This window comes from Miscanthus floridulus, chromosome 17, assembly GCF_019320115.1.
Source record: "Miscanthus floridulus cultivar M001 chromosome 17, ASM1932011v1, whole genome shotgun sequence".
Classification (NCBI taxonomy): Eukaryota; Viridiplantae; Streptophyta; class Magnoliopsida; order Poales; family Poaceae; genus Miscanthus; species Miscanthus floridulus.
In genome coordinates this window covers 32,034,230-32,106,318 of record NC_089596.1, presented here as the reverse complement: position 1 = coordinate 32,106,318, position 72,089 = coordinate 32,034,230, and the positions used below count along the sequence as shown (strand labels likewise).

General features: G+C 43.2%; 1 protein-coding gene, 1 long non-coding RNA gene and 2 pseudogenes across 3 annotated transcripts; all 4 read left to right on the top strand.

Annotated features, from left to right (window-relative positions):
• LOC136517328 (uncharacterized) overlaps positions 1-3,946 on the top strand; it is a 7,875-nt pseudogene extending 3,929 nt beyond the window's left edge.
• A 24,648-nt stretch (positions 3,947-28,594) lies between these two features.
• On the top strand, positions 28,595-31,495 carry LOC136517329 (uncharacterized). Of its 2 annotated transcripts, XR_010774259.1 has the most exons (5): positions 28,595-29,031; positions 29,107-29,334; positions 29,612-29,723; positions 30,188-30,247; positions 31,093-31,495. It is a non-coding gene; the product is annotated as an uncharacterized lncRNA (long non-coding RNA). The 2 variants fall into 2 exon arrangements; XR_010774258.1 differs by lacking the exon at positions 29,612-29,723.
• A 6,603-nt stretch (positions 31,496-38,098) lies between these two features.
• Positions 38,099-62,683, top strand: LOC136515504 (protein NSP-INTERACTING KINASE 3-like; annotated as a pseudogene).
• A 7,451-nt stretch (positions 62,684-70,134) lies between these two features.
• On the top strand, positions 70,135-70,874 carry LOC136515503 (auxin-responsive protein SAUR41-like). The gene is made up of 2 exons (XM_066509073.1): positions 70,135-70,484; positions 70,871-70,874. The coding sequence occupies exons 1-2, from the start codon at positions 70,135-70,137 to the stop codon at positions 70,872-70,874; spliced, it is 354 nt and encodes a 117-aa protein (XP_066365170.1).
• Positions 70,875-72,089: the final 1,215 nt, after the last annotated feature.

Below are 72,089 nucleotides of genomic sequence, written 5' to 3'. Positions count from 1 at the left end.
ATAAAGCCATTTGCCTGAAACAATATTAACATGTGGTGGTGGCGGTACAAGGTCCCAAGTTTGATTTGCAAGAAGAGCACCATATTTTTCCTCCATGGCATGCTTCGAATTTGGATCTGAGAGCGCACCTCGATATGTTTTTGGGGGTGGGCTGATATCTATAGAAGCTGTAGATGAAACCGCAGACAAGTTGAAAAATTGTCGCAGTTGACTGACGCCGGACTTGCCCCTGGTTTGCATGGCATGCTGATTAGTAATGGGAGGAATAGGAACAATGGGTGCTTGAGAGGAGCGTAGAGCAGCCGGTATGACAGTTGAGGTGGAGCCAGATGGCGCTGCCACTGCTGTGGGCGCTGCAGCTGCTGCTGCTGTGGGCGGTGGAGCTGCTGCTGCTGTAGATCCGGAGGGCACCGTTGGTGCAGCAAGCGGTTGTTGACGTCGCGTGTACACTTGTGTAACCGGTGGCCGATAGGGAGCACCGGTCACAGAGGGCGGCACCTGAGTGCTGCCAGGGTGCCCAAGCCATAGTCGTGCGCCTGGTCTAGGGTGGCGTCCCATACAAGCTACAGGAGCATGCACCTCGCCTTGGTGTGGATTAGCTCCAGTGGACGCCCCTCCCAGCCCCGGCTGTTGCTGAGGTTGAGTGCCAGGGGTGGGCGCCGCTGTCGGTGCCGAAGGATGAGAAGCCATGCCACCAGGAGATGTAGCAGCATTGGCATCCAACATGGTCGCTGAAGGGCCAGTGGAACCCGATGCCACCATGGGAAAAATACTTGGCGCATCCTAGTCAATATCTGTGTCATCCAAAAAGTCATAGACACTCAAAGGTGCCGGTGAGTGACGAGCAAAAGGGAAGTGGTCTTCGTCAAAGAGCACGTGAAGAGAGATGATGACACGATTTGTAGAGAGGTCAAGGCAACGATAGCCTTTGTGGTTCTCCGGGAACCCAAGAAGGACACATTCGGCAGATCACGGGGCAAGTTTATGAGGCATTGTGGCTGATAAGTTAGGATAACAACGGCATCCGAACACGCAGAGGTGATCATAAGTTGGAGGTGTGCCAAATAGAATTTGATGAGGAGTTCGATTTTGAAGAGTTTTAGTGGGGTGTAGATTGAAAAGATGGGTGGCGGTGCGAAGGGATTCGACCCAATAGGCAGGAGGCATAGATGCTTGAAAAAGCAAGGTGCGCATGATGTTGTTGGTGGACCGAATGACGCATTCGGCCTTGCCATTTTGCTGGGATGTATGGGGGCAAGAAAGGCGAAGATGAATGCCTTGTTCAAGGAAGAAGGAGCAAGCTGCATTGTTGTCGAATTCGTGACCATTGTTGCTTTGAACAAATTGTATACGGCAATTGAAATGAGTGAGCACATAGCTATGAAAATTGCGTAGAGTTGTGAAAGTTTCAGATTTCAATTTGAGAGGAAAGGTCCATAAATAATGAGTGAAATCATCCAAGCACACAAGATAGTATTTAAAACCGGATATGCTCATGATAGGAGACGTCCACAAGTCACAGTGAATCAACTCAAAAGATTTTGAAGCCCTTGACAATGAGATGGAGAAGGGCAAATGACTATGACGACCCAGCTGACATGCATGGTACAAAGAGGTGTCATTATTACTAGGAGTAACAGAAACAAACTTATTGGAGCGCAAGCGTGAGAGGACTTGGACGCCGGGATGCCCCAACCGCCGGTGCCAGGTAGTCTCCATGGCTGCAAGCAAGACGCTAGGATGGGTTGTGGACGTCGGAACGAGCGGGTAAAGGTCTCCGGAACCATCACATCGGTGGAGCACCATCTTGGTTTGGAGATCCTTCACAGATAAACCAAATGGGTCAAATTCAATTGAACAAGAATGATCTTTAGTAAATTTACGCACAGAAACAAGATTTGCGATGAGGTGGGGAGAAACAAGGACATTGGAGATATGTAGAGGGCGGTTGCAGCTAAGAAACGAAGTGTGACTGGAACAGGTGATAGGTAAACGAGTACCATTACCGACAATGATGCTGGAATTGGAAGGAAGTAAGGGGTTGATGGAAGAGAGAATAGCAGATGATGATGAAAGGTGTGAGGACGCGCCGGAGTCCATGAACCAAGTAGCGTCGGGCTGCTGCAGTGTCATGGTGTTGAAGGTGTTAGCCAAGGCGGCCTGGTTCTAGGACACCGTCGGATCAGCAGGGGCAGCACCCGAAGGAATGCCGTAGGCGCTGTAAGGGTAGGCGCCGTAGGGGTAGCCGGGCTGGGGAGGAGCAGCAATATGCACCTGGGTTGGCGGTGGACGCAATTGTTGCTGGAACGTCCCAGAGCCCACCCTAGCGCCCAAAATTCCTTGGTCAGGCATAGGCCACATTTGGAATTGGCCACTCCACGGGTTGGACCATGGACGGGGAGCATGCCAGTTGTTGTAGCCCCTTCCTTTGCCCTTGCCACACCTCCAAGGACGCGACGGAGGACGCGGCGCCAGTGGCGCTGGGGTTGCAGCGAACGTCGCAGGCACTGGCACAGTGGCACGAGGAGGCGCAGGGGCGCTCCTGGGAGCAGTGAAGGCAGCAACCGAAGAGGACGCCGGGAGCTCGGACTCTTCCAGGGAAAGAAGCGACTGGGCCTCGAGGAACGAGGGCAGCGGAGTCTTTGTGTTCAGTATGGAAGCCATGCCACGAAGGGGCTCGTTGACGCCGCGGAGGAGGGCGAGCAGCAGTGTAGAATTGCTGATAGGCTGTTCCAAATCTACGAGCCCATCAGCAGGGTCCTTGAGCCGCTGAGCATACTCAAGAACTGGCAAGTCGCCCTGTGACATAGAGAGGAACTTGGCCTCAAGTGTCATGGCACGAGATGCCTTGTTGTCAAGGAAGAGGTTGGCCGCCTTGGTCCAGATGATGTGGGCAGAGGCACCGCTCTCCATGATGAGGCGCATCACACGGGGTGACGATGACGAATAGATGAGAGAGCGGATTGAGCAATCAATCGCCAACCATGAGGCATCGAGATCTTCGGGTGCTGGTGTGCCATTGATATGGGATAGCACACCAAATTTACCAGAAGGGTGAGGAATAGTTCACGCCAGGTGGAGTAATTTGGTGGATCGAGTTCAAGGGCGAAGGGGATATGAGTTTTGACATTGATCGTGGCAAGCGCCGAAGCCAAGCTTGGGCTGGGGTTGGGAGGAGGTAGGGCAGCGACGATAGCTGCAGCCAAGGCGGCAGCAGCCTGGGCGTCGTCGTCTGCCATGGAGGAGGAAGGAGGGACGACCCAGCAAGGAGGAGCAGCAAGCGTTGGGTAGGGGAGGAGACAGGGAAGGGGAGGAGTTAGGATCGTTAATAGGCTGATACCATGGTAGAATTGATAGAAACTGGCTTAGCACTTTCCATTCATTGATCAGCAGTTTATATAAGGGATTACATGACTCTTCATATGGATTACATTACTCTTCATACGACGGGACTCTTTGTTCTAGACTTATGACATTCTAGGCTATTCGCATTCTAATAGTAACAGATGGAAATGGAAGGACGGAAAATATCTGGTTAGTGTTTATTGTAATGATACTCTAATTTGATTATCATAAAGGATGTGCTCATATGATTGACATCATTGTTGTGTTGGGGGAGTTGGAGTGGTGGGAGAACAACCCGTCGTTTTCCCGAAGACTGGTTTTGAGTACTCTTCTGCGAGGCCATTGAGCACTCTAAATGGGAGAATGGTAGCTCTACAGAAGTTTCTGCAAAAAAGTTTCAACAACAGTTTGCTGTTATGTTTAGCATTATCTTTTTCTGCACCTAGAAAATAGGAATAAGTAATTTGAACCCATTTTGGATTGTAGGAATGTGACTTTTGAGATGAAGCACATCGACAAGGCTGGATCATCAACATTCAATGTCGCAATCGCGCCATTCTCTCTGTCAATTCTTGGGGACGACAATGATGTTCTACTCTAAACCACACTAAGACTTAAACTAGACACGCAAACACAAATAGTTACTGTTAGCGATGTAGTTGAATGTGCAAGATTCAGCTGAAACTAGTAGGGTTGACCGATGGCTGGAGCCAAGTGCCCTGGTGCAAGGTCAGGCACAGTTTGCTGGAATGTTGAATCTGGACCATGCGAGTGTCAATTATGAGGCACAATAGGACATCCTATCAATTGTACAGCGTGGAACTATAGAGCTTGCTATCAATATCATGTACTTGCTTCGTTCCAAATTATAAGGCGTTTTGGTTTTTCTATATACATTACTTTTTGCTATGCACTTAGATATACACTATATCCAGATATATAGTAAAACACAATGTATTTAGAAAAACCAAACGTCTTATAATTTGGAATGGTGGGTGTAATATACAGTACTTTTTATTTTTTCCATCACCTTAGTGATCATGTCCTTTTATTACACTGTATATCAGCTCAGCAATGTATGGTGTTGATATGGTCGTTGATGCTTCAACTGGACACTGTCACGGCGCATTGCTTTTTTTAGAGGATGGTGCAATTGACTAGGGGCTCCTGATAGGTTTCAACTCTTGCCTACCCCAACTTGCGTTCAGACGAAGTCCATAGGCTCACTTCCTTCAGAAACCCGATGTGGCCATGGATCGTGCTTCAGCTTAAGCGCGTGACACCGGCCTGGCCCAGCCACAGTGTCGGACAAGATAGGGCAAAGGAACACTACGCTGGATTTGCACATCACTACCGGCATCATCACTGCCGGATTTGTGAGAACCGGCAGTGATGTACCTTCACTGCCGGTTATGAGCTTGAAAATGAAAAAATGATTGGGGTTGGGCTAAAACCGGCAGTGAAGGACCACATCATTGCCGGTTTGTGGCTTGAACCGGCAGTGTTTTGGCGGGCACTCTCATCACTGCCGGTTTAAGCCAAGAACCGACGGTGATAAGCCTACAATACAAAAAGGCTGCAGCCGTCCTCTCCTTCCTCCTCTCTTCCATCCCGAGAACAGAGGCGCGCGTTTGGACCCTTCCCTCCATTGCTGCGGCTGCTCTTCACCATGAAGCTAGTGCTTGGATTTTAAAGAATGGTTTGATCTTTTTGCTTTAAGGTTAGTAATAAACATCCACTCCTTTGATTTTGTTGCTTAATTAGCTTCGTTTTGATGGCTACATTGCTTGATTCTCATTCTAGTTCTTTCTCCATTCTAGAGAGCACTTCTCCAATTAGACATTTGTGCAAGGCTCAAATTGTGGTGAATCCATGATCCAAAAGGTTGGTGTCTATGAACACATTTAAATTCCTAGCTAATTATTCCATGGTGGTCAAGATCATTATTTTTAGTATGTGATGCTATAATTAGTTCTTAGAAGTAGAGTAGAATAGTTGTTCGTCAATATTGTGCAATAATTGTTTTTTACTATGATTTTTAATTTACAGAGCCGGGGCTACCAATTTCAATTTTTCAATAATTAGTGTACAATAATGTTTTCCAAAAATGGTACTTTCGAGCTACAATTGTTGTTCATGAAGCTCGATTTCTTATTAATTCGTTGTATTTACTGTCTCAGTTTTTTTTTTGTGCAGAGATGGATCGAGAGTGGATGCATGTATCCCGAACAGACAAGTGGTACGTGCATGGCGTCAGCCAGTTTATCACCGATGCCAAAGCCCATGCTGGGAATGGGAACCCTGTCTTCTACCCATGCAAAGATGTCAAGAATCATAGGAACTTTCATCAAATTGAGTCTATACGATCGCACTTGATTACTAGGGGGTTCATGCCAAACTATACGATATGGACTATGCATGGCGAGGTTGGTGTGAATGTTCTGCAGGAAAACGATGATGATGTGGACAAGCCTGACGTAGCCATCCATGATGCTGACGAGGAACCTGGTGTCAACACGAACCTATGGCCATAGTTAATAATGTGTTTACGAACACGCTAGCTGATGACACCGAGGATAACGATGGCATTTATCAGCTGCTACGTAATGTAGAGACCGGATGTCTTAGTGAAAGATAGTTGAGAAAGCTAGAGAAAATGAGACAAGATGGCAAAACACCATTGTATAGGAATTGTCCAATGAGCAAACTGGAAGCGGACATCATGCTGTTAGAGTTCAAATCGACAAACGGATTGAGCGATAAAGGCTTCGATCAGTTGTTAGGTATAATAAGGAAAATGCTCCTAGAAAAAATGAGTGGCCAGAAAAGACATACTTGGCCAAGCAAATTATCTGCCCCATCGGCCTCGAGGTTGAAAAAATCCACGCGTGTTCCAATGATTGCATATTGTACCGTGGAGAAAAATACAAAGACTTGGACAAGTGCCCCAAGTGTGAAGCTCCACGGTACAAGGAAGGGCCGTCAGATGAGGGTACCAAGACCAGAGGAGGTCCCATAAAGGTTGTTTGGTATTTCCCTATAGCTCCCCGGGTGCATAGGCTATTTGCATGTGCAAAGTCAGCCAAGCTGTTGCGCTGGCATGGCGAAGAGCGTAAGAAAGATACAATGATGAAGCACCCCGCCGATGGGCATGACTGGAGGACTGTCAATACTATGTTCTATAAGGACATCAGTGGAGAGGTAAGGCACCTTTGGTTTGCTTTGAGCACAGATGGGATGAATTCTTTCGACCAGGTTAGAAGCAATCATAGCACCTGGCCAGTGACACTCTATATATACAACCTTCCACCTTGGATCTGTATGAAGCAGTCGTACATCTAGATGCCACTACTGATACAAGGGCTAAGACAACCTGGAATGACATCGATGTGTTTCTAGAACCAGTGATCGATGAACTAGTGGAGATGTTTGAAAAGGGTGTGCCGGATGTTTGGGACGAGTACAAAAAGGAACATGTCACAATCAAGGGAGTACTTATCGCTACAATCACCGACCTGCCAGGTCAAGGTTCGTTGTCCGGAGAGAAGACAAATGGCTATACTGGATGTGTCGAGTGCTTGGACGACACCGATGCGGTAAATCTGCCAAATAACTCAAAGATAGTTTATATGGGACACCGTAGGTTCCTACCTAAGGATCACCCTTACCGCAGGAACAGAAAAGATTTCAATGGTACTATTGAGAAACGCTTAGCTCCAAAATATCGAGACGGGCCTACGATACTTCAAGAACTCAACAAACTGGAGGTTGTCCTTGGGAAGGGGGACAATGCAGTAGCAGCGCCTGATGGGAGTGTTTGGAAGAAAAAATCAGTTTTCTGGAAACTACCTTACTGGCCATTTCTGAGTGTACGCCACTGTCTTGATCCCATGCACATCACTAAAAACGTGTGCGCTAACACTCTTAACACCTTGATGGACATCGGGGGACATCAAAGGATTCACTAGCCACACGCCTGGACATGCAACACTTGGGAATCAGGAAGGAGCTGCATCCCATAGAGCTAGAGAATGGCCAGTTCGAACTTCTGGTTGCGTCATGGACATTGAAGAAGGAAGAAAAGCGTGCGCTTATTTCTTTCTTCAATGAACTTAAAGTCCTGACGGGCTACTGTGCGAACCCGAAGAGGCTAGTGAACATGAGAGAACTCAAGTTCAACTATGGCCCTATGAAGGCCCATGACTGTCATGTCATTATGACTCAGCTACTTCCTGTTGCCCTACGTGGTATCCTCCCCCCAAAGGTACGCGCCCCAATCATAAAGCTTTGCTCGTTCTTCAACACGATCTCAAAAAAAGTCATTGATGTGTCCACGCTAGAGCAGTTGCAGCGGGACATAGCCGAAACTCTCGTTAGGCTTGAGATGTATTTCTCACCGACTTACTTTGATATCTCATTGCATCTGCTCATTCATCTTGTTGACCAAATTAGAGCCCTTGGCCCAATGTACCTGCATCAGATGTTCCCTTTTGAAAGATTGATGAAAGTTTTTAGGAGGTATGTTAGGAACAGATTTAGGCCAGAAGGGGGCATGGTTGAAGGATGGTCAACGGAGGAGGCCATTGAGTTCTACACATATTATCTGGACATCAAAAGGGTCGGAGTTCCAGAATCTCGTCACGAGGGAAGACTACGTGGCAAAGGAACGATCGGGGAGAAATCTGTTATAGTAGATGACCCTGTTTCTTTCAGACAGGCATAGTTCATTGTTCTCCAGCAAGCCGAGGGTGTGATGCCTTACATTGATGAGCATAGGCAATCGCTGCAAACTCTGTATCCGAGCAGGTCACAGGCTTGGCTGGATAAAAAACATAAGGAGGAATTTGTCAGCTGGTTGCGACATCGCTTGCTTGGAATAAAGTTGGGTAATCAACTGGATGCCTTAGCCAAGGGACCTTCGAGTACATATCTTAAGTACCAAGGGTATGAGATCAATGGATTCACATTTTACACAAAAAAGCAAGATGGAAAGAGCACATACAAAAATTGTAGTGTTCGTTTTGATGCTCACGACAAAAATGGCAACGTGCAGGCGACATACTATGGTTTCATAGAGGAGATATGGGAGCTAGCCTATGGTTCATTGAAGGCAGCTCTTTTTCGCTGCCAGTGGGTCCGGCTCAAGGAAATCAATACTGATAGCGAAGGGTTCACTATCGTTGATCTCACTAAGACCGCATATAGAGAAGACCCCTTCATCCTTGCAAGAGATGTTATGCAAGTCTTCTATGCAAGGGACAACAAGACAAAAGGAAGGCTAAAAGTAGTCCTAGAAGGGAAAAGGAAGATTGTTGGTGTCGATGGAGTGACGGACGAAGAAGAGTACATGGGCTATCAGGAAATGCCTCCATTTAGGGCGAACGTACCCCTACCTGTCCTTCAAGAGGGTGACGAACCTGCTTACGTACGAATTGATCACAATGAGGCCCTCATTGTTGATGCACCTAAAGATAGTTAGATTATTATTAACTATGTAATCATTATGCAGACGTTGTATCAGTAATTCGCACTGAATATTTAATTTATATTTTGTGCGCATCTCTATAATTTAATTATTGACTATGTAATCAAATATTAAGATGATGTTCACAAACACTATTATTTGATAATTATAGACCATTAATTAATTATCATAGAATTAAATAATCAAGACACAAATTTTTGTGTTATTTTAGAATATAAACTAACTGCATTATTTCTATTAATAAATAAATAAAGAAAAGCAAACCAAGCGAACTCCCTATCCTAGCTCAGCGGTTAAGGTCGCCCACTCTGTACTCTGAGACCCACGCTCGAATCCCAGGTGGGCCAAACTTTTTTCATTTTGCATTTATTATTTAGTAGTGCATTATAATGGGATAAAAGAAAAAAATAAAACAATTCTAACTGAACTCCCTATCCTAACTCAGCGGTTAAGGCCGCGCACTCTCGACCCCGCGACCTGCGCTCGAATCTCAGGCGGGCGAAACTTTTTTATATTTTTTACAAAAAGGCTGCGATGGCAGGCTCCAAACCAACAGTGTTTTTTTATATTTTTTACTAAAAGATGGTGGCAGGGCCCTTCACTGCCGGTTTTGGTTTTAAAACCGACAGTGATAGCTTCTATCATAGTCGGTTGCTCAAACCGACACAGAAGGCCCAATTCACTGTCGGTTTTTAAACTAAAATCGACAGTGATGTGTAGATGCTCCTCACATGCAAACAGTGCTCCCATGACCACAACAGTTGGAACACTGCTCCCACCTACCCTGACAACTTTTGTTCAGAAATAAAAATATACCACGACTGCTAGCCCCAATAAAATGGCCCTCGGCCAGGAGCTAGCCTCTCCATGCATGTTGGTTTCAGCCAGGCCTTATCAGCCATGATACAATGTTTTCCTCTAACAACAAACCACATATATCGTTATGCATCGTAGTCCACCAAAATGGTGCACACATGAGGTACTAGAAGAATGCTACTGAAGATAGAGCAACGCCGAAGATTGGAGATGCCACGAGGTTCACAGAGCCATCCGCTGTGGTGCCGAGCTGAATCTGATGTGCTCTGGACTGTACCGAGAAAAAGGCCATGTACAGCAGAGGCATGGATTCATCGATGCCACCTTATCATCTCCAACCGATATAGCTCGTAGACCACCTCGGTGCTGTTGTTTGAACCCTAGTTGGTGCAAGAAGAATGCTACTGAGGTGGTTAAATTATAATATGTTAATACACATTAATGATAACATTGACCTGTACACAAATATGTTTTTGTTATCGTATATGGATTTTTAGTGTAAGGTCTTTGTTATCGTATATGTAACTTATTTCTAATTTTTTGTAATTTTTTTATGTATTTCATTACTATCCAAATAAATATATCATTGTTGTTAAAACTTTCCCACTATAGTATCTAAATAAATATATCATTTACATGTATGCACCTTCACTGTTGGTTCTATTTAGAAACCGGCAGTGATAGCCACCTTCATTGTTGGTTCTTTTTAAAAACCGACAGTGATAGTAACTTTCACTGTCGGTTCTATTTAAAAACCGGTAGTGATGTCCATGCCCCCTATATAAAACAAACTGCCGGCCACATACATTGATCCCACCCACCCGTGAACTCTCTCAGTCTCATTTCTTACGTTTCACTCTCACTTCTCAAGACATCCACTCTCTCTCTACGTGATTTGGTCATGGCTCCTGTATTTTTCAATGGTATTGATATGTTTTCTTCTCCAATATTCTATCTATATTCATTTGATCTATATTTATATTCATGTTTCTTTGCATTCTACATTTATATATATTCTTATTCCTTGCATTCGATCTATATTTAATTATGTTGCCATATTTTACTTGGAATAATTTTTTGTGCATATATTTTATGTTCATATTTTTTTGCATTTTATCGATCAGGTGGTATGAACAACGGATCTCCCCCACCACAAGAACCAGGTTTCCACCCTGGCGATGAGCCATTTGCTCATAATGTGGCCATTCCACGGTTCCCTGTTCTAGCTATTGTATGAAATATTTTCCAACATTTTTTGTTTTTTGATGCTAACAAATAAGTGTAATTAGTTTATATCATTGTTGCATGCATATATGTCGCAGACTATATCCCCAATAGATTGGCTACGAACAGCACTTAGCAGGTTCTTTATCTCGGACATCGTCGAGAACACGGCATCTAATGCAAGTGGTCGGCTATGGACGTGTGAACTCAGTTTTTTCATCCATGTGAGGGGTTCAAATCATCGGAACCATATCCACGGGACAGGAATACAGAGCCCGGACATGATAAGCGCCCAATTAAGTGTCGTGCACATCTGTTTAGAGGCACTTCGACGTATTTCCTATGATGTGCCTGATTTCTCGCACTTCAAGGCACTTGCTTTGAATGCTGGTGATATCCCCGTCCCGTAAGCAAGTGAATGGTTTGCGAGCTACAACCATGCGGATGTGGTAAAATGGTCACTTATACCTGAGTCGTGGTTATTTGTTGTTTATTATTGTAATAACATTCTCTAATTTTTTTTCTTTTTCTCCGCATGCAGATTGTGCTATAGGACCTTACCTATGCTGCATGTGGCTTGTAGGCCATTCTAGACCAAGCTACGGAGCAACTCAGGTACGATTAGGACTTCTGCAATAGAAACCTCGGCCAGCTCACTATAAAAGGACGCCAGTACTGCATAAGGATTACTAACAGGGGCAGTGGTCATTCAGTAGGTTACATCTATGGCCGACCATTCTTTTGGTATTTGTGAGGCATGAGAGAGTGCACTCATACGGGCATTGAACTTCATCGATACAAGCGGATACATAATCCGTGACATCAATTACCATATATGACTACAGAGGCATGTTAGTGTGCGTGGCCCAATCGATCCCGGCAGTGATTCCGATAGTATTTAATGTTTATTTAGCTAGGTTTTCAAGGCCGTAGTTTAATTGGGTTCTAATTTTAATATGTACGGCTTTGTGTGTTTAATTATTATCATGCATGTAATTCGTGTAACATTTGTTAGGCAACTAGAAATATACATTCCGGTGTTGTATTGGTCTCAAAATTATTCTCAGGCTTGCATGTGCCACGTGTGAAGGAAACACTAAGTTTGGGATTTTTCGGAGATGGTTTGCTACTTTCTGAGGTTTAATTGAATTTTCGCACGACGACACCTATTAATTATAGGTTGAACTGAGTCTACCCACGAAAAGATCCGGAATGATGCCAAACTTTTACATAGGCTCTAATGTGCCCTAGGGATAAGAATTTTGTGGAGGTGGATGAAAAAATCTATTGGGTCCAAGATGAAATTCACCCTCTTTTGTTTGATTTGGCATTGAGAAAAATATAATAAATAAAAAATGATCAGAAAAACCTAAGATCCTATGTGGGGTCTTAATTTTGGTGTACATGCTTGCCAAAAAAATTTCAAGCCATTTCGATATAGGCGGAGTATACATGGTTCACAGAGGTACATTTGCCTTTTCATCGAACCATGACTATACACATAGGTTATCAAGGTTTCTGTGGTTCATAGGCATTCTGGTGTCATATTGGTCTCAAACTTTTTCTTAGGCTTGCACGTGCCATGTGTGAAGGAAACACCTAGTTTGGGATTTTTCGGAGATGGTTTGCTACTTTCTGAGGTTTAATTGAATTTCCGTGCGACGACACCGATTAATTATAGGTTGAACTGAGTCTACCCACGAAAAGATCCAGAATGATGCCAAACATTTACATAGGGTCTAATGTGCCCTAGGGATAAGAATTTTGTGGAGGTGGATGAAAACAATCTACTGGGTCCAAGATGAAATTCACCCTCTTTTGTCTCATTCGGCACAAAAAAAATATAATAAATAAAAAAATGATTAGAAAAACCTAAGATCCTATGTGGGATCTTAATTTGGGTGTACAAGCTTCCCAAAAAAAATTCAAGCCATTTCAACATAGGAATACATATGCTTCTATTTATTCAGTATATAAAAGAATTTTTTAATATATATAAACATCACTGTTGGTTTCAAAAAACCAGCAGTGATGAGAAGAAACCAACAGTGATGCTGGTTATCACTATCGGTTTATTTTGAAAACCGGTAGTGATATATAAAAAATTAAAAAAAATTGTGTCAGCCCTTGGGTTTGAGCTCAGGTCTCGGGCTGCAGAGTTTAGAGACTTAACCGCTGCGCTAGTATAGGATGTGTGCCAAGGTTTATTTATTTTTTCTTTTTGACCTTTAGACCGCTTAATAAATTATAAAATTAAACAAAAAAAATTGGGTCGCTCGGGATTCAAACACAGGTATCGGGGGCTAAGTTGTGGGGTCTTAACCGTTGAGCCAGTAGGATGTATTCGATAGAAGTGGAAAAGATAACTTACTTATGCCGTAACCGCTACACGGCAATCACTGCCGGTTTAGACTTACAACCGGCAGTGATGTACCCCATCACTGTCTGTTTATAATTAGAACCGGCGGTGATGAGCTACTGGTATAAAAGTCAGGGCGGTTGAAATTATCCAAATTCATTTCAACCCCGCACCAACCGTTCGTAGCCCCGCGCTCCTCTTCTTCGACGTCGACGCCCGTGCACCGCCCCACGCCAAAGCACCCATCCATCACCCCCCGCGCCGCCATTCCTAGCCCCGCGCTCCTCTTCTTCAATGCCGACGCCCGTGCACCGCCCCATGCCGGAGCACTCCCCACGCCGTCCAGCGCCCCACGGCGGAGCACCGCACCGTCTATGCCCTCGTTCCTCGTCCACAATGCCGGCCGTGCCCCTCCTCCTCCATGCCTGCACTCCCACCGCCGAGGCCTTCAGGAGCATGCGGACAGCTGCTTTTCCACCCCCACGGTGTGTGCGTGGCTCACTACCCGCTAAGTGTTTGATGAAATGCCCCAAGGTTGTTGTCTTTCCAATAGCAGTCGATTCCTATTCGATTGAGTTACATGCCGTTACTCCTTGGTATAGCTATCCTTATATGTACATGCTGTTACATAAACCAGTTAGTTTTTCTCTAAAGAGATTATGCTACCTACTGATTTGTTGAGGACCTAGTAATCATGGCCCTAAACTGTTTAAGAACCATTGGTGTTATTTGCATGTTGTCGCAACAAGTTATTCCCTCGAGTCACAGATAAGTGACCTTTTACGCTATGTGCAGTCTAAGTATTTAAACATTGATCATCAACACCTCTTCACATAGTTAGATTGAATATGTGACAATAATATGAGCATATCTGTCTTGAATAGTAGTTGCATAATGTTATGATATCTCTGTACTTTGTAATTATTGCAAGCAATGAAAACTAGCAGTCAAAGGTACACGTTAATGACTGTGGACGTCTTATTTTTTATGGTAGGGAGTGTTCTGTTTGTGTAAGAGTTAGATAAGAATTTCTGCTCTTGCTTAAGCAATGATGGATTCTTGTCAAATGTGTACAAGTATAATCGCTATAGGTAGAGTGTCAATTGATTTTGATGGAATGTATAGCATGCTTTAAAAAGGCATCTATAGATGTTTGTTCCAGAAAAAAAGTTAAAAACAACTTTTAGAATTGGCTCGGCAGCAGCAGCAAGTATGATTACTAAACCACATTGATCTCCGAATAAAAAACAGTCCCATTATTGAGGTAATTTTTTATCATGTCAAGGATAAAGAACATTAAATAGATTTAGTTTGGCCATATAACTTGAATAATAACTCTTGTTCAGTGAGTTACCATTACCACTTACCACATGCCTAATTTACTTAAATGTATAGGCAACCATGGTATGGTATGTAGTCATGTTGGTCACATGCCTAGGATTTATCGAACCTAGGAAAATTGCTATGCCCAAGTCAATCGCTACCCTGGTAATTTGCATAAAAAATACAACACAGAAGCTGAAGCTTTGAGGGCCTACTATAGTCATCCGGCCTACCTTGCAAACCATGGGCAACCGGCCTACTATGGTCCAATAAATGCAAACCATGGCCATCCACTGGCACTGGAGATCGAAGAGAAGCCACCCGCCAGAGATGTGAAGATTAGGAGAATTGCTCCTTGATCTTGGAAAGATGTCATGCTTTTATTTATGGCTATGGTCATCGCTTTTCTTATTTAGAAGTTGATGTAGGCTTAGTTTCATAGAACAGTAGGTGGACTTTGTTGTATGTGGTCAATCAAACAATGAATTTGTTCTAGGTGAACATATGTTATTATTTGACTTTGTTGTATATGGACTTATTATTAGACTTTGCATTAAACATATTATATATATGAACATATGCTATTAGTAGTTGTCCGCGGCCAAAACTAACCACGATCGTGTCATAGCCATGACTCATCGTTGCCTGTTACCCCATCGTCGAAGAACAGATCGGCAACAAGAAGCGGCTGATATCGCTAGGACAGGAGAACCACATGATCCGACAAATGGTGACGGTGTCAATTAGGTCGGTGAGAACGAGCATCCATGGACCCCGTCCGGCCTGCTCGATCTGGGTCAAAATGACCAAGATGGCCAGGTAACTTTGGTATCATGTGACTATGTAGCCACACACGCTAATCAATTGAGAGGGTCATAGCTTACTTGGTGTCTCTAGCAGGAGCCTCCGCCGGCCGAGGAGCCAGAGGGTTCGGGTAGCAGGAAGGCCAGATCCAAGCAAGACGTGTCAAAGATTCCTGTTGGTAGGAATGCACACTGGCACATTACTGAGTTCGATGAATTCGGGGATCCACTCTCACCGCCTATAGCTTTGACCAAATATAAGACTATCCTCGGGTTACTTGTTAGAGACTTCATCCCAATTAAGTATAGGAAGTGGATTGGGAAAGATGATGACCAGTGGAGGGTTCCCGAAAGCGAGAAGGATTACATATGGGATGTCAAGATCCTAGAGTATTTCACTTTCCCAACCGAGTATGATAGGGAGTTAGTCAAGAAAAAAGCAAAAGAAATCATCGGGACATGCTTCAAGAATTTCAAAGGGACATTGTACAAGAATTTTGTCCTCTAAAATAAAGAGCTAGATTTCGATGGTGGATAGTTTAGCAAGCAGAAGGACTTCTGGCAGGATTTCAAGGAATAAAGGTTATCCGAGGAGTACTTAGAACTGATCAGGAAGAATAAGAAGAATTCATAGAAAGCGACGAATCCTCATCATCTCGGCTCTTGTGGCTACGCCAAAAAGATGCCAGAATTTGAAGCAGAACTTTAAAATATGGATCGCCTTGCTGAGGAAGGCGTTTAGGTTGAGAACGCCGATTGGGAGCCCAGATCAGTAATATACTGTATGGGGAGGAATATACGGCACGCCGAGGACAGGAGCTTTAGCTCCTCAAATCAACCCATGAGCTAACTCATCCATAGGATCTCCTAGGTAACTGAGGAGGTGAGGCAAGGGACTCGCACTTCTAATAGGGAGAAAGACGTGCTCACCCAAGCACTCGGAACCAAGGAGCACCCTGGTCGCACTAGAGGAACCGGTGTTGTTCCTTGGAAACTAGCATTCCCCCAAGAATCTAACACTTACCAGAGCCGCTCGAGGGGTAGAGCGGAACAGGAGGCAGAGTATTTGAGGAGACTAAAAGAGATGGAAGATAGAATGGAAGCACGGATTGAGGCGACCGTTGAAGCGCGAGTCGAGCAAATTTTGCTGTCCAAGGGGTCAGTAGTACCACAAAACCCTACTCCTACTGCCTTTAGCCCATAGTTTAGGGGTCGCAGCAGCTGTGGATCGACCTCGCTCGATGAAGAAGAGGCGAATGTGCCTCATCCGGTGGACGACATCACTGAACCCATCAATATCAAGTTGTACATCTATCAGGAATGGACAAAGGACAAGGTGGCACTCGGCCAGGCCTGGCCTGTAGGAGACGGGACAATTAATGGCCGCCCAATTCCACTAGGGTACGCTCACGTCACCATTGATAGAATACTTGATAAGAAGTATAACAAGATATCCATTGAGTACCCCGTAGCGGAAGACATGCTGAAACTTGGTCATAACAAGGGCTCTCAAGTGGCCTGGCGCAAGCGCTTCATTAAGCTTGACCACCAATTGTCCTCTGATGATGAGGACGACTGCGAGTCTTCGCCCACCCACGATGATCACTCACCATCTCCCAACAGAGATCACTCCCCTCCTCATCCGGAGCCATCACCCCCGAGAAGATACAGGTCGCCTTCTATTCCTCCTCGTCCGACTCTATCTTCATCAGCCCCGAGAAAAGAGACTCCTCCTCCTCCTCCATCTTCATCAGCGTCGGGAAAACAGAATTCTCGTTGTCATCCTCCTCCTCCTCCACCTCAGCCAAAAACAAGATCAAGGACATCCTCGTAGTCGTAGAAAAGGTCCTTGGATTCAGTCGCTAATGCTCCCAAAGTGGACCAACAAAAAAGAAAAAGGTCATTTAGTGGCAGCATTACCACCTTGATGAAAGAAAAATTTACAGCACACATCTCGAAGGAAGATTATGTTAGTTTCTTCAATCTCTGTGCCTCACTGCCACTGTTTTTGTTGAAGTCCGAATTCGAAAGACAAACATAGAATAAATACGCTACAATAAGAGACGAAGAAATACACAATAAAGATTTAAGGAACATACAGAAGTTAGTCGAAGACAACCCTAATTTAACCATGGAAGAGCCTGCGAACATCTATTATGATGTAGAAGGGACGAGAACACCGGCAATGAAGTATGAAAGGGGCAATCTTTTGGTTCCCGATCATGAGTATAAAAATCTGACAACATATATGCCCCAGTTACATGAATATTACATGGCTCAAGCAACAGAGACAGACGAGTTTGGTTTTGAGGTTATTATCCGTTCGCCACATGTTTTCCAATATCCTAAAGAAGAGAAATTCGATGTCGAGTGGGAGTGCTTGTTCCAGCTGTACCAGAAACACTCTCTCGATGTTCAAATGTTGACGCTGTGGACTATGTAAGTACCCTACACGCACGATATTACAATTAACTACTCTCTCGAGACACAAATTATTAACTTTTGAGCACTTCCCATGATTTTATGTAGGTGTATAGCAAAATTTTGCATTATAAAAAGCAAATGGGATTACATAGGCTTCTTAGACCACATGCGAGTCAATAAGAGGACATGTCTAGGCCTCTATGGATGTGACGTGGAAGACCTTATACAGAGATTGATTGTTGTTTTCGATGAATTCACGATGAAGAAGAAAACCCACATATTTCTAGCCTACAACTGCGAGTATGTGTTCTCGGCTTTTAATTTTATGCTTCTTTTTTGTTAAGATTATTCGATAATTAGGATTTTGTGATTACAACAACCATTTCGTCTTCATTTGTATTAATCTTGCTAAAAATCTGCTCGAGGTGTGGGACTCGAAGAAAAAACTCTTTCATCATCTAGATGCACTGGTGACAGTGCTGGATTAGTAAGCGATCCTAATAACATATTATTTTCTAATCACACATACCGCTTTCTAATGTTTCTCCTTTTAATGTTGCTCGGTGTCCGAAGAAGACATATCAGTGGGATGCCGGTGCTATTCAAGGTTGTCGAAATGGAGGGGAAGTACCTATCACAGCCGGCGGGAAACAATGAATGCGGGTTTTATGTAATGTGGGCAATGCTTCGCTACATCGGTGGGAAATCGGAAGAAGCCGGTAAGTTGGTGTGTATAATCCCCATTTCATTTATGTCTGTTAATAATTCAACAAATGATTTACTGTTCCTCTTTGATATCATCTTTTTTGAACGACAACACAAGAAATATAAGCATGAAAGGCTGCTAGACATGGAGATCGTCGCACTACAATCGGAGCTGGCAAAATTCATCTTAGCCGAGGTATTGGAAAAAGATAGAGTATTTTCTATTGCACAATCCGTGAAGTACAAGGACCAGTATGGCCCAGAGCGACTCGCCAGATTATTGTAAGAAGTCCGAGAAGCATTACATAATCCGTGAAGTCCGAGAACATTTCTTTTTTATTTTGAGGGATCAAGATCTGCATAAGAACATTTGAATTGTAACCGTAACATTTGTAATGTTTAATATTGATGGACCTGTTGTCTACGTAGTGTATATAAAGCGAAACCCGATTTCACGAAAAAATATAAATTAAAATCAATTATAAAACAATAAAATACGAACGTGACATCACTGCCGGTTAGCAGAAAACCGACAGTGTTGTCGTAAACATCACTATCGGCTAGCAACAAAACCGACAGTGATGTTACTGCCGGCTCGAACCACAAACCGGCAGTGTTGGCTTAGCCATCACTGTCGGTTCTTGTTACAAACCGGCAGTGATTCTTACAACAACACTGTCGGTTGAAACACAAACCGACAGTGTTAGTGGAACTGAACTCTACCGGGTGGTCTTATAAACTGACAGTGTTGGTGGAAATGAACACTGCCGGTTGTGTTGTGTAAAGAACCGGCAGTGAAGTTGAAGAACACTGCCGGTTTGTAGGAATCGACAGTGATAGCTTACCTACATCACTGCCAATATGGTTGTGCCGGTTCAAAATCTGGTAGTGATGGGGTATTTTAAACCGGAGTATTCTGACGTAGTGGAGTACGCAATCTCTATTAAGCGACCAGTCGCGCTACGTGCTCTGCGCGCGACCCTGCTCCGCGACGGGCCGGGCCAACAGTGGCCTTCGCCTCCCCCGAAGTCCCTCTCCCAACGCACCCAAATTCTCATTGCTTTCCGCTCCCTCCATTTCAGTAGCGCAATCGGGCAACGAATCCGTCGCTGTTCCGGCGAACGGTGGTGGCGGCAGGCTGGAATGGGGATTGGGAGAAGCGAACGCGCAGCCAAACCCTAGCCCCACGCGCACAACCGCGGGGAGCTCCACTTCGCCGCGCCGGTCAACGTCCCTACTAGCGGCTCCGTCCCAGCTTCACGACATGGTGATACCCTCTTCCTACTCCTTGCAGCCGGAGCTCGTCGGTGAGCACGCCGTTCCGGGGGCCGAACCACAAAGAGACCTTCTACCGTGTCCTCGCCCAGCAGCCGGAGCTCATTGGCGAGCAGACGCCGCTGCGCGACATCATGGCCCGCCGCCTCGAGAAGGAGCCCGAGAAGCGCATCGGCGCGCGCGGCGTCAAGGTCCACCCCTTCTTCCTCGGCGCCGACTAGGACCGCATCCTGCAGGTGGCGCCGCTGCAGGACGAGTACCGCATCCTGCAGGTGGCTAAAGGTGTTGCTCTTCTTGCTGTGGTGATTCTCATCCTTTCAAATGTGGCCTCTAATGTTTCTACAGGTAATTTTTCTTACGCATATGACCATGTATAACCATATAATATACATATATGCTCTTCTGTTTGCAAAATTCAAGACACACGGTATTTTGGTATTTTGAGAGGTTGTGTGCTCAACTCAGTGCGGCCATCTAACCTCTGTTCTTTATTCATGACAAGCATGATTAAGGAATTGGAAACATTACTCTTATCTTGTGTACATAGGATGAAAATTGGATAGTTCAAGAGAAGATGTTAAATTTCCTAGACATAATTAAACTAAATTCCCACAATGGTTCTTGTTTGGAGCCTCAAGACAGCTGGTTTGCCACTGACTTTAAAAACTGAAATATATCTTGAACTCCACAGCAGAATAATTTCTGTATAGTAAAGTATGCAATCCTGAGAATATTTCTGCAGAAAATAATCTTGAAACACTATGCTCTTCTCACAGAAATTATTGGTTCAGTCCATCCTATGTCTGAATTTTTTCTCTTTTGTTTTTCAGTCCTACTGCTCGGTACAAGAGTGGCTGCACCAGCTGCTGCGATTTCTCATGGTTCAGAGAGGGAAGCCTGGCTCATCCTTGCATCCGTCAACACCGTGGCTGGGAAACCTCACCCTCCTAGGTTCTGTCGCCAATCTGATTGTCTGCGAGCAAGCCAGGCGAGCCCAGTTCTTCGGCTACAACCTCGCCCAGTTCTTCGGCTACAACCTCACCTTCTAGAGCCACCTCCGGTTCGGGGTCACATCGACCATCATCTTCACGGCAATTGGGCTGCTCATCGTCATCAGTTACTGAAGCAGCTGATGGCAAAAGAGCGTAGTGTACGAGCGTCAGTACATTATTTCCCTGTCTGTGCTCTTGCTCGTGAGCAGACAGCACATGGCTGACCGTGTAGCTTGCATTTCCATTGCAAAATAGGGTTAACGAAGAGCACATGCATGGCTGACCGTGTAGCTTGCATTTCCATTGCAAAATAGGGTTAATGAAGAATGCTTTGGTAATATGATTGCAAGCCTTGAATCCTGATTATTGTTCTCTGAATGAACCGTCACTTGCCATATTCTCAAGTCTCTTAAGCCTTGATATCCTCAGTTGTTGGTCACCCCTGATCTGGTCCTAGTGGTGTTAACTTATGGGATTTCAGTTTAGGATGTTATTTCTGCGGATGTTGTGTGATTCCGGTTTAATTTTGTAGTTGTCAATTTCAGTATCTATTTGACAATTTCATTTTTATTTTCTAGTTATCAATTTCAGTTTCAGTTTGTGGTGGCTATATTGTCAATTTCAGTTTAATTTTGTAGTTGTCAATTTCAGTTTGTTTCTTTTTTTAGCTATGTTGTCAATTTCATTTTTAGTTTCTGTTTGCTATTTCAGTTTTTAGAGTCTAGTAGCTATGTTGTCAATTTTAGCTATTAGTTTCTTTTTGAGTTTCATTAATATGTTTCATTTTTTTATTTTTCATTGTGGCTACTTTAGTTTTCAGTAGCTATTTGACAATTTCAGTTTACTTTTCTACACTACCAAAAACCGGCTCTTTGCCAAGTGTTTTTATGTTTGCCGAGTGCATTTCCTTGAGCACTCGGCAAATAAGCTATTTGTCGAGTGCTGCGAAAAAAACACTCGGCAAAATAATTGTACTCGGCAAACAAACTCTTTGCCGAGTGCTGAAAAAAAACACCCGGCAAAGAAAAAAGTTTGCCGAGTGTTTTTTTTTTTTTGCACTCGACAAAAAAGTAAGTTTGCCGAGTGTTTTTTTAGCACTCGGCAAAGAAATAAGTTTTTTCCCTCTTCTAACCTTGAAACTTTTTCTACACTCCACATAGAACATGTGGTACTCCATGTTAAAATTTGGTATATTTCTGGATCTGTTTGCTATATTTAATTAATTTATTGCATTTTAAGCAATTTTTTGAATCAAATCACATTTGAACTGCAAGTGATTCAAATAATAGAATAAAATGAGTAGAAAAATGATATTCATGTTATTGAGTCCAGTGTGAGGCCTTACCCGGGAAATAAAAAGAAATTTTGAACATCTTATTCAGGAAACATGACCACGAACGTGTGGCCGAATGGTTTTTAAATTCTAAAAAACGCAAACGAAGTCTGAAAATCATGAGATTTGTCATGATGTGATGACATCATACATGGAGGCTGTGGTAAAAAATTGAGAAGGTTTCACACAATTTGTCACGTACGATGTTTACAAACCGAAGCATCTCGGAAGAAGAATCGTAGCGTTGAGAAGAATTCAGTAAGATTTGGAGTCAAAATGACGGTCGAATTGCAGTTTGACTTCAAAACTTTTTCTATAGGCAACAGAGAACATAGATTGTTTCATGTGAAATTTTGATAATTTTTTGGATCCGTTTGATAATTTTAATTTATTAAGTGCAATTATAAAATTTTAATTGATATAAATTGAATTTGAGTTATAACTGCTTGAAATAATGGAATAATATTCGTAGAAAAATCATATATATATTGTTGAGTCAATTTGACAAGGTATTTTCAAAGTACATCGGAACAAATTTAGAAAAACAAGTTAAGGAAAAGAAGGAAGAGGAGGAAAAAAAAGGTTTGTCGAGTGCCCCTAATCTGGCACTCGGCAAACACTGCTTTGCCGAGTGTTAGATCCAGGACACTTGGCAAAGCTCCTATACTAACTCATGCACCCCGCCGCCGCCCCCACGCACAAACGCACCCCGCCATCGCCCTCCCCTCCCTCCCTCTCCCGGCTCCCTCCCTCCCTCTCCCTACCCCCGACGCCAGCCCCCCTGCCCCGGAGGAGGGAACGGCACCTCCAAGCCCCATCGGCGGCGCACGGGCAAGGAGCGAGCTGCAGCCCCCTGGCCGAGAGTGGCGGCGCATGGTCCAGGGGTGAGCTCTCCCCGCAGGAGTGGTGGCGAGGGGCCGCAAGGAGCTTCCCCATCGATGGCGGCGGCGAGCCGGCCCCTATGGTGAGCTCCCCCGCCCTCTCTCCCTCTTCTTACCCCTTTTGAGCAGGCACCACCGGCGCCCGGCCCCCGCCGCTGGCTCCCGACGCTGGCCCCCTCCCTCCCTCTCCTGGCTCCCCCTACCTCGACGGAGGAGACATCACCCCCAAGCCCCGTTGGCGGCGTGCGGGCCAAGGGCAAGGTGTAGCCCCCTGGCCGAGAGCGGTGGCGTGTGGTTCAGGGGTGAGCTCCCCCGCGGGAGTGGCGGCGCGATGCCGCGATGAGCTTCCCCATTGAGGGCGCCGCGTGGGCCCCTACGGTGAGCTCCCCCGCACTCGTTCCCTCTTCTTACACCTTTTGCGTAGGGACGTGGTGGCGTGGTGGCGGGGGACGTGGTGGCGGCGGCGGCGGCGTGGTGGCAGCGGGCATGGTGGCGGCCGCAGCGGCGTGGTGGTGGCGGCGGGCGTGGTGGCGGGGGATGTGGTGGTGGCGGTGGCGTGGTGGCGGGGGACGTGGTGGCTGCGGCTGGCATGGTGGCGGTCGCAGCGACGTGGTGGTGGCGGCGGGCGGCGGCCTAGTGGCACGGTTTTTTTTTATATTTTTCGAAAATTCTTTGCCAAGTGTCGGTTTAGCACTCGGCAAAGTGTTTGACGAGTGCTCGAGTAAAAACACTCGGCAAAGACAGTTTTGCCGAGTCTTTATTTACCGAGTGCCGTTTGCAGAGCGTAACACTCGGCAAAGCCTTTGCCGAGTGTTCTTTGGGCTTCGCCGTATGCCCTGGACACACGGCAAAGCTACTGATTCTGATAGTGCTAGTTGTCATTTAGTTTCTGCTGGTAGCTATGTTGTCAAATTTGTTTTTAGTTTCTGTTTGCTATTTCAGTTTTTAGAGTCTGGTGGCTGTGCTGTCAATTGTAGCTATTAATTAATTTCTGTTTGAGTTTCATTAATATGCAGTTTTTTGTTTTTCATTGTTAATTTTTTAGTTATTAATTGCAGTTACATTTTTTGGTAGTTATTTTCAGTTTTTAGTTTCATTAAATGATTTGTCCAGTCGGTGGCTTATGTAATGCTTGTTTAAATAATTTGACTCCTAGGTGGCAGGTTGTCTTGTTTTTGTTGTTGATATAATTGTTTTTTATGAAATTGCCCTTCAGTTGATAGTTATTCGTGTTTTTGTGCTCCTTATAATGGTGTTTATGTTATTTTACCCCTCAGCTAGTCATGTTTTCTGACCGCTATAATGGGTTGTATAATAACTTGTGGCCTTGGTTGGCAACTTATTCAATAGTTGTTCTAATAATTTGCCATAGTTGTTCTAATAATTTGCCCCTTAGGTTGCAAACCTGTCTTGTTTTCGTGCAACTACTCTTGTTTCCCTGCTCCCGCATTGTATAATAACTTGCTCCACCAGTTGGTAGCTTATGTAGTGCATGTTCTAATTTCAATTTGTAATTTCATTTAGTAATTTCAGTTTTAGTTTCTATTTTGCAATTTCAGTTTTGAATTTTAGTCTGCAATTTCATTTAGTAATTTCAGTTTTGCAATTTCAGTTAATAATTTTAGTTTGTAATTTCAGTTCTTTTAGTTAAGTTTTTCAGTTTTCGCATTCATATGATTTAGTGCGGAGAGGAGGCGGGGAGGAGCAAATCGGCGGAGAGGAAGAGCAGATTTGGATCGATGGAGTGGTGGTGGTGGTTGCCGGTAGATCCGAGCGGATAGGAGGAGCATATTTGAACTAGTTGTATAATAACTTGCCCCCGGTTGGTAGCTTATGCAATGCTTACTATAATAATTTGCCTCCACAGTTGTACAACTATAGTATTACGTTGTAGTAATTCCTTTGATATTTTTTGCCCCCCCCCTCACCCCAGCTTGTCCATACTATGTAACAACTTTAGTATATTTTTGAAGTAGCAACTTTAGTATTAGATGGTAGTAACTCTCATTTTCTTTTTTTTTTCAATTTCAGTTTTTTTTGTGGTTGTCAATTTCAGTTCTATTTTATAGTAATTTAGGTTGTAGAGTTGTCAATTTTGGTCAGTTTCTGGTTATTTTGGTTTCAGTTTTATGTTTCATTTATGCATTCATGTGTTTTAGTGTGGAGAGGAGCGGCCAATCTGTGGGAAGGAGGAGCAAATCGGCAGAGAGGAGGAGCAGATTTGGATCGATGGAGTGGTGGTGGTTGTCGGCAGTTTCGAGCGGAAAGGAGGAGCAAAATGTGACATAGTTGTATAATAACTTGCCCCAAGTCGACTACTTATGCAATGCTTACTTTCATAATTTGCCCCACAGTTATATAACTATAATATTACGTGGTAGTAATTCCTTTGATATCCCCCCCCCCCCCAGCTTGTCCATACTATGTAACAACTGTAGTATATTTTTAGAGTAGCAACTTTAGTATTTCATGGTAGTAACTCTCATTTTCTTTTTTACAATTTCAGTTTTTTTTGTGGTTGTCAATTGTAGTTTTATTTTATGGTAATTTAAGTTTTAGAGTTTCAGTTTTTGGTTATTTTGGTTTCAGTTTTATGTTTTATTTCTGCATTCATGTGTTTTAGTCCGGAGAGGAGCTGCTAATCTGCGGGAAGGAGTAAATCGGTGGAGAGGAGGAGCAGATTTGGATCGATGGAGTGGGGGTGGCTGCCGGTAGATTCGAGCGGAAATGAGGAGCAGATTTGAGCAAGTTGTATAATAACTTGCCTCCCAGTTGGCAGCTTATGCAATGCTTACCTTAATAATTTGCCTCCAAAGTTGTACAAGTATAGTATTATGTGGTAGTAACTCCTTTGATATTTTTTGCCTCCCAACTTATGCATACTATATTACGAGTTTAGTATATTTTTTGGAGTAACAACTTTAGTATTACATGGTAGTAACTTCTTTTGATATTTTGCCCCGTGCTTGTGTATACTATGTGACACCTTGTATATTTTTTGAGTAGCAATTGTAATATTACATGTTAGTAACTTTTTTGATAAATCTCCTAGCACGTATTACACATAAATTACTATTGAAATAAAATTCTTGGAAACATATGCAAGTGAAGTCTAGTTTTGTTTGTCTCGTCACTTAAAATACACCGGTGTAGACGGAATTAAAAATGGATAAATCATTTAAAAGTTATAGCAATTAAAAAAAATGTTTTGCTTTTTTTTTGCTGATGTCAGCATGCACGCATTAATGTAGGGCACATGGAGCGGCGGGTGGACGGGAGTGGGATCAAATCGTTGTTATAGCTTGGACGGGAGCGGGTGGACGCCAGTTATAGCCAGCAGATAAATCTCTTACCTCAGCTTGCTTGCGTCAGTTGGTCCGAATCTGATCGAGCAATGTCGAGGCGCATATATGGCGGGGTCGCGCTATAACGCAGTCCAAAGGAGAATGGAAACACTACTCCATACAAGTCCTTTTGTAGGCTATCCACTCGGACTCTATACATTAATCTTGTCGTAAGAAGCACAATGGTACAAACGAATTTGATAGAATTTGTATGCTAGAGAAATAATACTTTTAAAGAAAGACACCCATTTGTAATGTTTAGATCATCTTATGTTGTAGGAAACAAATATAGGAATTTTCAAACACACACACACACAAACACCGGAGGAAAACAACGAGTTGGTGCATGCTACTGTTGGAAATCAACGACCCTGTTGGTGGTTGTGCGCTCACCCCACTTCCTTTTATTTGGGTATTTCCACGAGTACCCAACAAATTTGTCAAACCAACACGTATATATCCGATATATATGTTAGTTGCATTGCATTTTCACCATTTTCTTGCTATTCACATATCAAAAAGTATAGCTTATCGGATTAATCTCAACACACTACACCAAGACTTCCTTATTAAGCCCATATAAATTGTCATTCGTCAATCGATCAACTAGGATCTTCCTTCATCCTTCAATCACACATGGGTGCATGCATAGGCATCGTATGTATCTGTGGCCTCTAATCACCTACAGCTATCCTCAACTATCATTCAAATCTTAATTCTCACTTGAACCTAAGGCTGGCTTGTATACGGACACAGACATAATGGCACGGCGTGACGTGCAGCCGGTGGTATAGACAGGCTTTAATTCAGGAATTCCCAACTTTAAAATTTTGAATCCGCCGCTGCTATTCAGAAGAGCCCTACCAAAGGGCTCCGAACATTGGCTGCCCATTGAAGAATTTCCTTTTGTTGCTAGGTATATTTTTTTATTTTGCTGCCTGATGTAATAGTTACTCATCAATCTAAGGTATGTGTGAAGATCACTCTACACTGAGAGCATGATTAATAATACAACCCAAGGTAGGATGCACATATATTTATGGTCATCTATTAGTCTATCCATATAGTAGTTGGCTAATAGGACATACTTCACCATTAATACATGGGTCACTTTCTTCTCTCACAAAGTTTCTTAAGGCTCATGCATCAATTGGATGTAAAGCCCACTTTTTTCCTCCTTAAGCTCACTTCCAACCTTTTATTATATTATATTATACTTGCCGCTTTTATTATATACTATACTATATTATATTGTATATCATATTGTATTATATCTTATTATATTATACACTACACCATGACACACATTTGCCTACAGTTATCTGTTGGCAAAAGATTGGTTTCAACTACACACTATGTGTCGGTAATTGTATAACCCTTTTAAAGTCACGTAATCTGTCGGCAATGATGGCGTATGACTACAAATTAACTGTCGGCGTTTCTCTTGGGACAATCAAACTGTCGGCAAATGTTTTTCGACGAAATAAGTGTCGGCGTAGCCTAAACGAGGCGACTATCTAAGTGTCGACGAAAGTGTATACGGTCCTGCCTAAATTATACTCCGGCTCTAGATCTTTTCATGAAACTAGCAAGTATGCACGTGCGGCCAGTGTTTTCCTAAACGCTAAACGGTAAACAGTCGGTCACCTACCGTTTAGCCATTATTCGGGCAAAACGTCCCATTAAACGGGCTAAACGGCCAATTAAACGGGGTAAACGGGTGATTAAACGGAAACGGCGGACCACCGTGTAGCGTTTACATGGTGTTTAAATGAGCTAAACGACCGTTTAGGCGAACAGTGCATGCGGCACACACGTGTTTATAAAAAAACATTTTTACACAATAAATATTACGCTAGACAGACTAAATCATTAGCTTCAAACTCCATGAATATGTATTCCTTACTTAATGCATATATCAGTAAAGATGACAATGAGATCAGTAGTGTTCATGAGCTTAATTAGGATAAAAATATGTGTCTATACATGTGAGCAACGTGCGTTGCACCGGGTAAACGATCATATATAAAGTATAAAATCAGTTAAATCCGAGAATTCCGACCCTTACTGTCATGAAACACGGTCCCTTGCACCTTGCTTTAATCGTGGCCCATTAAGCTTAGATAAAGAAGGTGCCAAAATTCTGTTTGCGCGAATACGATGGTTGAGGACGAGATCTGTAGCCCGCGCAAAAATGACGCCGAGTAAACCTGTAGTCCGCGCAAAGTGAAATCGAACCCAACCCTAGTACTCTCCCCCCCCCGCCCCCTCTCTTGCACATCCAGCCCAGCAGCACTGGAAAAAAGGCGCCGCCACCACCAGCGCACGCGACCTGCGCCCCGTGCCCCGCGCCCCGCGCGAGCGCCCGCTGCCGCCTCCCACGCCAGGGCTCGCCGCCACCACCTCCCACGCCAACGCCCGCGACCACCGACTCCAACACCAGCGCCTACCGCCACCACCCTGCACAATGCTGCCACCCGCCGGAACCCTAACCACGCCAACCCATGCTTCCCTCGCGCCGCTTCCTCTGCTCCCTACGCCGCTCCTTCCGGTTCATCGCATTGCCCGCACTAGAGGAGACGGTTCCCGAGTCCGCGGTTCCCTCCCACCTTCGCCCCCTCCCGCCCCCAGCTCTTATCCACCGCCATCCCCAAGATCTTCCCGAAGGAGCCGGTAAAAGAAGCTCACGCTGGCGCTGAATGTCCGGCAAGCCGGGTGACAGGTAGTTTTGCTTCCTCCTTTTTTTTATTCATATCCCAGATCTGAGATCTAATTTGATTTCTTCCCTCTCCTGCAGTTCCCATAGATCACAGCCTGCTCCTATCCGATCTAGGTTTGGTTTATTGAGGGGAAATCACCTGGAGCCCTAGAGCTGCTCGAGAAAGTGAAGGTCACTGGAGTCTGCACATGGAAGATCGATGTGGGCTGTATCTAATGGGGAGGTATATTCGGTCTTTAAGCCACTTCCATGTCTCTGAAGTGAGCGACCGTATGAAAGCAAAATCCTCTCTCAATATACACTCAGGTATTGTGATGATATATAACTAATATTTGTTTTTGGTAGATCCGGTAGTACAAGTGTTGATTTAGTGCAAAGTAGTGAGTAAACATGATTGAAAGTAGCAAAGGAAAGATCAAGCGCACTCATGAGAAGTAGTATGACTAATGTTCCTCATTCTGTGTGCATCGGTGTTGAATGTCACTTTTGTGCCGCCTGTTGGTTACTACTGAAATATTCATGGGATTTAACCATTGAACCAGAAATGTATCTATTAAGTAGATCTTATCCAAATGTTTTTCAGGAACAAGCTAGACTGCACAGTACAAGAACTGTTATCCCCTGTGACTAAAACTCTGTTCAATTAGCAGAATCAACCTTTTTCTCCAAGCAGTTTATACCCATATTGAATTTATGTAAGATCCCAATTTAACTGTCCATATTGGACTCTATCATGAAGTATTAATTTTGTCAGCCATTACCAACTTTCAGATAGTGATGTTCATTATGCATTGACATATGTCGAAGTATGCAAAAGCTTGGACACTTTTAGCTTTACCTGTTCGTGTTTCATTTCTGTGATAATACTGAAACTGAAAGGCAGCATTGAATTTTAGCATTTCACAAATGGAAGTACCAGAAACTCATATGGGCACCAGATCATTTTGATTCTACCAACCTGATGCATGCACACCTGGTTGTTAATGCTACCATAAATTATAACCATTTATACCACATTTTGAGTTCCTGCTCTACCATATTAGATTTTTATAGTTCTGAAATCGCAATGCCATTTGTTGCTGAAAATTTTAGCTCAAGGGTCTGTTTTCTCATGAAATTTTGCTATGAATTGTGCCTGACGTTTCTAATTTATTTGTAGTTAACATCTGATGACATAACACAAGGCTGAGGAAAATTCAGGCCACTCAAATTATCTTTGGTAAGTTGTGCCTGACATGTGGCCTTTAGGGTATGTTTACTGAATTCATAAGGAGCAGAACAGTAGAAATATAAGGTGTCTGGTGCTTCTATCTCTTGTTTGCACTTGACTGTTTGATTTTTCATTTTTTTGGTTACATATGCCTATCCTACCTCTCTTTTAAATTGAGTCTTCCATTCAGTTCCTGAGATGGTGCCATGTTCCGAGGAATGGTAATTCTTATCACCTGTTTATATTTCAGAAAAACTTTTGTATGCATACAGTATGGTGCTTATTTAGAATAGCCATCACCTTCATAGTTGGACAACTGTATCTCTGTATTGATTATACATTGTTTCCTTGCTAGTCACCATCGACTATATATTTTGTATTTTATGGGCAAAATACAAAATACAAGTTTCTGGCCAAAGACTTCTAGAAATGAACTATAGCCTCCTAGTGTCATTTTGTTTGCTTCTCTGTAGAGATTAGTCTTTTTGCCCCTACCATTCTTTGTTTGTGTACCATAGAATGGACAACACAAGCCTATAAATAGCTACATTTCCTGAGATTTAATATCAGCCTTTTCCCTGTGTAGTTCATTAGTAGCCTTAGAAATGCAAAGTCTAATGGAATTCATAATTTTTGTTGAGATGGAGATGGCAGTCTTGGTTATTGAGACAACCCAGTTCGTGCTAAATTATTGCTTTCAAAACACCTAAAGTGCAGTAGGGCTGGTGAATTGTTTTCGAAAATACTGGATTCTCCCTTGCCTTTGATGGGCAATATTTCTATACTGCAAATCTGTTAATTTAAATTTTGAATTCCAGCTGTTACACCTTTCTAATATAATGTTGCATATGCAGCGATGTGTCAAGTCATCTGACAGCTGCAGAACAAGCTCAAATGTACACGCCACATTTGTGCATCAAGGAAAAGAGTATTCTGAAGTGTCCTAGAATTGGTGCAAGACATGAATTGTTGTTCTGTTCTTTTGTTCTGCACCTACTGTCACGTAGGCCAAACACATGGAAGTGTTGAATGTCACTTATGTGCCCAAGTCATGATCTATTGATCTCTTATCTTTAGCCATAATCAGTTAGCACAAAACTTGTATGTCTGCTAGTGGCTCATCTGTACCCTGTATATGCATGGCTCTATGTACTATGATCATCACTTGACTTCTATGTATCCAACTGATGTATGTATGGAAGATTTAATATAGAATTAAGTGGATTTGCTCAATGTGATGTCTTCTCTATGAAGAAAAGTGGATTTGTCAAACTATTCAAATTGTATTGATATCTATATTTGCTATATAGTTTTGCCTTGGAAATGGTTTCGGCAACATATAAACTATCAGGAAAGGTTCTAACTGTCGGCGTAGGACTTAACTGTTGGCAAAGGTTTAACTGTCGGCGAAGGTTTTAACTGTCGGCGTAGGTACACCATTTGGCTACACCATAACTGTCGGCGATTCTATTAACTGTCGGTGAAACTTTTACCGACGGCTTCTAGCGCGACTGTTTGTAAACTATCGGCAAAGCTTTTGGTGGGAGGTTATCTGTCGGGAAAGGTACCCTTTGCCCACTTTAAAAAGTGTTGGCAAAGGTATGTTGTGTTATAGTGATATTCTACTTTGCTCTGATGGAAGGCTTATATTAAATGGTACACCCTCCGTCCAAAAATAAATGCAACTCTAAAATTTCACAAAAGACATCAACATACTCTAATTAAATCTCTTAATAAACCTTGGAATGAAAAAAACTAGACAACTAAATACACATGCATCATAGAAAATAGATCAAGCAATTAAATTCGAATGCATCCTAGAAAGGGAGAAAAGGCAAATAATCAACCAACTACCTGTTCCTAAAGTTACAAGTGCATTCATTGTGGGATAAATTTTGAAGCAACTACATTTGCCAACCTACCCTATTACATCAATCAAACAATCCTCTTACCATCCCATTCGATTGTGCTTTGGGTGTAAGTTAAAATAGAAAAAAAACTCATATTCACTACTGGAGGCCGCGGCTTTGCCGAGTGTTTTTACACTCGGCAAAGAGCCCTTTGCACTCAGCAAAGGTTTTGCCAAGTGTAGCACTCGGCAAAGTCCGCTCGGCAAAATTTTTCTCGGCAAAGGGTCTTTGCCGAGTGCTTTTTATTCGGGCACTTGGCAAAATAAAAAAAAATTTTACCAAGTGCTTGGGGCGGCACTCGGCAAAATATTTTCGGCTGTTGCGGCGCCGGCTGTTAACGATTATTTTGCTAAGTGCCCGACCCAGCACTCGGCAAAAAAAAATTATTTTTTTTAAAATTACTTTGCCGAGTGCCCCAGCCCAGGCACTCGGCAAAGTTTTTTTATTTTTTTTAAAAAGTACTTTGCCGAGTGCCCCTGCCCAGGCACTCGGCAAAGTTTTTTTATTTTTTTTTTAAAAATTACTTTGCCGAGTGACCCTGCCCAGGCACTCGGCAAAGTTTATTTTATTCTTTTTTAAATAATTTCTTTGCCGAGTGCCCCTATTTAGGCACTCGGCAAAGAATTTCTGAATTTTTTTTAAAAAAATACTTTGCCGAGTGCCGCGGCAAGGCACTCACTCGGCAAAGAAATTTTATATTTTTTTTTGAAAAATCTTTGCCGAGTGCCTTGGGCAAAGACCCCGAGAATTGCAATTTTTTTTACATTCCATTGTAACAGACAATATATATATATATACATCAATCATCACATCTATATCACCAACATGCATTATATATCACAAGCACACGCATATTTAATAAATCCATCGAAAATCCACCACAAATGCACCAAAGTTCAACATCACACGTTTATTATTACAAGTTCAACATCACAAAGTTCAACATCCCTACTGCGGCGACGGAGACTGCAGGTGTGGCCCCCCGGACTGCGGTGAAGGACCGAACTGCGGCGAAGGGTTGACGCGATCAGCCGCCGGTGACACAATAGCGGGATTGTTTGAACCCGCCGATGGAGGCTGCACAAAAGAGAAGAGATTGCATGTGATAGACTCAAAATTGAAAATTTCGGCAGCACCTCCCCTGCACGGGGAGGTTTCCAACCTGCAAGAAACAACGGCACGAAGGCCGACAATCCCAACGGCACGAAGGCCAAAAATCACAACGGCACGAAGGCCGACAATCCCAACGGCACGAACGCATTAAACTTTCATACTCACAGGAGTGAAGTGTCGAACCGGAGCTGGAGCTGGCAACTACACTTGGACACCCGATGCTTGCCCGATGGTTTGCATGATCTGATACATGTCCACCATCTGCTTCTTCGTGGCCTCTAGCTCTGCGGTCAGGTGCGCTTGCGTCTCCCTTGTCTCTGCCAGCTCGGCCTGTAGTGTTTCAATCACATGTTTCAGTATTGCAAATCTGATCAATGTGTGTAATGTTCAATGTACGACGAGTGAAACCGGAATTACCTGAAGTTCGTCGACCCGCGACAGTGTTGGAGTAGGCCGTGCACGTATGAGAAGGCTTCTAGCCGTGCTCCGTGCCCTCACATCGGAGAGAGAGGGTGCAGAGCTCGAGGAGTCGGCGCCGTCTGCAATCCACAACCGCCCATGCTTCCTGCCTTGCCCCAGCCTCACGATCACCTCTGTCTCAAGGGGCTCAGTGCTCAGATTGTGATCTAAGCCACGGAGCGCCCTAACCGCCTCCGTGTAGTCTTTGACCTTAGCGTGGACGCTTGGGTCAGAGTAAGCCTGGGCAGTGGCATCCGGGTTGAAGACGACACCGGATTTCACCGGGCCCATGTGGGACACAGCCCATGCCCCAAACTCTGACATCGGCATGTCCGGGTGTGCCACCTCCTGCGAGAAAGAGGGCAAGATGATTAGAAATCAGGCAAAATTGAGTGTTAGAATAGATAAATGACATCTCGTACAAGTGCCAGCTTGAATGTGGGGAGGTTGCGGCTGCCTTGGTGTTGAGTTGGACCGGTCCTCAGTGCCCGCTTCCGCTTTGCCTTGCTCGTGCTTTGCGATGTACGCCGGGTCAAGGTACCTGTCCACGATCCTCGACCATGCCGATCTATGCGACATGCACCACGAGGCCGGAGCGGACCATGGAAACTAACCCATCTACGCATCCGCGGGCTGTTCAAAAAACGTGGACAATCCGAAACAGAAACGCTCGCAGATATGCAAAGACCTGCATAACTCCGACCGTATCTCTTTCGGACGGGAGACGCCTAACTGGGATCAGCGACCTAAGACCATGATACGGATAGAGGGGTTATATCTAGGGTGCCGATGAGGTCAGGCTAGCGGGGCTGTGGCGAGTCGGTGCAGTGGCGCCGCGATGCGGTGCAGGCAGACCCGCAACGCTGACGAAGACAATCGGGGTCACCGAGGTCCCTCCGCCGGGGCCTCCTCCTGCATAAAAAGGCAATACATTAGTGATAATTAAAAATTTCGGCAGAACCTCCCCTGCATGGGGAGGTTTCAAAAACCTGCAAAAAAGATCGGCACGAAGGCCAACATCCACAAACAACGGCTCGATGGCCGAAAACCACATACAACAACTATTACTATTAACAAGGGCTCGATGGCCGACATCCATTGCACGATTTGAATAGAAAGGGAAGGGCGAACCTAGTGTGCTCGTCGACGGTGGGCGGAGTCGGGAGCGGGGCGCCGAGGGCACGGCACCGCCGCTAACGAGGCGTGGACAGCGGCCGGGGCTCCTGCTCCCTTCTCCTCTCCTCCTCCCTTCTCCTTCTTCCTCCTCCCTTCTCCTCTCCTCCCTCCCTTCTTCATGTTCCTTCTTCCTCCTCCCTTCTCCCTTCTTCCTCCTCTTCTCTTCCTCCTCTTCTCCCCTTCCCTTCTCTCCCTCCTCCCCTGCTCCTCCTACCTCCCCTGCTCCTATGGGCGGCGCGGCCAGGGAAGGGATGGCCGGGACACGGCCGCCGCTGCCAGAAATGGGCCGACCGGCACCAGCCAGCCACCTCTGGGCGGTCGAGGCGAGGGGGCCGGGCCGCGGGGAGCTACCGGGGTGGGGCGCGGCCCGGCGATGGGGATGGGCGCTGCGAGCGCAGCCGGCGACGGGCACGGTCGCGGGCGAGGCCGGTGGAGGGGCGCGGGCACGGCCGACGGCGGGTGCGGGTGCACGCGGGCGCGAGGGCGGGGCTCGCCGGCGGCGGCGATTCGCCGGCGAGGGCGCGGCAGCGGCTGGGGTGGGCGCGGTGGCGGCTGGGGTGGGCGTGAGGGAGCGGGCGGGTGGCTGGGGGCGTGACTTAGGGTTGGGCCGCGCGGGGGTTGGGCCGGTGGGCTTTTAGTGCCCAGTTTTTTTTTATTTCGACTTTGCCAAGTGCCCCCTGGGCCGGCACTCGGCAAAGCCCACTTTGCCGAGTGCCCCCCATGGCACTCGGCAAAATATTTTTTTTTATTTTGGGCCCAAATTTTTTTCTAGGGCCTTGTGACAGTATTTCAAACTCTATTTTAAAATTTGGGGCAATTTTGACTTTTTTTGATATATTTCATTAGTTTATTTCGTTTCATCGAATTTTTCGGAATATTTCAAATTTGAACTACAGGTACATGGAATAATGGACTTTGGTCATCCAAAAATTGATACTCATGATATTTAGGGTATGTTTAGGCCATATCCAGGAACTCACATGAAATCTCGAGCATCTCGTTGACGTAACATGTCGAGGTACTTGCCGGAAATATGATTTTAAATTATATAAAATGCAAACGAAGTCTGAAAATCATGAAACTTGTCGATTTTCGGACTTCGTTTGCATTTTATATAATTTAAAATCACATTTCCGGCAAGTACCTCGACATGTTACGTCAACGAGATGCTCGAGATTTCATGTGAGTTCTTGGATACGGCCTAAACATACCCTAAATATCATGAGTATCAATTTTTGGATGACCAAAGTCCATTATTCCATGTACCTGCAGTTCAAATTTGAAATATCCCGAAAAATTCGACGAAATGAAATAAACTAATGAAATATATAAAAAAAAGTCAAAATTGCCCCAAATTTTAAAATAGAGTTTGAAATACTGTCACAAGGCCCCAGAAAAAAATTTGGGCCCAAAATCAAAAAAAAAATATTTTGCCGAGTGCCATGGGGGGCACTCGGCAAAGTGGGCTTTGCCGAGTGCCGGCCCAGGAGGCACTCGGCCAAATATGATTTTCAAAAATAAAAAGCACTCGGCAAAATAAGTTTTAAAAAATTAAAAAAAATTGTCGAGTGCCCAGGGCTTACACTCGGCAAAATATGTTTTTAAAAAATAAAAAAAAATGCCGAGTGCCTGGGTCTGGCTCTCGGCAAAATAAGTTTTAAAAAATAAAAAAATTGTCGAGTGCCTATCTCTGGCACTCGGCAAAATATTTTTTAATTGCCGAGTGCCATGGGCTGGCACTCGGCAAAATATGTTTTAAAAAAAATTAAGTTTTTTAAAATAAAAACAAAATTTTGCCGAGTGCCAGCCGTTAGGCACTCAGCAAAATCTGACGGCAGGTGGCCGCCGTCACGGGCCAGCCACCTTTTGCCGAGTGGGATCTTTGCCAGGCTTTACCGAGTGCCTGGCACTTGGCAAAGCCACCTTTGCCGAGTGCTTTATTTTACCGAGTGCGGCACTCGGCAAAATATTGCTTTGCCGAGTGCCCCGATAAAAAGCACTCGGCAAAGTCTCAGGCACTCGACAAAGTCCTGTTTTCCCGTGGTGATTGGGTTTGGGGATAATCAGGCTTGAACCGATAACTTTCACCATATCAAGGTCACACTCTACCGCTGAGTTATATATCTCTTTCCGATCTCATGGAGAAAGAGAATTAATAAATCATAAGCCAAAGGGATGAGAACTCAAGGCGGCCAGGCCACTCTTCCTCTGGACTTTGTTTTCACATAATATGGATTTTTTTAACTTTTCAGTCAAATTTGTTCCCCCTTACTTAGAATTTATTATAGGCATAAAAAACATACGTTCTAGGTAGTATAAAGTTCTAGAAATAAAAATTCTTATCACTAGTTTATATTATTTTGTTATATCTCAACCTACAATTTTTTAGTGTGTCTTGCGTGCCTTGCGCCTCACTCCGCCGCGTATCGTGATCCAGGTATTTGTAAGGATGGCAGCGGGTCGGATAAAATGCAGGTATATACGTCCACAACAAATTGTCTATTTGATAAAATCTCATATCTCCGTCGATGCCTGCACAGGTAACAATTTGTCGCATAAGTACCACAGTATGGTACCCATAAATTTAGATTGCTATTATAATAAATAAAATACTACTCCCTCCATTCTTAAATAAGTGTAGTATGTAATAACATATGGTCATGAACACAACCTTTCTGTAAGCTAGTTACTAAATCACTGCTAAATCTGAAAGATCCCTTTCTGAGTTCCTCCCTCGTGAAACGTCAAGGCGCCGCGCTGGCTGGCGTGGTTTACTGCCGGTGGCGATCACATCTCCGGCCCCAGATCGTCACGCGCGGCGCACGCTACCCTCCTCGGCGCCGCACTGCTTAGCACCTACGCGACCGCACAGTCCCCGGCCACCGGTAACGGAAGCCAGCCAGCCAGGGGCGGGCGGGCGGTGCGCTACGGACAAGCAGTACGCAGGCACCCGTCCGGCCGCGCGGCATGCACGCAACGGCAGCATCCGCAGTGGCGTCACCGCGTCTCCAGCCTCGACCACCGAGGGCATTAGGCCGGTGTGCTGTGGTGTGCTCCCCGCTGTCCCACATTGCCTCGATACGACTCTCACTATCCCCTGGCCGCAGCAGTTTCCGAACGAACCCTGTGCGCGGCGTGTCGGGGCCGAGAGAGAGAGAGAGAGAGAGAGAGAGAGAGAGGTATCTAGACGTACGGCGGCGCCATGGGCGGGCGTGGAGCTCCGGAGGCAACAAGGAGGCTGGTGGTGGCTGTGGTGGGCGTCGGGGTCGTTGCGGCGGCGGCGGTGCTTTGCCCCACCGCGTGGCCGTCAAAGCAAAATCAGATCGATCTTGTGCTCGATCGACGCGCTCTTCTTGGTTCTTTGCGTCAACGTCATGGTCTTGCGTGTGGTTTGCAGCCAAGGCGCTGGTGGCCATCAAGGCGGCGCTGCATGATCCCAACGTGCTCTGGGACTGGGACCTCAAGTTCGGCAACGATCCATGCCACTGGAGCATGGTCACCTGCCAAAAGGGACAAATTCAAGAGCTGTATGTTCTCCTCATCCTGTGCATATATGGACGTTTATTTCTGTTCTGCCATGATTTTCACGTCCGGCTCATGGTTCTCTGCGTTTGTATTTGTACGCTGTTTGCAGGGTTATGACGAACAAGAACCTCTCTGGCACGCTGTCGCCGGCGGTCAGAAAACTCAGGACGCTGCGATATCTGTAAGCCAAAAGATATAGAATTTCTATGTTAGTCCTGTCCGGAACATATGTAGTAGGAGTGAATTTTTAGGGAACTCTGAGGAGCCTTTCAGTTCTAGTGAGATTCCCTTGAAATTCTCAGGCTGTACTAATTTTTTAACACATTCAGTTCGTTGCATGCAGCCATGCACTTCCTACTTGCTGTTGTGAGCTGTGACTTGTGAGGAAATGATGAGTTTGTTTTCAAATTTTGGCAGGTTGTTAAGCCATAATGCTCTTTCTGGCCCTATCCCTGACACCGTAGGCAGGATGAAGCTGCTTGAAGTACTTGACCTGTCAAACAATCATTTCAGTGGAAGCATCCCAAGTACACTGGGTCATCTGGCCAAACTGCAGTACCTGTAAGACTAATAAATCTTCCTGATGCCAACATTATATCCAGACATATCTGTATCTCAGTACTGTAGATTATCTTTAAATCTGAAGATTGATCGAGTCACGTGATCTTTATTTTATCGGCCTCTTGTCTCTTTCCTCCAGGAAATTGAACAATAACAGCTTATCTGGACCTATACCCGAATCACTAGCCACCGATGCTCCCATGATCTTCAGCCTGTACTTTCTATTGACAACCTTCTTTTTATCATTGCTGCATTGTTCTTTGAATGAATATGTCCAGTTCTCACTGTGACTGTGAGCTTTACCATATTCCTCATTTCTAAGAAACAAAAGTTACTTATGTTCTACAGGGATGTTTCCTTCAACAACCTGAGTGGTCACCGGCCGACTTTTCGAACATGGAATGTCTTGTATTGTAAGTGATCTCAGGTTCATATTTCCGTTCCCTGTATCAACTGGGGCAACATCAGCTTTGGAGTAAAGCTATTTATATATGGTTTTCCTCCTTTCTCATTTCCTTAATCTATTATGCCTGAATAGTTTCGAGGGTAATCCATTCCTAAGTGATATTGACTCAGAGTCAATTGCTCCCCCCGTAGGCCCAAAGGATGGGAAAGATGGTTGTTCAGTGTCCAATTCTGGACACTTCCAATTTCATTTTAGTAAAGTTAACTGATTCAAGTGAGCATATTTTCTTGTGAGTATGTGTGCTCACCACAATTTTTTTTCCTGCAGAGGATTTTCAAGTCATGAGTAAAAGCATTTTTATCCTCCTACTATGCATAGGAATTGGTTGTTTACTGGTGGCCGTTGTGGCTGGAGCTGTCCGGTTTTGGCGAAGGCGTCAGCGTGAGCGAGTCTTTGTAGTTGCAGATGGTAATAGTTTTTCTTCAAATGCTATATACGTGTTTAGATCTGTTGAACTTTGGGAACATTAATCTGAAAAAGGGGTTGATAGATTCATGTCTCACATTGCAGATGAGGATCCTAGTGTTACATACGCTGGGATCATCCAACTCTATCTTCTTATTAACATGTTTGCCATTGCATAAGAAATTTGTTTATAAATAAAAATGTTTCATTGTTGTATGGACTGTTTATACATAGACACACATATCATAATACCCCCATTCAGTAGATATGGGAAATTATATTGGAGTCCATATATATTCTGGATTTTTGTTGTTGTTTTCCTTTATTGTTTTATGGCTTATTTTCCTGAAGATTGCATCAATACCCCTTGGTCTCATCGTTGATCACGCCCCTTGGTTCCAAGAGATTCTAATTCAATTGATGGCCCATCCATAAGATGTGGGAGCGTAAACTCACTCGGCATTTGAAATCGCTAATCCATGACGATATGTTTCCGAGATAATTAAATTTGCAACCCATTTATTTTGACTACTATTTGTTTACTTAATCATCATTCTTGATTGTACAGAAAGAAAGGCAAGAAATCATTGTGTCAATCAAAACTCATAATCAAATAGCCCACTAAATAACATAACTTGATGGAGTTTCGAGGTTTGTTCTAAGGCACCGCCTTGTAGGCCTATGGTGTTCATTGCTTGGATTAGGGAGGATTGGTCCTAGGATGGTGATACTAATGGTGCAACGAGTGTCAATGGTAGCAATGACCCGGGGGCATTAGGGTAGATGCATCACCGAAGGATGGTGTGTTGGATGTCACCTGCCTTGACAAAAATATGTCTCAACAAAGGATGCCAAGAGGAACAGAGCTAAGGGGGAGGCATGGCCATTAACCACATATGAATGTCCCATTCCATAGATTGAAGAGTGAGAAGCTACGTTGGTTGGGGTTTTCGGAGAAGGCATGTCTATTGCTTCTATTGGAGCCACTAGGGACCTTGCCTTTCGGTTTGCCCTAGGATCCAACTCTTGATCCACTGGAGTTAGATCCAATAGAGGAGGGGGCCTTGGGGATGTTTATTTCAAGTGACCTGAGCAAGGACTATGATGGGTTAGAGATTTGAGGCTGTCTTCTTCCAAGAGAATCAATGATCATGCCTTAATGAAAGATGGTGGTGGCATATTCATATTGATTATGGATGCCACTGAGTGCATATTTTCATTTAGGCCATCAAGGAGCATGATGATAGGGTGGCACTTCAATTTTGTATTGTATTTCACAAGGATAAATGTTGGTGATGGTACAACTAATGTATAGGTGAGTTCAGTGGCTCTTGACTCCTTGTGAATAGCTAAGCATGTCCACCTTTGGCCATGTTTTTGAAACTTAATCTCCAGAGACAAGGCATGGGAGTCTTGTTACTCTAGAATGCATTCTTGTTATTCTTGAATGCATTCTTGTTATTCTAGATTGAATTATTATTATTCTACAATGAGGGCAGCTGCCTAAGGGCATGAAAGGTTTTGGACTCCCTTTAGATATCGGCTAGGGATCATAAGCTCACCTGGCTAGGGCATGAAAGGTTTTGGACTCCCTTCAGATATTCTATGCTCATTGTCCTCTGGCATATTTGGAAGTCCTAGAACATGCTCATCTTTAACTCGGAGGACGTCACCGTGGCCTACATCTAGCGCAAAGTGTCTAAAGATCTCTGCTCCAAGGCTGGCAGATTCAAGAGTAACAAAGTGCTCATATTTACCTGGTCAGCTTATGTCCAGAACCGTCTCTCAGAATTGTAATCTCTACCTTTGCTTCTCCTCTCTCCCTACTCCTCTCTCCCTGTATGTCGGGCATCATCTTGTAAATGTACAACCAATTTCATTGGCTCAATAAAAAGTAGGTGGGATCTCCCCCCTGAATTGATTGAAAAAACCCCTGATCACGTGTGTTGTGACATCAAGGGTGATGAAGGTAGCAAAGTGTGCTATGAAGATGGATCCATAGAGCACTCAACTGCACCGAATAAATTGGGTGCCACCTAGGTCATGTAGGATGGTTGGTGCGACTAGTGGAAATGTGCCCTCAATCTGCTACATATCAATCGAATTTTGATTGGGATCTTCAAGAGCTCATGCCATCAAGAGTAACTAGGGCCATGTTTGGTGTGGCTTTGTGCGATATGTTCTGTTGAAGGAGTCAGAGCCCTACAGGCAGAGCCAGTTTTTAGCACGCTGGCTCCGGCACCAAAATAGCTCCAGCTCCTCACATGGGAGGGCAGAAAGCACTCTCCACGCAATCTCGTTTCGTGCTACTTTGCCCACTCCGGTGTGGAAGCCGCACTAGACGGTCCCTAGTAGGATACTGGGTAAAGGTGAAAGGAATGTGCTAACACACATTGGTAGTGAAGAGTATGGAAGTTGGATTTGGAGGAGCCATAGGTTGGAGGACGACGACGATGTAGTGGCAAGTGTTGTGGTGGGGTAGCCAATGCAAGGAGGAGGGACACAAGAGGTGGAAACATAGAACTAGTGGTTTAGCTTGATACCATGAAAGAATATAGGTTTACGATAATAATAAAGACATTCTAATGGATAACAATTACACATTGTAGTACTAGATGACATGGGTTTGGAGTACATAAAACTGCAACGGACATGTTATACATGGAAGGTTACATTTCCATAGATCAGTAGTCACTTATTGCCAAGTGGGTCGTTTGAGGAATAGTAGCACAAGCTTGTTGCCTTATTTCATGGAGAATGAACAAGGGTAATGAGTCTAATTGTGATCACAATAGTGTCTCTTGAAAAATACGGGGTCATAAAAAAACTCAACTTATGGGTGAAAGATCACTCCCGCGGCATTGCGTTAAGAAGAAGCTTCTCGCACGAACATTGAGAAAAACCCTAGAGGCCAGCTACTGGACATGTCACCGAATGCCTAGGACACATGCCTGTGGCCATGTGCATCTTGATAAAAGCAACTCTGAAGGTTACACATCTATTTAAAGGTCACACCCGACGTTGAGTGTTTTTAACCCCATGCATGTTTAAATTCACACCCATGGTGAGTGGAACCCAAGACCTGAGGTGCTACACTAAGGATCTTGTGAGCATTAGGCTATAGAACTATTCACAATACAAGGAGGTCATGCTTGTTTTTGATGCAGAGAATACTAGGTGGGCCCAAACTGGCCTGGATACTAGCTTGTTGGCATAGCAGAAGATATATACAAAATGTTGAGGATCCTCTTATTGTTTTATAGAAAGAACCTTTCTCCTTCACCAAACTCTAGATGTGGTACCTCAATCTTTGTTCAAGGATTTATATTTTTGGAAGAGAACTTAGCCAAATTTCAATATATGATTGTAACTACGAAGATTATTAACTACCAATTAAAGTTGACCAAGAAGTTTGGTATCTCTACCCCATGAGAAGATGAATTTGGTTCTTGGATTTAGGATTACCAAATCAACAAAGGTGAGTGGTAGACTCATATGAAACATGCCTATTATGGGTGAAACTGTGTGGTGCGAACTAGACTCCTTTGCAGTATGTCTATCCCTAGACTTGTTTTAATTCATTCCAATATTTTAGATTAGCTTTTAAGAATTTCTTTGAGTCTCAAACTTAAAAATGTAGTACTTTGTTTTCAATTCAGTTCCAAACAGAAAAATTTGGATTCTTTACTTTAATGAGTTGTACTTGAGTTAGCTTAACATGGGATTGCCAAAAACAAAAAAGGGAAAGTAGATAATGTAACTCTTATGTGATCTGATTTAAGAGAATGTGTTTGAGAGAAAAAAACCTATGTATCACTAAAATTTGAGTGAGCTTCTTGGGCTAGGGCCTTGCTTGCCTATATTTGCGTGCACCGAGACTAGGCTCCTTACCCACAAGTCGACTTTAGCAAACTTTGGGCCAAGATTAGGGCTGATATGGGTCTTTGTGGTCGTACAGAGACCTAGTCTCAAGATTAGAATTCATGAAACATATGAACAACTTGCCAATTTGGCTATGAAGTATGAACTATATCTATTCAGACAAAATATTGTTGTATATGATCCTTTTAAGGAAGATATTATATCACCTAACTTTTATAACCCAAGAACTTCAATGTTATTTTATGATCTTTTACTAATATTTTTTTAAAAGACAAGACTTCAGTTGATTTTATTTCTGTTCCGTATTTGTACGTATACATGTTCCCTATCTAAGTTCGGTAAATTTAGTGTAGCCGTATGTGAGGCATCTAGCTGTGCAGTGGTGGTGGTTTCTCCAATCACGGGCAAGTGAGGTTCATTTAAAAGGAGTGGCTACCGGCGATTTAGAATATCGAGTTATATATGTTTAATAGGAGGTGGGATTGGACGGGCCTTGCTTCTAGTATTGGTTGGCCATAGGGGCTTGAAAGGACATGGAGGAGGCTAGGGAGAAGATGGCAGCGAGGCAGTGAGCACAACAAAGGAGTGCCAAGGCTTTGAACATAATATGTCAGGTCAGTGCGTAGACGCGCTGATGGCGCATGGTTGAGCACCCGAGGTGTAGAGCTCCCCACCATGGTTCGATCCCTGGTGCTGCATGGTACTGTGCCCACCTCCCTGTTGAAACTGCGCAGACGGGTCCGCAGCCGTGTAACACCCGGTTTTAAGGACAAAGCCGAATGCACACCATATGTGAGCCCTGGTAATCAAACCTCACATATAGCTACAAATAAAGGGGCAGTATCAATTCACAATGCTTAATATATAGCGAACTTAGCAAAAGAGATAACCTTAGAAAACAATCAATGGATAGACAACTCTGATCTCCGGGTGCAGACTTCACTCCACTGGATCCAACTAACTGGTTGACCACAAGCCCAACTTCTCAAGTCTCTGACAGACTGTCATCTAGCCTGAGGTGTGGGGGAAATTGCAAGGGTGAGTCCATGTCGAACTCCGCAAATATAGCAACAAGGTAGTGTATTCCATAGCCACATGATCAAGTATAATTGAATAATAAATAGCTCAAAATAACTCAGTTAAGCATAATTTAACAAGTGCTCATCTTTGGCGTAAGAATCCCTTGGCCGCTCGTATCCGTGAGCACGGCTAGTATACCAGTTTATTAAACTCTACTCAGAGGTGTACACTTTCACTGTGAGTCGTGAATTGCCCTTTCGCCCGAGGTCGCGAGCCTCTTAACCCTCTACAAAGGAAGGCCGGCAGGGTTCACTATGAAGCCTTTCAAAGGTTCCGTCTAACCGGGAAGGGCCGCAGGGTCATCGGATATAGGAACCCCCTTCCAAAAAAAAGGCCGCTACCATAGCTAGGCTCAACAGGACAGAGGCTGTCCTATACCCAACTCGTAGTATCCTCTAAGCCGTCTAGAAAAAAACCTCATACTGAGCTAAAGCCAGAGCCATATAGCCCTCACAGCTGTACTGTAAGTCCCGGATGATCACTTACAAATGAGACCTTGTGGAGAGGGAATTTAACCCTCATGTTGTTGCTAACAAGTCATCTTTTATGTTTATAGCATATTCATTAATCAAGTTTCAAGATCATGGTCACAGAAAGAAAACCCAAACTATACTTGCCTTAAACACCGATCCTTCGGTAAGCTTTAATCTTCAACGTTTTCTTCTTTTTCTTCTTGATCTCCAACTTCTTATAGATCACCAACGCAAAACTCACCGACTAGACAAGACCGAAAAGCACCACACAAGCACCCGAACAAGCATGCATAGCAAACATACTAGATTAGAACAATACACCAATCAATGAAAAGAATCGAAATCTAATCTACACATTGCTACGATCACACACACGCGAAAGGCACACTAATCGGAGCTACGGTAAAACAGAAACATCTATCGAAGGATTTACGTTGGAAAGAAAACTATATGCTTTATCTATTTTAATGATCATAAAACATGTATAAGATATCTTAGGGGAATATCTAAAATTGAGTTAAGTCATTTTATACTTGAGTTATTAGATTTAGAAAACTAAGATAAATTAATCATATCTTAATTATAAATATTTTGATATCATTTATGCAAATTAAATTGAAATATAATAACAAATGAGAGTATATATATTCAAAGTATATATGTCACATTTAAACTTGGCAAATTACAATTTAAAGACATACATGTTTATGTCACTAATTAATCATATTTTATTAATCAACATATCTCTTATTATATAAAGTATTTAAACTTTACTTTAGAAATATAGAACATGTGAGAGCAACTAATAGAACAATTATATTATGTCTCATAATTGATCCAAGCAAGTCATAATTAAAAAGGCATTAATATTGGCATACGTCATATTTTATAATTATAAAAGATTATATACATACTTTTAGTCATTTAAACATCTATAAATTAAAAACATAAATCATGTGAGGGCATCTATTCATACTTAACACATATGCAACATTCAACTAATTATAATCTAAGACTATACTGAAGTTACTGATTAATCAAATTAACAGGTTATGTATAATCACCGAGATATAAAACCTATATTGTTTCTAGTTATAAAACTAATTATAAGCATGTTAACCAATTTAATATTTAGCTACATATGAAAAATCATGTGACATGAAAACCATTAGCGCTACTGCATAGAGCGCTTCGACACGAAACTAACGCAACGAGAACGAGACGAAACGGAGCTAAAATGATGAAACGACGAAGGATTAAAGATCAATGATAATTACCGGATGGCAATCTTGTAAATACTATCATCTTCCTCCTTGGTCTATCTACAGAACGTACGTGGCCTCCATGGTCACGTAAGCTGCTGCTGCACAGCGCACAGGAGGAAGGGGCTGGGGACGGCTCGCCTGACCGAGTCGACTGGAGGCGCGCGGGTGAGGGCCAGGGGCGGCGGCGCCAGGCCCTAGGCGAGGAAGGCCGCGGCCATGGCCGGAGATGGCCTGGAACAGAGAAAGCCATGGTGAAGCTCGCCGGAAAACATCAACGAAAAAGGAAAAACGAAGGGGAAACGCTCAAACGGTGATGGATTCGAGAAACGGAAGACACGACGGCGTAGAGGACGAAGAGGGCTACCTTCTAGTGGTGGCGGTTTTCACCGGAGATGTCCGAGGTGGCCGGAAAAGCTCGCCGAAGGTTCGCCGGAAACCTAGCTGTGGAGAACTTCGGCGTCCGATCTGCGAGGCTACGAGTGGCAGCTCGAAAAACGGGCTGTACTTCTGGAATCCTCGCATCGAGGGCTACGCCGGCATATATATATACGTAGGGTTTGGATATTTTGGAAATCCGAGATATTTTAGTAAATATTGATTTTCGGAATTAAAATAATTACAGAAAATCGAGAATTACTATTTAGGCTCCGAAAAATATCTCCGAGCTCCGAAAAATTCCATAAAAATCCTAGGAATAGATGAAAGGATAAGGAACACAACCAAAGTGGTTTAGCTCCCGAAAAAGACTTTTGCATTGATCAAGGAAAAAGATAAAACTCCAAGAAATATGAATTTAATCGCGAAAAAGGTCGGAAAGATTCCCGGAAAGAGAGGCATCGTCCTAACGTGTCTTAAAACCTTTTCCAAGCCTTTAGATTTTAAAAAAAACAAGGCATCTTATCTAACTTTTGTTTTTGCAAAATTTCAAATTCTTTTTAAACCACTACTTGAAAGCAATATTTTAAAGATTGAGATTTGAATTTATTTTCTAAACCACTCATCACAAAAGTATCAATGCAACGGCATGTATGCGCAAACATGTTGTTACCCTTATGTTGGATTTTAATTTAAAGAAAAAGTTCTTTTACCTATGTTTTTATGAGCACAAAACTACAAAATAAATCATTTTTACTCTATTTCTAAAAGTGCAAAATTTGGGGTGTTACAATTCTACCCCCCTTAAGATGAATCTCATCCTCGAGATTCGGAAGATGATGATCAAGACACTAGAATACACACTGCCATTGGATCTTCTTCACTTTCTCGAGTAGTTCCACCGTCTTGACAAAGGTTCCTCTTGACTTTTACTCCAAATAGCATACTCGCTGATCCCCAGATGTTGATAGGCCCTCTAATTAACTCTCAAGTATCCACAAACCAACTCTCTGGTACTCTTCCAATTGTTAGGCCTCTTCTCTTTTCCTTTTTTACAACCTCAATGAACTGTTGCAGCTGGGTGCTAGCTTATTCTTCACACTGACACTCCATATGCTTCTCACAAAGACCACTTTGGAATCCATTGGGTGACAAACTCTTGTCCTCACTAATTCCAAAATGTAACACAATACTTCTCAACATGTCTTGCTAGATTTTTTTTAGTCCAAGATATCAAATCGACTACTTCATACATCCATATTCCAATTGATCCTCATGTATTACTCTCTCTTGGTCCAAAATAGATTCCAACTTCAAAACACTATTAACTATATATATGCTCAGGTTGAGTTGTGACTCTTAAACACAAAACTTAATCCATGGTGTCGTCTAATCTTCTTAGCATAGCTCTTCCAATTTGCTAATGGCATTGGCAATGACTTTTATTTCTCCTAAAGATAACACATACTTCTAAACCAAAAACATTTGGTTACTTGAACCCAACACTGATGTCACAATCTCAAACCAACTTACTGAAAATGTCCCTTAGATTCTTATGATTCATGTAGATATCACTCTTCATGTCCAAGTAGATAATACCACTATGCTCCACAATGGATAACTCCAGATCTCATATGTCAAATAGTCCATCTCAAGCCTCCATAGTTGTCTTGATGCACAATTCACTGCTTTTCTTACATAGAGCACATCCATATCCTTGCCAACCACTTTATAAAAGAAACTCTTGTGTTCAACACTATAATACCTCTAATGAACGTGTGATAGAATCTTACCATTCCGAGGAACTCTGAATCACTCTTGCATACTTAAGCGGGTTCTAGCTCAACACATCTCTCTTGAGCGATTGTCCGTATAATTCTATCATTAGAGACATCCCACAACCAAAAAGAGAACTCCATCCAAACTAAACTCACTTAAGTTGCCAAAGAACCAACTGTAGAGAAGTTCAATCATCATATTTTCGTATGCCATCAGTGCCAACTTGTCTTGAGTTGAAGGTTGAACTCCCAAGTGATGATAGCTTGAAGCAAAGACCAATCCTGACAAAATATTTGAGCTCCTTGTAGATGATCCAACTTGTTAACAATCTTGAACAAAGATCCTTGTGTCTAATAGTGATTCCCCAACCATAGGAATAACCGACACTTCCAAGTGAAGCTCTAGATTGTATGAGACCTCCATCTTGCGATTCCTTTATGCCTTGGCTACCCCCCTTAAGAACACATCAACTAGGGGCACCAAAGAATAGCGTGCATCTTCTTCTAAATGAGATAGTTATCATGATGTCATCCTATTATCCCAAAGTGACTCATGTGCATTGGCAAAAACCAGAACCTGCAGTTCCTCGCGAGCATAAAAACAGCAGCGTAGTAAAACTAGTATAACTTCTGTTATGTAAATCCAATGAAGTTGTACTTTATACCGTTGGAAAGCTTATGAAATCTTCTACAACTTTATTTTAGAACACTTTTCCAGATTCGGCAGTTAAGTTGGTCAACCACAGCACACAATAGAAACTGTCCCAGATTACAGACTGCACAGAGACTGTGGCTTGTGATGTTTATATCTCCCAAAATATATTAGCTATGATAGTGATTCCAGAGGCACATGAAAGATACAAAGGTCTAGTTGTATCCAGAAAAATTCCACAAACCTTGCACCAACCAAAATTGCGTTATGACTAGAATACCACAGACTGCTCCAGATTTCTGACAGCACAGATACATCCTCTTATGATTTTCATAACTTCATAACCATAATAGCTATCAGGGTGATTCTTGAGGTCAGAGAAACATGTTGAAGTCTAGTATTATCTAAAAGTTTACCATGATTTTTTTATTGCCCGAAAACAGAGATATAAACCAAAGATGACAGGTTGCTCCAGAAAGATAGGATAGGAATATAGGAGAAAACCAAAACCCAACTATCTATTCATTAATCCTTATGTCTTATGCCTATAAACTAAATGAATTTGTGGAAAATCCCACAAAATCATTGCACTCATTACAAAGATTCAAAACAAAACATAATCATAATGACAAGCCAACAAGCAATTAAGGTGCACAATTCAATCATTGACTTACACTTGCGATACTATCGTCTTCTTCATATTATGGGTAAAGATCCTATAGCTTAACTTCAAATTACGCGAGAAGGTGGTAAGACAAGATTCTAAAAGCATATCAAAGCAAGGAGTAGAAGAAGGAAGGGGCCGGGGACGGCTCGCCTGACCGAGTCGACTGGAGGCGCGCGGGTGAGGGCCAGGGGCGGCGGCGCCAGGCCCTAGGCGAGGAAGGCCGCTGCCATGGCCGGAGATGGCTTGGAACAGAGAAAGCCATGGTGAAGCTCGCCGGAAAACATCAACGAAAAAGAAAAAACGAAGGGGAAACGCTCAAACGGTGATGGATTTGAGAAACGGAAGACACGACGGCGTAGAGGACGAAGAGGGCTACCTTCTAGTGGTGGCGGTTTTCGCCGGAGACGTCCGAGGTGGCCGGAAAAGCTCGCCGAAGGTTCGCCGGAAACCTAGCTGTGGAGAACTTCGGCGTCCGATCTGCGGCGCTACGAGTGGCGGCTCGAAAAACGGGCTGTACTTCTGGAATCCTCGCATCGAGGGCTATGCCGGCATATATATATATATATACGTAGGGTTTGGATATTTTGGAAATCCGAGATATTTTAGTAAATATTGATTTTCGGAATTAAAATAATTACAGAAAATCGGGAATTACTATTTAGGCTCCAAAAAATATCTCCGAGCTCTGAAAAATTCCATAAAAAATCCTAGGAATAGATGAAAGGATAAGGAACACAACCAAAGTGGTTTAGCTCCCGAAAAAGACTTTTGCATTGATCAAGGAAAAAGATAAAACTCCAAGAAATATGAATTTAATCGTGAAAAAGGTCGGAAAGATTCCCGGAAAGAGAGGCATCGTCCTAACGTGTCTTAAAACCTTTTCCAAGCCTTTAGATTTTAAAAAAAACAAGGCATCTTATCTAACTTTTGTTTTTGTAAATTTTCAAATTCTTTTTAAACCACTACTTGAAAGCAATATTTTAAAGATTGAGATTTGAATTTATTTTCCAAACCACTCATCACAAAAGTATCAATGGAATGGCATGTATGCGCAAACATGTTGTTACCCTTATGTTGGATTTTAATTTAAAGAAAAAATTCTTTTACCTATGTTTTTATGAGCACAAAACTACAAAATAAATCATTTTTACTCTATTTCTAAAAGTGCAAAATTTGGGGTGTTACAAGCCGCCAAAGAAGCGTGCGCGCGTGAGGTCCTTGCCTGTTCCGGGTTAGTGGGCCCCTTCTTTAAGACTGGAGTCGAGGGGACGTCTGATCAAGATTTTTTTTGAGGCTGGCAGTGCTGTGGGGTGGCAGGAAGGTGAATGTATTATAAAAGGGGAGGAATCGATATTGTCGTATACAAGATCTAGCAGCCGGCACATATTATGTTAGATTCAATGGCAATATATTCATGTTTTGAATATATTTGCATAAAGTATCCATGATGATTTCCTCAATGATCCTGTTAATTTTTTAGGAATCAAGGATCGTATATATATACCTGCTGTCCACGTTGACCAACATGTTTAGACTCTTGGAATTTAAGGATTCTTTTTACTCATTGTGAAATACATTGTGTTTTCATATCCTCTCGCTATTAGAATTTTGTCTACATTGTTCATTTCATTTTGTGATATGAATTCCTTCCTATAATGATGTGATGTTCATGTTTTTTTCTAGACAACTAACACTGGAGTTCATGGCCGGTTTTGTTTTTTTGAATCATTCATGGTTATGGTTTTCGATTTATCTTTGGCATTGCGCTCATATTTATTATTTTTTTCAGAACATATATTAATTACCCTGTATATGTAATTAGTACCCAATTTTCTCCATCATGCACTCTTATACCTGATAATTTATACATGTTCATAGTTTCAGTGCAGCATGATCCGGAAGGTTGTCTTGGCCATCTGAAGCAGTACAAGTTTAAGGAGATCAGAAAATCTACCAATAACTTCAGCCAAACAAATATTTTGGGAGAGTGAGGATATGGAATAGTATACAAGGGTGATTTGGATGGCACAACTGTTGTTGTTAAAGACTGAAGGATCATGATTCAGTTGTTGGGGATGATCAATTCCACACAGAAATTGAAGTGATAAGCTTGGCTGTCCATCGTAATCTCCTTCACCTTACTGGGTATTGCATTGCAAATAATGAAACGCTTCTTGTGTATCCCTACATGCCAAACGGAACTGTCGCTTCTAAATTAAAAGGTTATTATTGTGTACTTCATGCTCTTCTATCCCATGCATGCACAGTTGCACCTTCATATTGAGAATCTCATGAGGGTAAAAATAAAGAAACATCAATTTTTTTCCAGTAATCATGTGAAGGTTTCACCAATCCACTTTTACTTTGTAATTTAGGATATAGACTTGGTCTCAGGAAGAACTCTGACCAATATATATTGTTCTTAGAAACAACATTAATTAAATATGTATGTTACAGATGGTGATTTTGTGAAACAATTTCCATATGAAAAGTATCATATTAGTGGTAATCAATATGCTCCGATCACTTTTCATTGGACTTTTTGACGGAGACATGCATATTTTCAGCTTCTTAATCATGTACAACTTCTTCATATAGGCATGATTCTAGTTTTTCCATCCAATGATGACACACCCTCTGCAGTTCAAGCAGTTTCAACCATCCTATTTGTCTATTCTTAAAGCTTCCATTGCATCCATTTTTGTGATATGGGCTCAGTCAATCTGATACATGGTTAACAATTGCTAAAACAACAAGTTGAACATAACATCATGTAGGCTCTCCTTTAAATTGTTTAGTCCAAAGCATTGAAGGCATTATATTCTTAGGTCTTTCCCTTTTTGAAGCAAATCCAGCTGAGTTTTCTCCTTTACTTTGTCAGAATGTGTTAATGGGGAACCAACCTTAGACTGGCCAAGGAGAAAGAGGATAGCCCTTGGTGCGTCACAGGGACTGCTCTATTTGCATGAACAATGTGATCCTAAGATAATCCATCCTGATATCAAGGCCTCCAATGTTCTCCTGGATGAATATCTTGAAGCAGTTGTTGCGGATTTTGGATTGGCAAAACTTGTAGATCACTGGATGTCCCATGTTGTCACATCAGTGCGTGGAACACTTGGGCGCATACCACCAGAGTGTTTTAAGTTCTGCCACGCTTCGGAGAAGACTGATGTCTTTTTGCTTTGGACTCTTTTTGATGGAATTAGTCACTGGTCGACGCTGGAGCTTCATGAGAATGAATATGAGAAGGGAGGAATTCTTGAATTGGTAAATACTGTTTCTTATATATGTCTAGGTTCAAATTTAGTTTATTTACTGGAGTAATTTTTAAAGAAAGAGTTGTTTTCCTTTAGGTCACATGCATAGGAAAAGTTCAGTATGTTTATAGGCATAAATAGTATTTGGGCACCCATGTTAAAGGCATTTGAAGATAAATGGTTAAAGAGCATACAAATTAGATGATGTTGAAGAATTTAATTGGAAGGAAAATCAATAGTCATTTAAAAAAAATCTTGGAAATGCAGGATAGCTGCATTTCGTTGCATTAAGAAGAAAAGGCGTGAGAATCCTTATTGGATTTTTAAGTTACTCCCTCCATTACAAATTATAGTTCTTTTTGGTTTTATCCTAAGTGAAACTTTCCTATCTTTGATCAAGTTTATAGAAAAAAATGTATCAATATCTAGAACACATCAAATTAGCTTTATTAAAATCTCCATGAAATAGGTTTTATTGAGCATATATTTATTTTAACTTGTAGATGTTAATATATTTTTCAAAAAATTAGTCCTTGTTAGAGAAGTTTAACTTTGACAAAGTCAAAGTGAACTATAATTTGGAATGGAAGGAATAAAAATTCAAGTATCTGTATTTTGTGTTTTGTTCTACATACCTGATTGCCTCTTAATACTCAAGCTATTTGGTTGTACGTGCTTCCTCTGACAAATTATAGCACCAAAGTCATATAACAAAATAACCAACTGAGTATGTCTTACATAAATTTGCAACTTTCAGCCTCTGCACTAATAAAGAAGATGTAAAGACATACATATCTGAGCTTTATGTAATCTGAATTTACATTTATATGTACAGAATAGAAGATAATCATAAACTCCTTGGAGGGAAAATATGGTCTTTCACTACGCCAGATTCGCACAGTAGGAACGGAGACATTTTTACTGTAGGGGCAGCTGGGGTTGGGGGCGCCCCTATAGTGGGCGTCCTCGGACCCCAGCAGCCCAGCCGCCCCTACAGATGGCACTGTAGGGGCGGCTGATAACCTGAGCCGCCCCTACAGTTAGGGCTGATCTGTAGGGGCGGCTCAATCACCAGCCGCCCCTACTGATGGCGCACGAATAAATAGCAGCCACCTCTTCTTCCACCTCGAGACACACTCTTCTACAAAAAAGGTTGGGAGGCCTTTGGCTCCTCCTAAAAATTGCTCTACTAAGGAGGGAGGTTTTGATCTCAAATCCTTTGGTGGAGAGGCTCTAAAAGGTAAGGAAATGCTTCTCCAACTCTTTATTTGAAGTTTAATTCATTGGTTAGTTAGTAATTTGATTTTTGGTTTTCTCTCTCTTCCATGGAGCTTGAGCTAGTTATGAGTGAAATTGGACCCTAATTTTCACTATACTAGGGTAAATTAGGTAGGGAAGTAAGATTGCACCCTTTGTTAGTAAATCTTTGTTGATTTAGTGTAGTATTAGTGAAGTTTGATGCATGTGTCATGAAACCCTATATCTAGATCTAGATCTAGGATTTTGTTTTTTTTTCTTTTTCAAATTTTTCTTTATGTGACTAGGGTTTGCATGTAGGTGAATGTGTAAGATTTTAATTGTTGCTAATGTGTAAAATATCCTCTACCATGGCTACTAATTATCATTTAATATTTATTTTGATTCCTTTCTATAATGTGTGTTTTTAATTAGTTATGGATAAATAGGCCATTAATTAATTATCCTCTACCATGAAATTGGAATGGAGTTTGCATGAAAGGTAGTGGATGAAATATTAAATGTTGCTAATTGTTTTCTTTGAAATTGTTTATTTGAACCAATTAATTTATATTTTAAAATATTTATGCATTAATAGTCAATTAATTAACTATCCTCTACTACCATGGTGCATGTCTTAGGTATATACAATTATTCTCGAGTAATATTCTTTCTTTGGTTGTTTTGTTTCTATAAGATGGTCTACAGGAACTCTTGGATGTATGGTTCGTTAAGACATGATGCTCTTTTCCGTGATGAGGTGGACAAATTCATCAAAGCCACAGAGAAGCATGCAACGACGTTGAAAGAGAATAGTGACACAATTATTTGTCCCTGCAAAGATTGCAAGAACCTTATTGCATTTCGAGATGTGAGTACCATCAAAGAACATCTGATTAGGAGAGGATTTGTTTCGGACTACACAGTGTGGATTCATCATGGTGAAACAGTGGTTGTTGATGACAGCGACGATGATCTAGCTGATGAAGCTGAAACCCAAGCATACTTGTCCCGATTCACAAATGATCTTGAGCAACAAATGGATCGTGACTATGGCAATCAACAAGGTGGTGATGATGCTGGTGGTGCCAGCAATGATGGCGAAGCACATGAGGGGGATGCAGATGACGGTGACAACTTGGACGAAATGCTTGGGGCCTTTGGACCAGAAATATTAGAAAAGAGCAAGAGATGTCTAAAAAATCTTGAGAGGGTGACAAAAGCATCGAAGAAGACTGTGTATGATGCTGAGAAGGGCTATCCGACATACTTCACACTGCTATGTTTTGTGCTTGAGCTACTCATCCTGAAGGCTAAGTACGGCTGGTCGGACTGCAGTTTTGATGATCTATTGTGCCTCATGTCACGGTTGCTCCCACGGCCGAACACAGTTCCCGCCAACACATACCAAGCGAAGAAGGTTATAAGTCCACTCACATTGGGGGTTGAAAAAATCCATGCATGCCCCAACCACTGTATCCTTTTTCGGCGTGGCACATCGTTTGAGACTTTAGATACTTGTCCTAGGTGTGGGGCTAGTCGGTACAAGAACAATGACCTTCAAAGTGGGGTGGAAGCCTCCACAGGAAAGAGGAAGAAGGGTGGGAAGAAGGTGGTGCAAGAATCTTAGCCCCCAGAGGAAACTCCATTAGGCAACGATGCAAATAAGAGAAGAATTCCTGCCCTGGTTATGTGGTACTTGCCAGTGACCAACCACTTGAGGCGTATGTTCCTAAACCCTAAGGAAGCAGCACTGATGACATGGTGGGATGATGAGCGCAAGGTGGATGATGATACGATCACACACCCGGCTGATTGTAGCCAGTGGCAAGCGTTCGATGCCAAGTACAAAGCAGAATTCAGTGATGACCCACGGAATGTACGGTTTAGCTTGAGCACCGATGGAATGAATCCCTTCAATGAGAGGATGACCGACCACAGCACATGGCCAGTCATCTTGACCATGTACAACCTCCCAACATATTTGTGTCAGAAGAGGAAGTACCTTCTCCTCACCATTCTTATCTCCGGCCCCAAATAACCAGGCATTGATATAGACGTGTTCTTAGAGCCTCTGATGCAAGAAATGGAGAGGCTATGGAGTTATGGGGAGCCGATGTACGATGTGTTCCGGTGGGAGGACTTCATATGCAAAGCAATAATATTTGTTACTACCAATGATTACCCCGCGTTGTTTGCCCTGTCTGGACAGTTCAAAGGCAAGACTAGATGCTTAGTCTGTTTGGATGGTACTAAATGGGTGTTTCTAGATGGATCCAGGAAGATAGTTTACATAAGGAACCGGCGCTTCTTAAAGACAGGTCACAAGTACCGCGGCAAATTGTACCTAAGGTACTATGGCAACATCCCGGAGGATGAACCCCCTCTAGAGAGACGTCGTAATGGAGAACATGTGTTCAGAATGGTCCAAAACATACATGTCGTCTATGGAAAGAAGAATCCGGATGGAACGATCAGAGATAGAAGCACACCTCCCATCGAAGGCGTACCATTCAAGAAGCAATCGATCTTCTTTTAGTACCTTCCTTATTGGCCAGACTTGGAGGTCCCCCATGCCATTGATGCGATGCACGTGTAGAAGAATGTCTTTGAGAGTCTCATGGCTACCTTGATGGACATGGGCAAGTTAAAGGATGGTCTCAAATCATAGAAAGACATGGTCCAGCTGAACGTGATGCGGGAGCTTTGGCCGGTACAGCAGGATAATGGCAAGTATAGTCTTCCCGTGGCTAGCTTCAACCTAACCCTAGAGGAGAGGAGAGCTATATGCAATTTCCTTAGGTGGCTCAGAGTGCCGACTGGGTTTTCGGCAAACCCGAAGAAGCTAGTGTCGATGAAGGACCTATCATTAACATACTGCAAGGCTCACGATTGTCATGTGATGCTGACAGTGTTCGTACCAATTGCAATCAGGGCTATAAAGCCAGAGTTCCTAAAGATGACCATCACCCGCATGTGCTACTTCTTTTCGAAGATCTCACAGAAGATGATTCGTAGGCGAAGAAGGGGATGATGATGATGACACCTCATCAAGGGGATATGTAAGTCCCAAGGATCCTTTCCCACGAGAACCCAGACAGAGGCCAATGGAGAACGAGTTGGACAAGGATTTTGATCCGAACGATGAGGTACGGATAAAGCCTTAGTAGCTTGTAAATTTGGCTAATGCTATGGCTTTATGTTACCTCTGCTAACACTTTTGACCTGCCGGATACATAGGTCATGCCTACTCAACCTCTGAAAAGATGACGTCGGCCTCCGGCTCATCTTGCCAGACAATATGTAGTGGGGCAAAGGAGATCAGAGGAAGGAGCCACAGATACTCACAATGAGGCCTCCGCTCCACAACCTCAGGACACAACCATGACTGAGACTACCCAGCCAAAGAGGAAACGAGGGGGATTAGAAAGCCAAACCAATATCACGACAAGGCATGCTATGTGATAACGGAGGTCGGGCCAGACGGGCAGATCCTTGAGCCATATACATACAGGGCGAAATTTTGTAATCACATCGGGTTTATAGTTAGAGATAAGTTGAACCTAGCTATCCGTAGCTGGAATCTTGTACCTATGAGCCAAAAGGTAGACCTATGGGAGAAGCTGAAGCAGAACTTCAGGTTTCCGGAGGGAACGCACGAGTTGGTACAACAAAATGCTTTTAAGATAATGGGGTAGAGCTTCCGACGTTGGCGGTCGGATCTGAACAAGAACTTTATCCAACAGAAGTTAACTCCTTTCCACGAGTATGGCAACATAACTCCTAGTCAATGGGAGGAGCTCGTGGCTGAGAAGACTTCAGAGGCATCATTGACTCTCAGTGCCTGCAACAGCAAGCAAGCGAAGAAGAACCAACACTACCCTCGTCTAGGCCCCGGTGGCTATGCTGGCAAGCAAGAGGTCTTTAGGAAGATGGACATAGAGGCCGAAGCTACCGGGAATACGGAAGTGCCGAAGTTGAAGCCACGCCTTAAACAGTGGATATACGCGAGGAGTGTCGATTCATCCGGTAGTAGCCTCAAGTTTGCTAAGCCAGAGACCGGAGAGGTAGTATCAAAGATACTGAAACTTGCTGAAGACAAGGAGAAGGGCGCATTCAACCCTTCCAGAGAGAGGGACGAGCTTACCGTTGCCTTGGGAAACCCCGAACACACAGGACGCACCAGGGGGCTAGGGAAGAGGATGTCCTAGAAGCATGGATTCATAGAGGAGAGGCACATGTACAAGAAACATGGCAGAGACCGAGAGTCTAATCTTGAGCGCCAAGTGGAGGTTCTAGTTGAAAAGATGTTGGTGGAGAAAGGACTGTCTATGATGGAGCCACAGACACCAATGAGTCCGCCCGGAGAACTAGCGGTAGTTGGCAGCCCTCCGGATGTTCCCAGCAGTCAAGGTTCCAATACAACCGGAACCCCCGTCGATCGCATGCGGGCGCCAACCAGTTGCAAATTGGTGGTTCCGATGGGCAGGCAAAACGTGATCATTAAGGTGGCAACGGGCGTGGCACATCCTCCGGGCGACACGTGGCATAATAGGGACATCCCGTAGGACTACACTCGGGTCGAGGTGCATACCATGAAGCTCGAGTTCATGACTTGGAAGATAGAACACCCTACTCCCGAGGGGCTCGTGTTACTCGGAGACGTCATGAACCAGTTCATCCTCTGGCATAGATGGGACATTGTATTGACCGAGTCTTCGCCAACTTTGACTGAAGTTCATCCTCTAGAGCGACCCGTCGAGGACGGGAAGGTATACTCACTGGCCCATGACCATGACCACCACACGCTAGAGACTTCACCTCGTACCGAGCAAGGGCATGATGACATGCCGCATCCTTCTCCACCTCGTATCGAGCATGGACATGACGACATGCCACGTCCTTCTCCAGCTCGTACCGAGCAAAGGCATGATGAGATGCAACATCCTTCTCAACAAGCACAGCCGATACATGAACAACAAGTGTCTCATGAACAGCAATTGCCTCGTGAACAGCCGATACATGAAGAACAAGTAGCCCCTAGAGCAGGTGATGCACAAGTTGACAAGGATGTACCCGAATGGGAAGCTCAAAACAAAATCCCAATCAAGATAAGGCCATTGTATGTGGGCATTAATGACGTCTCGTCGGTGCACAAGTGGATGGCCCATGACCAGTTCAAGCCTAAGAACCAAGTAAAAGAATTCAGAGCACCAGCTTCTGAGGAGGGCACCACTAGCAAACTACACAAAGGGTTTAACAAGTATCTAGCTGTTGATAACCTCAAATGGTCAAATGATTGCCCGGATAAATATGAAAAAGGCAAGAACTTCCTACCAAACCGAGTCATACAGTGCTTGCCACGTGGAATGATAAAGTTCCATGATTGGTACTTGCGTGCTCAGATAACAGAACTAGAAATCTTACAAGCATGGATCCCTGCCGGCACATTTGGAGCCCTAGGTGGGCAAATTGCCGTTGAGTTTAAGGATATCCAGGCATGCTTCCACCTTGAACGAATGGAAATGAATCTAATTCGCATATGGTGTCTGTAAGTCCTTGCCCTCACGATATGATATGAATATAATCTTTTAATTTTGTTGTAACTAACCCGCGCCATGATTTGTAGAATGCAAGCGGACTTTGTGAAAAAGAGGCCAGCTCTGAAACACGGGTATATAGACCCTTCACCTATAGCATCAACAAATTTTAATTACCCTAAAGAGTGGAAACTAGATTGCAAAGAACTAGGAGTTGGAAAGACACTTAAGAAGAAAGAGGACATCAGGAACAAGAAAATATTGGAAGAGTCCCTCAAGGTTGCGGCATATATTGCCCTATGTTTTAAAAATCTCCAACAACACGATAATATATGGATACCATACCACTTCAAGTAAGTTCGACTGTATACTTAGCTTTGTTCAATATACTTTGTTCGATGCAAAAGAGCTTATGTGTTCCTTCCATGACTAAATTCATGCAACGATTACTGGATTTGCATAGGCGTCTGGCTCTCACATAGCATGGCATGGGTCTTTGATTCAGCGGATTTCCCAGTCGAGACATACAAAGACTTCATAACGATTGTCAAGACGTATACATATTGACAATCCTCATTTTAGCTACTATGTTTGTATACATACTTGTAAGGTTCAATGTAGGATACTAACAAGTTGTATTTGCTAAAACCATTGGAACAGGGCATTCAGGCACTATGTCCAAGAACATAAGGGGAGGCATCATCCAAATAGGAAGAAAAAGTTGTATGTCAAAACTCTATGTGCGGTATGTGTCATTTACTTTGGTACTCTATATATTACGTGTCTATCAATAGCATTACTTAACATCTCCATATGCAAAACACACAGTGCCCCAAGCAGAAGCCTGGGAGTCTACATTGTGGATACTACACATGTATTATGATGAGTACCATCGGTGGCTACAACAGAACCCCAATCTGGTAAGTTTGAACCTCTTCACTCGTAGTATGAAAAGTTCGCATATGTTGTGATATAGTAAACCTAAACTTGTTCTCTTGTAGTTGGAGAAAGATAAAGACACGAGAAGGAACCCATACAAGGATGACGAGCTCTTAGAGATGGTCGGCGACCTTTGCAACTTCATAATGGACCAGATTGTGTATCATAAAGGCACTTACCATCATCTTCTTTCCGACTTAGGTAGTAATCATCTATACCAACACCTTCGGGAGACTGATAGGCTAGCCCTAGGCCGTTGATGACAATGTGGACTTGTGGTATGCTTTGGATCAGACTTTGGAACAGTTTGGACTTTGTTTTGCATGTGGACTTGTGGATTTCTTAATGGACTATGTTATAATGATGGACTTCGTAATGGACTATGTTGTAATGATGGACTTTTGTGAATTATGACTTGTGATGATGTTCTAAATAATGGTCTTGTGTTTGTGGATGTATATATGTATATTTGTGGCGGTCAGATTCGAATTTGAATTATATATATATATATATATATATATATATATATATATATATATATATATATATATATATATATATATATATATGGTCAGATTTGAATTTGAATTATTTTTTTTTGCTGGAAAATCCACTGTAAGGGCGGTTCTTGATTGAACCACCCTTACAAATACACACAGCAGGGGCGGCTGGTGATACAACCGCCCTTACAGAAGTCCACTACAGGGGCGGCTGATATTACCAGCCGCCCTTACAGAGGGCACTGTAGGGGCGGCTGAAAACACCAGCCGCCCCTACAGAGGCACCCTCTGTAGGAACACCCTGGGAAGGGCGGCTGGCGCAGCCGCCCCTACAGATGCTCTAGAGCCACTCCTACAGTTAACTTCTGTAGTAGTGTTTGTAAAACTTAAGCTCCTTGAGCTATACTATAACTAAACATATGCGTTTCTGAACAGTGTCACCGTTTAACTTGACTTTAGACAATATGCAACTCCAGAAGACATAATTATAGTTTACCACAATAATGCATATAGCTTGCAATGCACTTTTCTCAAACATAGTTTTTGTAAATTCATTCCGGACCTTAGTCTGGAGCAGTAACCAGCAGCCATCGCCACATTTATTTTTCTGTCATTTTTTCTTTCTAATAACATTCGAGTGCAGGCCATGTCTATACTAATGTAACCATAATCTATTGCTTCCTGAAGTTTTGTATCCACTTGAGTAGTAACAAGGCAATAACAGCTAGGATCTAGATCGAATTTGCGTGGCTGTGCCTTTCCAAAAGGACTTTGTTTTTGCCAATTGTGTTTCTTTTGTTCATTCAAATACCATGAACTTCCCTTCCCACACAGTTGTGCCTTCATGTTTCAGGCCAAAGAACTTCTGGAACAAAGTCAGCCAAGCATGTTTGTGGACCGGAAGCTAGGAAGCAATTATGATAGTGCTGAATTGGAGGAGATGGTTCAGATTGCTTTGCTTTGCACAATGTACAATCCTTGCCACCGCCCCAAGATGTCTGAAATTGTTAAGATGCTGGAAGGAGGAGATGGGGTTGCAGAAAAATGGGAGGCCGTGAAAAATATTGAGGGCCCAAACCCCGACTGGTCATTAGAATTTGTGTCAATTGGTATAAATTATGATAATGAAGACTAGTATAATTCGATCGAGCTGCAAGCCATTGAACTCTCGGGGCCAAGGTGATCTGGCTACAGCTTGTCATGTGTGTATATATGTAATAATCAGTTTTAGACTACCAACATGGGAAGGCAAAGGAAGCATAGGGATGCTTCAGACTTTCCGTTGAGTAGCATGGCATGTCTATAATGTCTGTTCATGCATATGGCTTTTCTGACAAGACATGTTTACGACAAGACCTCCTTGCTTGACAAAAGTTAGTGACATAAAGCAAAGAATTGGAATATATATATATATATATATATATATATATATATATATGTGTGTGTGTGTGTGTGTGTGTGTGTGTGTGTATAAATAATTAACTAGTGGAATATTTTGTTCTGCATCTGAGATTTAACTACTACTCTTTACTCTCTAGGACACAAGTGGAGAAACTCCATTACACCAGACCCATCCTTAGATCTTTTTTACATGCAGCTTATTATTATTTGTACATATACTTTGTAAACAAAACTTACTTTTAATGACCGCCTTTTTTAACGATGTCAAACTAGGATCATTACTTTTTTTGTGGACGCGGCGAACGGCTGTCCTCGTGAAATGCACACCTTCTTCCTCCGCACGTGCCCTCCTTGCCTTCTTCCTCCGCACGTGCCCTCCGCCCACTGCCCCACTGCGGGCATTAGGGTCTCGCTGGAGCTCCGTGGCCACGGAGCTCTAACGAGACCCTACCACCCACGGCGACCTCCTCCTTCCCCTCCCCCTGTCCGCATGCTATCGCGAGCTCCAGCCATGACCTCCTTCCGCGGCGAGCTCCGGCCATGGGTGCCCCCGCCCCGACCTAGCCTGGCCGCTAGAACCCTAAAGCTGCCCTCCCGTTGTCCCCACCGCCTAGTCGGTCTGCCTCCCCTTCTCTTCTAAGCCCGCCAGAGTTGGGGAAGATGAGAGGGGGGAGAGAGAGAGGGGAGAAGCCCGCTGGAACCCTAACTCCCAGATGCTTGATGCGGGAGGAGGAGGAGGACACACCTCGCCGACACTGAATCAGCCGCTGTCGCCGAAACCCTTTCGCTTGTTCAGTGAGGAAGAAGAGAGGGAGGGACGCGGTGGGGAAGAGGAGAGGGAGGAACGCGTCTAAGAGAGTGGGTGGGCGTGCGGTAAGAAGCTTTTGCCTTTTTATGTGTATCTGTCATATTTGACTACACACATGACTTGTAGATTTGTGATACTAAACTAGAGATCCAATTACCACCATCCTCAATTACCTTTTGGCGAATACTTCCCTTGTTTGTGCCAATGAAGGGACTAAAACTTGACAAGAGTCATAATTGAAATTTCACACTGTGTCAGATACTCAGATGCATGTTACTGACATTACCATGAATTGCATTTTCTCATAAGGTCATTTTGCAATTCCAAACGCAGGCGGCCTTGCGAAATAGTATCTATCAATGAGCCATTTCCAGAAACGGCTAGATAGTCTGTTACTGTTAATCACATTAACAAAGGCGGCAGTGTACTATGAGTTCTTATTTTTAAGATAAACTCCGTAGAAACATAACTTTTATGAATTTCATTTTGTTCGGTATATTTCTTTTTCAACGATAAGCTTCAAATGGTTTCTGAATCGGATTATGGTTTGAGAGATATTATGTTTTAAAATTTTAAATTATGAAAAGATTATATGCATTCATATGTCACATGTGTTAGGTGGGTTTGTGGAGTGCGGAATTCGAATAACTACCCTCTATCCCTAACTAAATTAATTTAGTTGTCCTAAGTCAAACTATTTTAAATTTAACTAAATTTATAGAAAAGAGCACACGTATATTTATGACACCAAATTAGTATTACTAGATACATAATGAGATATATTTTCATAATCCATTTATTTGGTGTCACAGATGTTGTTACTTTTTTCTATAAAGTTGGCCAAATTTAAGAAAGTTTACCTTAAGGTAGTTCTAAAAATTGATTTATTTTGGGACTAAGGGAGTTAGCGCCAGCGCAATTGCATTATTACAAATAGAGGTTGTAGTTGCTTTTATTTGGTGGGAGAGATGTTGTTTGGTTTGGCGTGAGGGATCCTATCAGGTGTGTTCATAGAGGGGATATGCACAGTGCTAATGTTTGCTGTACGCGCATATAGAATAATCACACCATCAAAACGCTGACTACATGCTAATCATGCACCATTCTTTACTCTCTCTTTGAATATCTACTGGTAACTTTTTTCCTGAAGAATGGGCGGTATCTAGCGGAAGATGCAGCCAAGGACATCTTTAGCTAGTGAGTCATAAACATTTAGTTAGACAAGTCAAGTGAGACACGTAAATCAAGAGAGAAACAAGCAAATTAAGTCTCTTTACTCGTATACATGTATTATAATATCCTTAGCAGAAAAATCTTATAATATATTTAAATTTGAGTACATTTGATTATTTGATTAATGATATAGGTACACAAATTTATTTAGCTAAAGAGGCCAAGTGAGACATCATCATACATGCATATAATAGAAATACGATTATAGGTGGAGTGGCGTTCTTGATAATATTTTAGGAAACCGATTGAAAATTGTATGATTATGCATATCTTGCATCAATTTACGGTAAACTAATATTTTTTTAGTTTATTTTACTGACAAACCAGCTAGGCTGCAAATTTTACAGAGATTCCTATTTTTTACCGTCTAATCTCTAACGATGAATAGAGACCACGGTAAAACTTGTGATTTTATTATGAAATACTTTGGTTTTCATAAGCTACCTGTAGGTGTTTACTTTGGTGATAACTGATAAGCTAATTCTTTGCTCATAATAATGAGATGGAACTGTTTAGGCCAACTAATCCTTTCACGTAGACAATGCTATTGTTCTTTTTTTTATTTTGGGAATAATTCAGCAGAAGACATTATTAAAAAAAAAACAGCAGCAGAGGTGATCCATTCCATTCGATCACCAGCCATCGCCTACACCATAAGCACCTTCTGGCTCTCTGGCCAGGCGTCATCTGCAACTCTGCATCCGCATCGGACTGCCAGCAATTGTTACCTGAAGGACAACGTGAGGACAATGCAGAACTACTAGCTATACGAAATGAGGTGCTGATCAGCAATGCAATGCAAAAGTATGTAAAATTGAATGAACGATGAATAAAACAGAAATAACCTGGAGTGTGTTCATTTGGAACCGTGTAGAGTCCGGTTGTGGGCGTATCGCCGGACTGAAACCCGTGCTCCGTGCTCGAATCTGGAAGAGAGTGGGAGTACTGGCCGTGTCGATTGTGCCATCGTCAATCCAGAACCGGCCATGCTTCTTGCCTCCTCCCGCCCACATGACCACTTCTCCATCAAGGTCATAGGCGCTCGGATCGTACTCTAGGCCATGAACCTCCCTTGCTATCGATGTGTATCCATCGAGGTGGTTGTGGACGGACTCGTTGCTGTACGCCGAGGGCGGGTCCTCCGGGTTGTAGGTGACATCGTACGTCGCCTTCCCCTTGTGGGCCAAAGCATATGCCATGAACTAGGAGCAAGGCTCGCCACCATGTGCCGCCAACTGCAAAAAAAAAGCAATATGATTAGAAATTATGCAGAGTTGAGCGTTAGAATAAAGAAATGAATTCGTGTACCCATCTAGCCGCGTATTCTGAGAGGTTAAGGTTGCCTTGATGGTGTGGTGCACCCGGCATCAGCAAACGCCGCTCTCGGCAAGCGTTGTGATTATCCTCCCACGCGGGGTCGCACCACCTGTCCACCATCCAGGGCCAGCACTGCAGATCGTAGGCGCACCACCACGGAGGCACCTACGTCATCAAGTATATAACATACAAGAAGATAAAATTAAGTGTAATTAATCTCAGAAAAAATAAGTATTAATGTTCTATATTTACCATCAGTTATTGTTCCAAGGTTAGGCTCATGGTTCTTGCCGCCCTTTTAGGGATCCTCTCTCTAAGAATTTCCGCGTGGTATTGGATCACGGCCTGGATACGCGCCTCGTAGTGCATGTCCTTGACGAGTTTCTTGGCAGTTTTGTCAGCCACAGCATCCGCCTTGGCCTCGTATCCCTCCTCGCATCTAAAGAAATCCTGCATATATATATATATATATATATATATATATAGACGTGATGTATCCAGTCATTATTTCAAGAATGTCCAATCAATGCGATGTATTGAGCAATGTAGTGCGAGAAACACTTACCCAAAGCTCAGCCTTGACACGTTGCGCCTTGTCGGCGAATACCCTGCCATCCCGATCAGGGGTGTCGGGGACGGCGGCATAGTAGGCCCACGTGTAAGCCGGCTCGACAGTTTCGCCGAACTGCACCAGGCCAAGGAACTTTTCCTTGATCAAAAGACCAAGGATGCCGTTCACATGGCGTGCGTGATCACCCTCACCGACCTTCCTCCAACCCCTGCCAAAGTGATTAAGATAAATTATTAGTTTCTATTGTAATTTTGAACATATCAAATAAAAAATTAGTGATAACATATAAAGTTACTTACTTGTTTCCATCGGGTCAAATCAGCAGGCGTCTCTCAAGAGGTATCAGTCGCCTCGGGAGGGTTGAGGGACCTCGCAACCACACACGCGACGAACTTGAGGAAGAGGTACCCCTGTCTCCTCCTCCACCGCTGCATCTTCCTCCACCCCTGCATCCTCCTCCTCCACCCCTGTCTCCTCCTCCACCTGTACCTCCTCCTCCTCAGAGGATGAGTGAGCGGAAGGTAACTCAGACGGCGACGAAGGTACAGGCGACGGTGGCCTCGTCTTGCCTCCACCCTTCCCTCGACCCCTAGGTCTACCCTGAGGTCTCTTTCCAGATCCCTCAGCTGGATCGGACCCTTTACGCGTCGCTATCGCTTTTAAGTAAAGCGACGCTATCCTCTTTATACCACCCGCCATTGTTCAATCACCTGCAATTAAAAAGAGTAAACCAATTAGTATAGATAATACATAAAAATAGATGCAAAATAAACAAAACATACTTAGAAAATAACATGGTATGACAAATAATAAATCAATTAGAACGGATCATACATGTATTAGAAATAATCATCATGATCGAGATTAGCTGGATCATAAGTCTCATCATCACTATCATGCATATCGATATAATCATCCCCGTGCTCCGAAGGAGGAATTTCGTCATCACCGTCATTGCTTAGATGTAATCGCTGAAGTAATTCTAAGTCCTTCACATTCTGAACCTCGTCTCCGGCGTCCTCGTCAGCACCACTTTCATTGTCTACTTCCATACCCTGAGCTTCGGTTAAGTCTATCTCAAAACTCTCATCGAGCTCATCTTCTTGAAAGAACTCTCCGTCATATGTGTTGGGGTCTATATTGTAATCTTGATTGTTTGGGACAGGTAGTTTACCATGTGGCGATACCTTGTACACAACATCCCAACTCTTAAGACGGTCTACAGTTTGGCACGGATATGAGAGATAATAAACTTACGTGGCCTGTTGAGCCACAATATAGACATCGTCTCCTGGGAAGACGGATGATTGTCGAATTTCGACTAGCCCAAGATTAGGGGTCCGTCTCACTACTTCAGGATCAAACCAATGGTATTTGAATATAACGGGATTAAGAGGTTTGCAACCATGAAACATGAGTTCGTATATTTGTTCAATTCTTCCGTAATACTCAACGCCATCTAAGCATTGCGTAAAAACTCCGGTATTTGTGGTTCTTCGATTGGGCCGACTCTGCTCATGGCTTGTTGTGTGAAAGCGATATCCTTTCACGTCATAACTGGTAAATGACCTGACCCTATAGGCACAACCATCGGCAACCTGTCTCAACTCGGCACTCATAGACGCATCGGTTTGTCCCTACAAATTCAAGCAGGGTAGTTCGTTATATTAGTCGCACGTACGAGCAACTTGTAATGTCAAACTAAGCACGAGCCAAATTGGACAGTACCTTCTGTACTTTGAACCAAGAAATGAAATCGGGTATTCTATTTCCCGCACCCTCTCTAAGAAGGGTCGAAGTTTCCTGCGGGATAGGTTCCCTTGATTCATGTCAGAATTGTTCATGAAATTCCATGTACTAACGAGAAACATGGACACAGAGTTGTGACTACATGCAAAAAAGTTTATTAAGAACTTACAGCATGTACGGCTCCACTTCGGATAGGTTGGAACTGTTTAGGTCAACTAATCCTTTCACGTAGACAATGCTATTGTTCTTTTTTTATTTTGGGAATAATTCAGCAGAAGACATTATTAAAAAAAACAGCAGCAGAGGTGAACCATTCCATTCGATCACCAGCCATCGCCTACACCATAAGCACCTTCTGGCTCTCTGGCCAGGCGTCCTCTGCAATTCTGCATCCGCAACGGACTGCCAGCAATTGTTACCTGAAGGACAACGTGAGGACAATGCGGAACTACTAGCTATACGAACCCTTCAAGAAATGAGGTGCTGATCAGTTACTCGACGGGTGTCATTTTCGCGTCCAAAAGATGTGAAAGCTACTAAGCTAGCAGTGTGTCAAACTTTTCTCAATCTGAATGTGTGTGCTGTTTCAGTATTATCCCGGGCCGTTGCCAACTCCTATATACAGTCAATCAGAGAAGAGGCTGGAAAAGAAGAATGGAAGGATCCATACGACAGCGAAAAATAAATGGTAAGGCGGCGCATCATCATCTACATCCACATCTATATATACAAGAGTATCCATGTGCTAACTCTCAAAAAGCACGTTTATCTTTAACCAACAACCTCTGGTGGAGGAGTACAGTTTTGCTGCATCTATCCAATAAGTTTTGCTGCGTGGATGTTAAGATTCCCTAAAATTTCCTACTAGATTAGTAGATTTATGGTAGTTCGCTGATTAAAATGTACATATATTTATTTATGGTAGATAGCTGAATTAATCCTTTTATATGAAGAGACAAAAGAAGCGTAAGCGACAGAGATGTTATATACATGACCCCATTTCTAGGGTTTGTTCTAGATCGAGCAGTAGAACATATTGGACAGTATACTATTTTGGGTCTGTTTGGCAGGGCTCTAGCTCCTCTGAAAATAGCTCATCTGCCAAAGAGGCTAACAGTTGTCTCACTTAACAAGCGTGCTCCAGCATACGACAGGCGTTGACCGTGAGAATATATAAGCCGCGCTACCAGACACTAACAGTTGTTGAACATTATTAGTTTGATGATCTCCTTAGAGTCGTGTACTTGGTCACTGGAACTAATAAAATGCACCATACATGTATCTCTTCTCTATGTTCAGATATATATACTAGTACTTCCCACTACGACGACTAAGACTAGTTAACACAAATTCATATATACTCATCAGTTGTCCTCCTCGCCTTTAATTTCTAGGTAGCTGAACTCTGTGCCATGACATGAGCAACCCAGTAGCTTGTAAACGCATGCATTCAGGCACAAGCATGCCGTGAATGCACTAGTTACTTCCGCACCATCTTCTCTTCCCTCGGTTCGTGCATCTCTGTGCACACAAAAGGCGCGCGGTGGTCCTTGGCATGGCGGCGCCGAGCAAGGGAGCCACCAGGAAGAGCCTGATATCAAGAACCCTGGAGCGGTGCAAGTCTGGGCTGAACCGGATCGGCACTGTCGGACGGGCACGGTCGTCGCCGGCGGTCGCCGGGTGCTTCCCGGTGTACGTGGGTCCCGAGCGGGTGTGCTTCGTGGTGCGCGCGGAGTACTCCTCCCACCCGCTCTTCCGCCGCCTCCTCGACGACGCCGAGCGTGAGTACGGGCACGCGGCGCGGGGCCCGCTTGCGCTGCCGTGCGACGTCGACGCGTTCCTCGACGTCCTGTGGCACATGGAGCATGGCGATGGCGGTGGAGACGGAGATGAAGACGGGGATGGGTCCGCACGGCCGTGTCGTCGTCGCCAATCTGCCACTACTACAAAAATGATTTGGGGGCAACGCCTCCCTTTTCTTTGTAGGGGCGGCTCTATATTGAGCCGCCCCTACAAATAGTTGCCAAATGAACCGCCCCTACAAATAGATTTGTAGGGGCGGCCGATGTTATCAGTCGCCCCTAAAAATAGCCCAATTTATAGGGGCGGCTCTATATCCAGTCGTCCCTAAAAATCAGATTTGTAGGGGCGGCTCAATATTGAACAGCCCCTACAAATAAACACCGAGTATTAAAAATTAAGCACTAAAATTTAAATTTTATAAACGACCTCGGATGGAGAAACAACCAAAATGAAAGTTGTTGATCTCGAAAATTTATGAAACTTTGTAGTTGACAACTTTTCGATTTGAAATCATCTTGTCAAGGAAAACTACGTTTGAATTTCCAAAAATTTGAAATTTTAATTTTTTAAACGACCTCGGATGGACAAACAGTAAAAATGAAAGTTGTAGATCTTGAAAAGTTATGAAATTTTGTAGTTGATAACTTTCTCATTTGAAATAATCTTGTCATGGAAAACTACGTTCGATTTTATCAAATTTGAAATTCAAATTTTATAAGTGACCTCGGATGGAGAAACTACCAAAATGAAAGTTGTAGATTTCGAAAAGTTATAAAACTTTGTAGTTAATAACTTTTTCATTTGAATTAGTTTAGGGCCTCAAACAATTAATTTATGCTCAGTTTTGTATAATATATGGGGAACCAAAATGAATTGTAGACACAAGTGGTCATGAGGTACAGTGGTAGAGGAGTTTGCTCCCGATGGAGAGGTTGCGGATTCGAATCCCGATCAACACGAAGTGTGCAAAAATCGTGAAAAAATGCTACAACTATAAAGTGGGTGTGTGTGGCTTCCAGTGGGGACCTCCTCAAATTAAAAAAAATTGCTATTTTTCCTCTTTTTCGTGATTTCTAGAAATTGAAGCCGGTCCTACAAATCGATTTGTAGGGACGGCTGATAACACCAGCCGAATGGTCTGAGAACCGTCCCTATAAATACATGATTTGTAGAGACGCTTGGTAGGGGCGGCTAGGTAAACCGCCTCTACAAAGCCTCTACAGCCGTCCCTACAAATATTATTTGACGTAGTGTGCGGCTTGCGGAGCTTCAGCATGAACCGCGCCGCCGGATACAGGATCATGAACCCAAGGTCTTCCCCGGTGGTTGCTAGGATCGGTGAGCACAGAGAAACTAAGCACGCACGAACTCGATCATACAGTTAGGTATGTACCGATGCATGGTCTTGTATATATGATGCTAATCATGGTTTACACGACGAGAAAACCACGAGGGCAATCGATCATCGATTCATCGTGTATATATTGATGATCATATCGCTTCGTGTCTTGGAACAATTAGGAGGCTTTAAAATTAATAGTTTTCATAAAAACGAGATCTTTTGTTTTGGAGAGAAAAAAAAGTATGACAAACATAATAATACTCGCAACTCTATATATGGCTGTAAAATGGGTTCATACCCATTTCCATTACTGAATAACGAAAATACAGCAAGAGTTTAAGACGTTCCAGAACGACTACGCAGAG

Excerpts from the sequence above, each read along its gene's own strand:
- LOC136515503 (XM_066509073.1), top strand. The coding sequence starts at position 70,135 with ATGGCGGCGCCGAGCAAGGGAGCCACCAGGAAGAGCCTGATATCAAGA.